The sequence below is a fragment of the Nymphaea colorata genome, chromosome 4 (genome assembly GCF_008831285.2).
Source record: "Nymphaea colorata isolate Beijing-Zhang1983 chromosome 4, ASM883128v2, whole genome shotgun sequence".
In the NCBI taxonomy this organism is placed as follows: domain Eukaryota; kingdom Viridiplantae; phylum Streptophyta; class Magnoliopsida; order Nymphaeales; family Nymphaeaceae; genus Nymphaea; species Nymphaea colorata.
This window is the reverse complement of record NC_045141.1, coordinates 2,805,809-2,877,897: the sequence shown is the minus strand read 5'-3', so window position 1 is coordinate 2,877,897 and position 72,089 is coordinate 2,805,809. Positions and strand designations below refer to the sequence as shown.

The following is a 72,089-nucleotide window of genomic DNA, read 5'->3' as shown; positions in this document are numbered from 1 at the left end:
AGTGTAGGACCCTTTAGTCTCATTGGATAGTCCCTTTTAATGTAGTCTTGAGGCAATTTCTTCCCACTCACCATCACCAAATACACCTTAATTTTAAGAAATGGCCATAATGAAGAGAAATATGACCCACTAAATAAAATTAGTTTACAATAATACATATTGATTTAATACTTCAGTTTTTAAAAGATTGCAGTGGTTACACCCTCTTTGGCACCATGAAGCCCATTCAAGCCTCTGTTGGCCTACTAGCCCTTATCCCCTTGGATACAAGGACCTATAACCTAGTTCCAAGCCAACCTAGTTCCAAGCCAATCACCCCTAGGGCTACCTCATAGCCCCAATATGTGGCCACCAAGTCCTACAGTCTCTTGCTGGTTATGCCTGACAACTTCCTTCTCTACCTCATTCTCTATCTCCCACTCATCTTATTGTGAGTTGGTTTTATAGAATACTAATTTTACATTGTTTGACCACACTTGGCACATTACTAGGGATGTCAGTAAAATCTTATTTAAATTTGATATCCAACTGAGTTGCATAAAAAAATGAATATGAAAAAAGAAAACATCTGATTAAGAATTTGAATCAGTTTTAAATATAAGAGATCACATTTGATCGAATTCTTATTTAGATTTGGATTCATATTTAAGTAAATATTAATTGGATTCAAATTTAGTCAGATATAATTTAAATAAACATCCTACACTCAATGTCTATAATGCAGTTTGAATTCGGTTTAAAAGCCATATTTGAATTTCGATGTTAATCTACCATAGTAGTGTTCTGTATGTTCTGTTATTAGTGTTTTCTGTCTATTGTTTGATGGTTTTATGAATAGAACACCATGTCTGTTTCATCCATTGTTTGTTTTATTGTTGTATGTCTTGTCTGTCATGTCTTGTGTTTGTTTTCCTTATTGTTTGTATTGTCTGTCCTGTTCATTCTGTCTAGTGTTTGTTTACCTTGTTGTTTGTCTTGTTTTTCTTATGTGTTCTATCCACTGTTTAGCTTTTTTTGTTGTCTGTCTTGTCTGTTCTGTCCGTTATATCCAGTATTTGTTTTTTTTTTTGTTGTTTTTTTGTTGTCTTTCTTGTGCTTCCTATCTGTTCTATCTGACGTTTGGTTTATGTTTTTTTCCATTTTGTATGTTCTGTCCAATATTTGCATTATGTACAGTCTGTTTTGCTGTTGGTTTTGCTTGTTTTGTCCATCATTTTTAGACTGTTGATACATCATACAAAGTTACAACTCAAAAAAAACATGCACCATTTTTATGTTCAATAGACCTATTACAAAATTCATAACAAAACCTGTTAAGTCAAAATTAATACATTGAATAACTTGATTATGTTAAATCAAGTAATACATAGAACATTAAAATAGCAAAATCAATTTCATAACTTAAACAAAAACATTATAAGTGTTAGACGTTCAAAGGTTCAAACAAACCCATAGAAAGTCTAAAGTTGATGGCCATAAGTTGGCATACATTGACATAGAAATGTTCACAAATGCTCATAACCCAAACAATAAGATTAGCCCTACTACGAACACAAGCAACTGTGACAAGATGACAATGCAGAGGTATTATCTTCTAGGTCACTACAACTGTTAAAATGTAGATGACAAGGTTACCACGTGTTGTATATGCTTCATCTTCTTCTAGCTCACTATAATTGGGACGAGACATCATCTTCTATTTCTTGCATGCCATGGAAATAAAAAAGATAAACAAAAAATTAGATTGCATGTATGAAGTATGAACATAGTCTAGTATAGCTAAAATATAGAGATGACATAATGAATACATATGAGAGTGAGAGTATATTACTTGAAACAAAATCATCTTACATTGTTGAAGTAATATGCTCACGTAATTCATTGTTGCTACCACGTGTTTGTGTTTGTAGGGTGCGCTCATCATCATTCACAATTTCATTCACTTCTTTATCATTCTGTTTGCACAATTCTAACTTGAGTAAATATAGGATGTGACACATGATTTTTTAAAATGGAAAACCTTGCCTAAGCAAGCCAACACTCTCCCTATGGTAGTGCGCAAAGATGAGTGTTTGTAGTTATATAATTCTACCTTTGAGGATTAGGGCTGGGTTAACTTGGGATTGGGCCTTGAACCCACGTGAGTATGGTTTTATAAATAGTTTAAAAGAGAGACTCATTTTGGAACTATTTGAGAAAACCGTGTTCTGAAAATATATCTACATGAGAACCAAACTAGATTTAGACTTTCACACACCAGGGCTATTGCTTTAGAGTGTGCTACTAGGCTAGCTTGGTTTAGCCTTAAGTAGAGGGTGTATGTGTGTGATATGTGATTTATGTGCACACTGAATAAATTATGTAATCTCTATTTAATCTTATATGATGAAAGCAAATCTATATGCTCGATGCAGACTTGAAATCATGAAATGGATATTAAAGGGAAAAAAACACATAAATTAAAAGAGAGATAGGGATAGGGGCATACCAGGCCTCATGACTACCCTCAAGGCATTTAAATTCTAATATCTAGAAAATAAATAAACTAAACTACAACATATTAAAGAAAATAAATCAAACCTAGGAGCTAAAGTAGAAAATAGACTAACCTAAGTAGACAGAGAGTAAAAAGAAAACAAAAAAGTAATAGTTCTCCTAAGAAAGGAAAAAAAAAAAAACTAAACTTCAAATAAGAAAGGAAAAAAGAATTACCCGAACCTGAGACCTAACCAAGCATGCTCTCACGACCCCACCTGTGAGTCTAGACAGGTTCTTGGTAGAGTGCTATTGCAGCCCTCTTCAGTCAAAAAAACACAAATGGTTCAAATTGACATGTAGAGTGGAGTACAAATGATACACAAATATAGAGTGGAGAAAACATACATCAAAACATATATTATAACTGGTATTCAATAGAAAAATATTTGTTTTGACTTTGTATGAATATTGATTTAGATTTTGTCTACACTAGCTTATTCAGCTCAGAATTTTGCATAGTTCAAGTCCTTTTGTATGGATTAACATTTGGCACGAAGTGAAAAATTAAAGGTACATTAAATTAATATAATGCACATAAGTACTCAAGTGGATCTTGGAAATTTGATATTGGGATCTAGATCATGATTTGGATATGAGGAAGATTCTAGAATGCAGATCTTGATATGATGTGCAGATTTGGATTGTGATCTGATATTGAGATTTGAAAGTAAGTCACTTGAACCCAGTAGGCGCACGCCCAAGCATATTACAGATATGAAATCTGGATCAAAGATTTGGATAAGAGATCTAACCTAGTGTGAACCTGAACTTGGCTTAGTCTTGGCTAGGTGAGTTTAGACTCAATCAACTTGTGTTGGAAATAAGTTGGGTTTAGTTTGAACTGAGTTCAAACCTAGGATAGGCATAGGGTTTAGCTAAGCTCAGACTGGGTTCTATTTTAGGAAACCATGTTCAGTCAAGTTCTGAGGTAGGCTTAGCTTGGGCGTGCACCTACTGGATTCAAGTGACTTGCTTTGAGATGCTAAATTAGGTTCATGTGGCTCCTAAGCTACGTTTATGAAAAAGAATATGCACATATTGGTAAAATACCAAAATGACTTTGCCATGGAAACTAATCTTGGTGGATTGTGTGGGTAGACTGACCACACAGGAAGCTATGAAAGGTAACAAAGGAGGCAACCTATGAAATTTGACCAAAAGATGACTTCATTTGCCTCACCAAAATTCAAATTTTCAAAATTGATGGATAGTATAATGAAGACCCATTTTTTGGGTGATGCGGAAGGGAAAAACAAAAACCTTTAATCTAAGGCATGTCAATCCAATCTGAAGTTGGAAATACTCTGCTAAAAAGTATTTGAACACAATGGTATGAAGAAATTGAAAAACTGATTCCCAAATTAACTAGAATCTAACTAAAAAAATGAGCTAGACTGAAGTGAGATGTCCAAAACTAGACAACACCTAATGGATCTATAGAATTGAAAATGAACTCAAATATGGATGATTAGGCTATAACCAAAATCAGAAATACCTAGATTGAGCAATAAAGAATATGATTCTACTTGAAGTAAGTTGACACATTCAAAATTGAGAGAATTTTAGCTCAATGGGTGAGATAGTGTCACTCAAATTTTAGGACAATTACTCCAGAACTTAAACATAAATCTTGAGACTGGATGTAGCACAAGAAATACTCTGTGGACATTGAGAAGAGCTTTTTGTTGAGCTTGAGAAGGTCCAACATGGTTATGGTGATCTAGAAATGGCAGTTGAATGGTCAGGCTGGAATGAGCTGATTTTGAGCTGAGGAAACTCTAGCAAGTTGACTCTAATGACTCCCAAGGTCTTGGAAAGGTAAGAACTATCCTAATTGACCAAGTGCCAGGCAATTTCCAGAGTTCTGGTGAGATTTCCAATTCTAGAGATAAGATGACAAGTCATAGGGGTAAAATAGTCATTTTAAGGTAGCCACAATTTAGGTGTTCCTAACCTAGGTGCTTGACACTTGAATGAAATGCTCAAACCTGGTTCAATGAACAGCCCCTACTTTTGAAATCTGGTTTTTGATTTCCAATTTGAAACCTCCTTGTAAAGGGTAAAATGATAATTTGGACTTGTGCAAATTTAGGGTGTTTATGGATGGCCCTTTTTGCTACTAAGCCAATGAAGCTGCATTCAATGGCAAAGGCAAAACATGCCAAAATTTGAAGTATAGAAACTCCAACAATTTCAAAATTAAGCTTTGAGAAGAGAACATTTAATTGTAAAATAAAAGATGCCCAATATGAATACCGGTGCAACTTTATTTGGAAATGCTTGTGAAAAATTGTTGTTTGATAAAGGTTTCCTCTTTTTTGTATTATGTATCATGTAAGAACTTGCATGATTCTACTCCTTCAGGAATCAAAGTCATGTTAGCTGATGCCATCAGATATGTTCAAAGTGATCGTCTTTCGTTTTCCAAGAGATAAGCTTTGAAGATTCATTTGCCATGTCATCGGGCTCCTTCATAAATAAGTTCTCACTATCTTGGCTGCCTTGTAATCATAAGAAGCTTACATTTCTCCACCACGAGGTTTTAATTTATGCGGCCTCAGCTTTTCAGGCATGTGCCCTTTCTTGCTTTTCCTTTTCTTTGCTTTTCTTGAATATGGCCTTTTGGCTCTTTTCATTTTCTTGTTTCTTGATTTTTTACTTTTAGGCAAACCTTCACCTGTAAGGAAAATACCTCACCACCCCACAGATTACTACAAGGTTTCATCGCTTTGATGGTCATATAGTTTTGCTATTTGTAATATCATATCCATCAAGCTTTCCACTGACCCCTCACAATGAATTTTGAGTTGGTAGATCTCAGACTAGTGAGTTTTAAGGTATTAAGTATAGAGCACCCCTTGAACTTATTTATTCAAGTGTAGAAGGCATTAAGAACCATAACCAGATAAATGTTCATAGATGACATAATATCATTTGATTAATTTTAGTAAGCCCTTATTTCATTAGGGGCCAAAGTGATGCCTCTTAAATTTTGATTCCCTCCATTTCTTCAAAGTTTTCTTCACAACGTATAGTGTGGTCATGTTAAGACTTCCATTTTTTAACGAGTATCAAATTATTGACCAAAAAAAATATCTATTCCTTTGGTGATATTGAAATCATCTCAATGCTTTCAAGATACAACATGACAAATGGTAAGAATGCTTATCAAACTTGTGATTTGTGGTGTTTGCAAAGACTTGGAACTTGTATGCACCAGAGCACAAAAATGTGTCAAAATAAGAAAATGTGCACTGAAGCATGAAATCATATGTTAAAGTGCAAAAAGTGTGCATCGAAGCATGAAATTTTATACTACAGCATGAAAAAGTGTGTTGTAGTATGAAATCATGTCCAAAACATGAGAACTGGTAAAACTTATGTGCACTAAAACACGAAATCATATGCCGAATGATGAAAATATGCGTTGAAACACAAAATCATATACAGAGGTACAAAAATGTGCAACAAATCATGAAATCATATGCAGAAGTACGAAAGGATGCAATGAGACAAAAAATCTGTACTAAAGCAAGTGTAAAGACCAGTGTGTGCCAAAGCGAGTCATGTACTAAAGGCACAAAAAGATGGCTGAAGTGCAAAATGATGTGTTGTGGTATGAAAATATGCACTGAAGCATGAAATCATGTGCCAAAGCATGAAAAGTTGCATCAAAGCACAAAATTATGCGCCAAAACACGAAATGGGAAAACTTGTGTACCGAAGCGCATAAATATGAGAACTTGTGTACACTGAAGCAGGAGATTGTGCTCTGAAGGCATAAAAACTTGAGGTTTTAAAAAATTTGTGCATGTGGAGTGCGAAATCAAGTGCTAGAGGACAACTTTGAGAGTTTGTATGCACTAGAGCATGAAATTGTGTACCAGAGACACAAAACCTTGTAAATTAAAGCAGCTTTATAGAATTGCTTAAAGTTTTGAAAGTTATTTACTCAAGACTTTTGAAAGCTTTTGAAAATTCCCTTTTAAAGATTATTGTGGTCATTCTTTCATGTTAGAGTACAACTTAAGTTTGTCCTTTTAAAGAAAAGGATGCCCCAATGTAAGGGGCAATGAAGAGAACTAGTCTTGCCATCAATGGACATTGTATTGATTAGAAAATTTGATACATCATAATTATATATATAATTTCTTTAGATGTAAAGCATTAGCAAGATTTGTTAATCCAACTCCATCAGCATTGATCAACCAGTATGGGTTGCCTAGTGATGCAGACTCACTCCCAACTACGGAGATATGCTTGCATCCATGCATAGTCACATCTTCTCCATGACGTGCATGTAGTCAGAGACCGCCTCTTCAAAGGAAAAACCGTAGCCCAGTCAGCCCCAGCAGCCTACCAGTAGGACTTTAATGGCCATGCTAGAGCAACTAGTGTGTTTAGATATTAGCCGCCCCTCCCCCAACATGCCATTGACTTGGGGCGTGCTCACTCAATAGGCCCATTTTTGCTACTCTCTACCATTGGCTAGTCCACTAGCCTAGTTGCTGTTTAGGCCCACCAGCACCCTCCACTGGCCCAAACCAGCTGATTGGGTGAGAGAAGGAGGTGCACCAAGCCAAGATAGACCAGCTAGCAGGTTAGGAAGTCCCCCTGGCGAATGGGCAGCCAAGGCCCATCCTAGTAAGCTACATAATGGACCAGCAAAAGCCCTTGCATACTACCAGAAGCTCATGAGCTTAGCATGCGCCTATCTCTATCTCTTTGCCATGCTGAACTACTCAGGAGACCAGCATCTGGCCAAGAGCATAGTAGCCTGCCAGCTAGCCTCTCTTCTCCAGCTCAGGCTAGCAAAGACATGACCAAGGCCAACCCCGTGCCTACCACCGTGGCCTAGGTGAGTCAAGCTAGGCTGCACATCAATGCTGGACCAATGCATGGTCTAGGTTGCTGCCCTGGCCAATAGTTGTGACCTGCTTGCCAGCTTAGCCACTGTGCTTTTTCTCAGCCACCCCAACAATTTGAGTCCAAGCCTCTCATCCAATCAACTTCTCAAGTTGCTGCCCCAGCCAGTAGATGTTCACCGTGTGGGTGCCAGCTTACCCATCTGCCCTACAAGTCCCAAGCCAACCAAGAACTATTCATGCCACCACAAATCATTATAGGCCTACTGCTATATTGTTTGATTGCATGTGAGTCACCTAAACCTAGTGCCACTATCTGAATTCTATCGGTGACTGGTCACCACCGCCTTTGCCGTCAGTTCTTGATAGCACCTTCGACATCCATGGTCAGCGCTATCCTATTGAGAAAAGTCAATCTTATGGTGAACCACACCTTGCTCCAATCTCTGAGAAACCAGTGGAACCTACACCACCACCGTCCACAAGCACTTCATTGCCAGCGAGCTCTCCCTGAACGAGCTCCACCACTACCATAACTCCAGCCATCACTGCTGCTACCAGTTTTTTTTCGACGGGCCACCAAGGTAAGCCTGTTATCTCCATCTCTCTCCGTCTCATTTAATGCATGCCTCCACTGCTGCCCTTCTGTCGTGACACCACCATTCTCTAGCATCATGATAGTCTCCACATTGGCTTGCCCCACCATGGGCTGCCACACCACTGCAAGACGCCCTCCTTTCCACCATCAACATTGAGCTCTTTCTCTTTCTCTCTTCTTCCATTTGTGTTGTTGTCGTATCGCTGCTGCCCTGACATCACACAGCCACCTAGTACCACCTCTTGTGACCTAGCTAGATGTTGCTGCCAATATCTATCGCTAATGTGCTAATGAAATGCCGTCCTTGACTGCTCTCTCAATCTCTCCCTCTCTTCTTCTACTCTTGTGCACCTCCAAGGGTTAGCTAAACCATCTCTGACCACCCACAATCTACGCGAAGATCCAATCACTATGTGCCATAAGCCATTGGAATCATCTCACTAAATTCTACAACATAACTCATACCCAAAGCTAGACATTTCTGATAGATGATAAAAACCACCATCCAAGTCCACTACCTGAAGCCACCAACTCCGCCTCTATGCACTGCCGTTGGGTCTTCACCTGGACCTTGCCTACACCACCCACTGGCTAGAGCTGGTGGCCTTGTCTCAAGGAGGAAGGCCTCCTTTGAAAAATATAGGAGAAGACAAGCCCAACCATTCACTTGGCTGATGAACCCTTCTGTCAACTATCGGTAAGCTAATCCCTAGGCAACAATTTGTAGCATCCTAACCCTCCTCTCCCTCATCGGCCCTTGTATTTGGAGCTCTATGCTATGCTCATCTGGTGGCCCCTTGACCCTCTACACCAAACCCTCTAGCTGCTATGCCCCTGCCCTATCGAGCCCAGCCAGGCACCTCCCAACTTCGACTGAGCACCATCTAGCGATGCCCACCATCATTCAAGCCTAGCCATGCTAGCCTCTGCCAATGTCGGGCTACACCAACAAGAATCTACTGTAACCAAATCATGCCTAACTTGTCTGCCCAAGCCTGGCTAGGAAGGCTTCAGCCTACACCAAAGCTTGCCCATTCTATCCCCGCCTCAACTAAACCCATTCCGGCCAGCTCCACTGATTTTGAGTCTCGCTTACTTAGTTTTGGCCTTGCCTGAGCCTAGTCTAACCAGCTCTGGCCATTGTCAAGTCTCTCTTGATTTTTTCTGGCCTTGGTTGATCCCAGCCCAGCCAACACCAACTGCTACCAACCCTTGACCGGCAAGTCCTTGCGTTGGTTGACCCAGACTAAAAAGCTTTGCCCATTGTCGAGTTACGTCTGACCTATCCTACCTTTGGTCGAGCTCAGCCTAGTGTTCATTGGCCACAGCTGATCCTAGCCGAGCCAACATCAACCTCTACCATGCCATGGCTGACCAGCCCCAGCCATGTTCAAAACTGACCTGGCTGTTTACAACCCTTGCCGAGCCCTCTCAAGCCATACTTTGTTCTGGCCAAGCCCGACCTGCCAGGTGTTGCAACTGTTGAGCCTTGCTCATCTAGATCAGCCATAAAAAGGCCTAGTCAGCTAGAGTCCACTATTGTTGTGTTCTGCCTAGCCAACTTTGGCCCTTGGTTGCCATCTGCCTAGCCAGCCTCAGCCACAGCCTTGCCACATCCAGCTACCCTGTCTGACACTCGCCTTATATGTCAAACTCTCTTTGTGTATGTGATTCTCTCTAACTCTACTTCCCTCTGTTTCTCATGTGTTATTTGTCCGAACAAGCACTTTCATATCTAGAGAGTGTGCATGGTATCTTTATATAGCAGGTGGGTTGCATCATATATGGATTCTTTGATTCAAGGATTGACCAGAAAAAAAAAAAAAAAAAAACTTATGTATATATCCTTGATTGACACCAAGTGCAACTTAGGGATCCTAGGGATAGGTTGCACAACCTGGCTAGACTTCTTTGACTACTTAAGGACCATCCCAATTGGGAGCTCACTTTCCATGAGGGTGATTCTTCCAAAGAATCGTGGATCTCAACACTAACCCATTCACCTTGAATTTGCACTCTATTATAGACTTTGCATAGTGTCGAACCAGTCTTTGCCAATATGCCTTTGTGCTCTACTACCCGTAGTCTTTTTTCATCTTGCAAATATAGCTGCAACATTTGTTGCCCCTAGGTTTGATCCCTTGGGAGTTCAATCGGAGAAGTGAACATGAATGCAGGATTCTGCACATGCAAAGGGAGCACTACATCTATCTAATATAATGACTCTATAAGAGTAGAATTGGTAGGAGTTTTGTTCGTGGTCATGTAAGCCCCCAAAATGTCATGCAACTTTTCATGCTAGTCATGGTCAATTTTCATGATTCTTTTTAGGATTCAGATTAAGATTTTGTTCATGGCTTTTGCTTGGCCATTTCCTTGGGGATAAGAAGGTGTTGAACAGTAATGCTTGCTTTTGAATTTTGAGCAAAATCCCAACATCCTTTCATTCTTAAAGTGCGTTCCATTATTAGAGATGATGTCGTGTGGTACTCCAAACCTACAAAGGATATTCTTGTGTATGAAGGACACCCCATGTTTACTTTCAATAGTCCTTAGAGTGACAACCTCTATCCACTTCATAAAATAGTTTGTTGCAGCTAGAAAGTACTTGTGTCTGTTTGATGCCGATGGGTTAAAGGGGCCTACTACATCAAATGACAGCATCGAGAATGAGCATGGTGACACAACCGAATGAAGTTATGCTGCCATGGCAAAAATATAGTGTATTTGGCATTTAAGGCATATAATGATGAATTTGTGACAACTTTGTTGCATAGTCGGCCAATAGTAACATGTTTTTACCAGCTGTTTAACCAGAGTCTAATAGCCAACATGTATATGCTACAGATTCCTTTGTGAGCCTTCTGGATCACTTCTCGAGCTTCCTCCTTGTTGAGGCAATGTGAGTATTCAAAGTTGAAACTATGCTTGTAAAATATTTTTGCCATATCTGCCTGACATCCTCTAGATGGCTCTCTATTCATTCTTTGGTATGTCTAGAGGAAATTCCCCTATTTCAAAGTGGTCCTTGATGTTTTAATACCAGGGAGAGTATTTTGACTCAACTTGATTACCTGCTTTGATGGATGATATGCTGGTTGTATTAATCTCATGAACTCAAAAGCTCTGTTGGTTCATTCCTCTTGAAAGTAATAATAGACCCCGCACTGGCAGGCCATTAGAAAATTGGTTAAAGTCTCTTTTGATATAGAATAGTTGGAATCCCTTAAATTATTGCACCAAAGCTTGAGTGACTTCCTGATATGGCATCATTTTTTTATCCTTTACTTTTCATTCTTCGGTTACTTGATTACTTTAAGCAACAGTCCCTATTTGCATGGACTCTCTTGACCTTGAAATTGAGCAATGTTTTGAACCTATGGATCATAGCATCCTATTCAGTCATATTGAGAGTGCATGAGAATTCTAACCTAAGTGAGTAGGAAACCATCTCCTTCTCAGGAGTAAATAGGAGAATTCCAATTTTGATTCCTTCCACGTTTTTTGATTTGTCAAAGAAGAGCATCCGTGGTTGCATGGTTTCAACATGGAGCACTTGTCCATATGAAAAATTGTTGTCATCCTTCAATCTTTCGTCAATGAAAAATTTGCAAGCTGATCGGCCAGCGCTTGTGCTTTGATTGATCTTTGAGAAATGTACTCCAAGTCATATTTCACTAGAAGCATTTGCCATTTAGTGATTCAACCTATGAGAAATAGTTATTATAAAATATATTTGAAGGATTCAATTTGGAGATCACTTTGAGTTTACATGAGAGCAGATAGTGCCTTAACTTTTGACACATCCAAACAAGGGCAAGGCAAGCCTTTTCCATTGTTGAGTATCTTTTTTGCACACTACTGAGGTAGTATACTACATGTTCAATTTTACAAGCCTTTTCGTACAATGTTAGAAATCCTCCACATGTGGAATTATTACTAAGATGTAAAGCAACAAAATCTATTCCAAAACATGTGGCTTCAGAACCAATAGATTCAAGTGACATTGCTTAATGTGATCAAGTAATTTTTGACATTTCAGACCCCATTCAAATTTGTTTCCTTTTCTGAGTAATTGATTAAATGGCTTGCATCTGAAAGCCAAGTTCAAAACTGACAAATTGCTTGGATCCATCCTTGTAGACTGCAGAAGTCTTTGCGATTAGTCAGGACTGGCATATCTATGCTCATGTATTCCTTTACACATATGAGTACAAGTTGTAACCTACGCAGGTTTGGTTCATTGTGAGGTGAGTTCAAAGGGGTGCATCAAAGATGCAAGTTCTTCTTAGCAAGGTGTTGGGGCCTTACCATGGGAGTTCTGACCAATGCAATACTAGGTTTGGGGGGTTGCGTTAGAGATGCAAGTTCGTTGTACAGTACAGGAGCTTGGCACATTCACGTGTTCTTGTATGCTTGTGAGTACAAGTTGGATGTGCAAAAAACACAAGTTTAATGTGTGAAAAGCACAAGTTCAATGTGCAAGTGTACTAGTTCTGTGAATCGCAAAAGCTATTTGACACATTGGTACAAGTTCAGTGTGTTCACATGTTCCTATATGTACGTGACTACAAGCTTTGGTGTTGAAACACAAGTTCAATGGGTTTTATACTCATGTATTCATGTATGCATGTAAGAACAAGTTCCATGCGTATCACATGAGTTCTAGTTTACAAGATTGTTCAAAAGGTACACCAAAGTGTGAAGTCCATGCACTACGTGTGGTTGTTCATGTGCCTGCACTCTATGTGGGTGTTCATGCATAATAGTGTGAAGTCCATATACTATGTGCAGGTGTTCTAGTATTTGTGGACCAAGCATAAATTCTATGCACTAGGTGTGGTGTTTCAATGTTTTGATGCTTGTGGATTTCGTATTACCAATGCTTGTATTCTTATGGATTCCATATGAAAGTATGAGTGTTTGTATTCTTGTGAATAAGTGCTTGTATGCTTGTGGGTCTCATGTAAAAGTATGAGTACATGTATACTTGTGGGTCTTACATGAATGTATGTGTGCTTGTATACTTATGGATCTCATATGAAAGTACGAGTGCTTATATGCTTGTAAATTCACAGACCAATGGATGTGTGCTCGGATGCTTGTGAATGCTTGTATGGTGCTTGTAAATTATGGTAAGTGCTTGTGTACATTTGCATTTGAGTAATTGTAAACTTGTGAAAGGTCCTTGCAAATTCAAAATTCATTGCAATGTTCACTTGGATAATCATGGCCTCATAAAACTCCCGATACTTTGTTTTGAAAAATTTTCTTTGCATAAAAGATTACAAAAAAACAAATGTTTCAAAAAAACCTTCCAAAATCATGTCGTTGTTTAGCTTAACCTAAGAAGATGCTATAGTAAAAAGATGTCAATGGAAATGCCAGGATCATGGGATAAATATAAATTTGGCCACAAAAGAATAGAAAGAAATGCTTGATTATAAAAGAGAGATAGACACATTTGATTTAAGGAAAAGACAACTTTATTGATCAAAGGACTGGGGGGGCACCCCCATTATTCCCTACAAATGCATGATAAAGAACATAAAACAAAACAATAACAAGGTAAACATAGGCTCTTGCATTTTTCTTAGAAATCACGTCTTCCACCAAAGTCCCTTCTCTATGTAGTATTATACGATGTGCTTGAGAGGAATATAGTCTTCAGTGTTGTGGCCAAGACTCCTATAAAATTTGTAGAATTGATCCTTGCATTTTCTTTTCACCTTAGGAGGATCTGCCACCCTTAGGAGTTTGCAAAGATTTTAGGATAATAGAGCCTCCAGAAGCTCATCTTTGGTTTGTTCTATGGAGGTAAGTTTCTTGTCTTTTGTCCAGTCTACGTATCTTTTATTGTCTCCCATAGAAGATTGTATATTGTTATTCTTGTTTTCCCTGTCATTGTACTAGTCTTCCTATAGCTTTCTTTGATCCTTGCTTTGTGCATGTTGGCCACGAGCCGAAGATAGTGCAAGGACTTGAGATTTGGCCTACTTCTTGTCATTGTCCTTCTTGTAGTAGCTATGACTAGTTTCCATTTTGAGATAGCCAACCTTGAATGCTCTCTCAATACTCTACTTTCTTGGCTAGATCATAAAATGACTCGTACTCATGTGGTACGAGGTAATGAGGTAATACCTGATGTACTCTAGAAACTGCCAAGAATCATAATAAGGGCATGTTGTCTACCATTAGCGTTCTCATTTTACTGCTTACAGATTTCTAATGCTGAATATAATCATAAGCCAATTCTTCATGTTCTTAGTGTATCGCTATAAGAGTATTAATGGAAGGGATTTCATAAATTGGACTCGTACTTGTCTGTGAAAGCATTTACAACCTCATCAAAATCATTCACTCTAGAGGGGTCTATATGCTTCATACACCATTGTGTTGCCTCCTCTTCTGAGCTCCTCGGAAATGTATAAAAAGAGTCTTGTCATTGTCTCAAAATTTTCCACACTTGGAAAAGAAAATGCATATTTGTACATATGGGTTATCAGTCCCCTTGAACTATTGAACATCTTGGGAAGTCCTTCAAAATCTTCATCATTGAGGCCCTCATAGAAATCCATTTTGCAGTAATGCCATTTGTCTTTGTTCTCCTTCCGTCCATATGCTCTATATGAAATTGCATGGTCTTAGTTGATTTACCAGAGTATCTTGTTATTGAAGCTCCGCTGCTCTTGTTAGATGACCCAACTCTTTCATTGTTCTTCATCAACTTTTCAAATATTTTATAAAATTGTGTGAAGGCCTCTAGGCCGATCTCTGTATCATCATTTTCTATTTCAAGTGATTCATTCTTAGAGCTTTAGGACCCTTCATTATACTCTAACTTAGTCTCTTAGAGCTTTAGGACCCTTCATTATTCTTAGAGCTTTAGGACCCTTCATCATAATTCCTTGATCTGGTTTAGGGGTCATAGTGTCTTATTATTGATTGGTTTTTATGAATTGGGCATAGTTTTGAAGAATATCATTGCACGGATGTGGTGTAGTTATGATAAACCGATCTAATGAAATTGAAGATGGCAAGACTGATCTAATGAAATTGAAGATGGCAAGACCGATCTAATGAAATTGAAGATGGCAAGACTTAGTGAAGAGACTGTGCCTAAATGGCTGGCTCAATACGAGAAATACTAATAATATGAAGGACATGTTTGACCCAAAATAGGCAAAAGATACATCCTAAATGGTAAATCATCTAAAATGCATGTTATTGGGAAAAAAATCTATGAAACAAAATACATGAAATGAGGCAAAGTGATATGCACATGCAACACACCCTAACAAACAAGGCTCTACATGCTCATTTGAAGATGGCTTGGACTCTTAAACTAGATCTCCTAAGTTTCATGATTAGAAATAGTTTCATATCATGTTATGCTTATATACTTGGATAAAATCCAATCTACATGGCATAGACTCCTCCTTGGGTTTTATAGTTTAGGGCTCCAAATTCTCCTTAGACCTTACCAATATATGGGACTATTGTCTTTGTACGTAATATGGGGAGGGATAATACCTGCCTCCAATAAGTTGGTCCATTCAATACCCTGAAGCTATAGCTCCACAAGGACAATCTTGCAACATGCAAACCAGGACTTACATAGTTTAAGGGAAAGTTCATAATCATGAGCACATGTACAAACTGAGGCTGCTAATGCAGATACTAAGAAAGAGATTTGAATCATCAGAGAAAAGCAAACATGATTTTCAAATAGATTAAATTGAGATGAATTATAACTGCTCCTAAATCTATGTGATCATGTGAAATTCCTCTCAATTCTAAGCCCTAATGCAAAAAGATGCACACATCAAATGAGGATGCCTAGGTCACTCCACAACATTCCGGAATTGGTGATCTAGAACACTGAATCTAGTCAAAGTAGAGACAATTCCCATCACAATTGCCACTTTTGTTTACTTAACAAAAAGAATCTTACATATGACCATTCATACGGGAAAAGTTCAAAAATATATCACCTCCTTATCTCTTGTAGGAAATTACAAAAGATAGGACATGACCTGTTAGTATGAGATCTGACTCTTCCAAGAACCTTTCCTAGGGGTAATTAGATCAAGGACTAGACCAAGTGTTTCAGGGCATGAGTCAAGATTGTTGTCCTGATCTTAACATCCCTTGAGTTTAGAAAAGATTATATTTTGGAAGATTTAAGCAGATCATTCAGATATTGGAGTGCAAAAAGTAAAAGAATATTCGAAATACGGGGACATAGTTCATGTTCTATATCATCCTCCATCTACGCAACAATTCCTATATCTAATATGAATGCATGCCAACTCGGTCAACACATAGTTGAGATCCAGTTGATATTTTGGAAGATTTAAGCAGATCATTCAGATATTAGAGTGCAAAAAGTAAAAGAATATTCGAAATAAGGGGACATAGTTCATGTTCTATATCATCCTCCATCTACACAACAATTCCTATATCTAATATGAATGCATGCCAACTCGGTCGACGCATAGTTGAGATCCAGTTTCTAATGTGGACCAAAGAAGACCTATGATCTGAAAATTGAAATATTGAGATCCAAATTTGAATTGATGATCCAATTTAGTGAAAATCCAAGCATGCACTTTGTGATCCAATTTATTAATTTTAATCTAAAGGTCAGAAATTAGGGTTTGTGCCTAGGGTCAACTAGGGTTGAGGTCTGAGTTCAATCTTGAAATCCAAACGTATAAGATCTGAAATCTTGGTCTAAATAATGTGGAGATTTGAAATCCAAAGTTCGAATTAAGGTCTAAACATATAAGGTCTGAAAGTCTAAGATCCAAAATTCTAGATATAATATCAAACATCTAAATTGGAACCCAATGTTTTGTAAGATCCAAAATTGTGATTGAAATTGCTTAAAATCAGATATGATGCTCCATATATAACATCCAAATTAAGAACTAAACTTCTAAATTCAGATTCAATTAGATTCAGAATCAGATTCAAATTCAAATTCAAACATCTAAAATTCAATTCTCAGATTTAGATATATTCTAGGTTCACACAGCTTATTTAAGTTCAAAGGGGTTGACTTAGATAAACCTAGCAAGGATCAGGGTTTCAATTAAGTTCCAATGCGAAATAGGTTTGGTTTCATTGTAGTGGGCTCAATGCCATGCCTTGATTAAGAGATTGAGTAAACCTAACATGGTGTTAGGTAAGTTAAATCTATGGTTTAGATCTCAATTTTGTCTAAACCTTGGGTTTTGGAAACATGTTTGAAAACTAGTTCAGTTTTGAAAATGTGCAGTTCAAACTAAATGTTTTCAAAAATTATTCATATGAAAGTTGGTTTGGGCCAAGTACATGCAAAGACTTTGTTACATGCATGTTGTTAAGAACCCAACTTGATTCTCATATGAACCTAATTCTACGTGCACGATTTGAAATTGAATGCATGATCCAAATCGAAAGCAAACTATATGAATGCAAACCGAATATCACAATACATCATTATAATTAGCATGTTTTTGAAAATTGAACCCATATAGGAGCTAAGCTAGATCATGAAAGCATGTGCAAGGACTATTGTCTTCAGGCATGTGTTGAGCTAGCTTGAATACTTTACTAAATTTGAATGCAAATTTGAAATAAAAAAACTTTTATAATATTAAAATCAAATACAACATGCATAATAACAATAACATAAATTAACACATAAATTATGATTTGCAAGCCTAGACACCTTAGACTAGAGTTATGACACATTATAAAACCTATGTATGTAAAATACAAGAAAAATCAAGGTTAGACACTAAAAATATATTGAAGGTAGACTAACAAGATAAAACATGATAACTTGGCTGTGTGAAAAACAAGATAAATTGACTAAGTAGCTAAGCTTAATAAATTCAAAAATTAGGTTAACCATGTTGGATTGACACCAAATTTAGTCGGAAGAACCTCTATACATGGGACAATAAACTCCAAGTGGAAGATCTGAAAAATCTTGTTTTAGATCTAAAAGATATAGGATAGGAAACCTATGATAGAAATATGAGATTATCGAAATAGTGTATAATAAATTGAAGAGATACATTCGGTCTATAGATTGTCTGCATAACAGAGAATGAAAGTGTAACGCTCGTAGATACATTCGGTCAATAGATTGTCTGCATAACAGAGAATGAAAGTGTAACGCTCGTTATTTTGGCAGAGCGGTTCGAGTCAGGGTCCAGACCCGGACCCGAGCCCCACTCGCATAAGGGGCCCCGACGCTGCAGCCCATCTCCCCTTCCTCATTTTCCCTTTTCTCTGTCGTTTCCCCTCTTCACATGCTATGACCAACACAGTGAAGATCGAGGACGGTGGGTGGAGCAGCGGCGACGGCGACGACAGTGGTGGCGGTGGCGACGGCGGCAGCGTGGTAAGCTCTCTCTCTCTCGCCCTCTTTGTTTGCTTCTTCTCCTCCCTCCCACGCAGCCTCTCCCTCCTTCGACAGCACCCCCCCCTGCCGCACGTTTTCTTCCTCTCCCTCTCTGCTAAAGCCCCCTCCTCGTCCCGTCTGTCTCCTCTTCACCATCTCTTCCATTGCCCCGCTTGATTTCTCCTTCCCTCTGCCATTTTACCCCTTTTTTATCTGAACCCTCCCTCTCTCGTTGTCTCCCCTCTCTGTCAGTGCCCCTTTTTCTCTTTCATTTCAGCTTTTCCCACTACTACCGTGGGTCTCTCCTAATGACAGATTCTGTTTTGAACTTCATTTGGACGATTGTTGACTCATTTATGGCTTTTTGGGTCGGATTGCAGTTGGGAACGCTTTTTCCCCTCTTACCAGCATGTAGGGCGTGTGGTGAGCAGCGGCAGCAAGCAATCTTGGGCATTGGCACTTGACCGGACGCGTGAAGTGGCTGCTAGTTATATTGGGGTGAGCAAGGCCTAATTAAGCTCAAATTATTGAATATTACCTATTAAAGCTAGTATAATTATTGTTTGAGCATGCTAGGGCTTCGAATTGATGTTTTGGGATGCATGTTAGCGATTTTGTTTTTTGGGGGAAAGTTTAGGATTATGTTGGAAAGTATTGATTAATGCCTATAATGATCATTTAAGCATGATGTTGATTTTCGAGGTAATAGGAAAGCATAGTAGAGATTGTGTGGTTGTGGAGAAGATTTAAGACTGTTTTAGTGAGCTTGTAGCACACGTTTTTGTGAACGGGTGCGTCTTAGAGTTAAGTAAGAAAAGTGTACGTAAGTTGGAGGTGCCTTCGGGGTTGACGCCTTGATTAAAGAAAGTTGCGAGAAAGGCATTAGTGGTGGATGGATTGATGACTTTGGGTCTTGATGTTGGTGGCAACGTCGAGATGTAAGGAGGAGGTCTTTTGGAGAGCTTGTTGGTCGACACTACCCGTCGTCACCCTCTTGAGGCAATGACACGTGCCACAAGGATTTTGTTTTGTATTTGTTTGAATTGTTTAGATATCTAGTAGAAGTTTTACCTCTTGTTTATGTCTGCAGGTACACCGGGCTCATCCTGTCGACCTTGAGTTTGAAGCTCGAGGAATTTTGAAGAGTTTTGTGAGCGCGCCACAGGTATGGCGACATTCCAGGCAAATCCATGCTTGGGCCAATTGGTGATTGTGTGCTCCTAGGATCATAGGATCCTAGGATTGTGATGTGACTTGATTGATTGTCTTGTGAATGAGTATATGTATGTTCATGCGTTGATATACGATATGAATTGTTTTGAAAGGTTATTAGTAGTTGTTTTGAAAAGGTTACGCATTTGCATGTGCATGCTAGAATTGATATCTGTTTAGGACAGATGAGGCGGGGTATCGAGTCGAGTGTCTCCTCGACCCCAATTATGCATTAGAAAGCATCATAAAATGATAACTGCATAGGACAGCTATGAGTCAATCGAAGATCGAGACTACTCTCTCTGGTTTGGCTAAGTTTTTCAAAGATATGGTTGATGTGATAATTGATACGAATGTTGTGTTTTGTTGCATATTCATTGCTGTGGGCAATAATGCAAATGAATAGATTGAAGGGTAATTGTTCCCATATTGTATGACGGGTAGCTATGACTGTTAGTATTATGTGTAGACCTCGTGTGAAGGCAACTGGAGGTGTGAGTGCACTCGTGGAGTGTACCAACCTCATGAGCTAGCCAGTCAGTTTGTGAATGCATTATTCTAATGATAATAGCAAATGATTAAGAGATGAGAGGTCAGTGGGATGTGGCTATTTGTTTGGGAGACGTCCTGTTTTCGCCACTGGTCTCGCCTGTTCGGAGCGCAGGCGGTACAAGGCCCCAGGGTACTGTTGTGTGTTGTGCTTGGAGCGTGGGCTCCCGCCTTCCCAACCTGGGTGCCCTAGGGAAGGTTGAGTATCTCTCCTTGTAATTCACACATTCAGGGATGAGTGCTCCACCGCTGCAGCGGATGAAATGGATCCATATTGTTATGGGCCACCACGGGGGTTGTCTCTCGGTTGTAGGCCGCCCATGGTGTGCACGTGCCTGTGTTGCACCCATAGGAACTGTTAATTATCTAAAGTTAATGAAAATGTAATGTATATGATTGTATGTGACTGATGTGCATGTGATTGATATGAAAGCATGTGATTGAAATTGTGTATTGTGGCCATTGAGTGGCTTGTACGGGTCGTGCTCTGACACGACATAATGATGAATGATTTTGATAATTGTTTTCTGATTTGAAACCTATCTAAGAGGGTTTGGTATTTTCCTGGTTTGTTGCCATGCTGCGAAGGCTGAGCCTTCAGTTGTTTTCTTTTTCAGGTTTTGGCGGGCCCGGGGCAGCAGGTTGAGCAAATGGCTTCACTCACGTCCTACTGGGGAGGTTTTGGGCTTTGTTTTCTTGTTTAGTGCCGGCGCGTCTTGGTTTATTGGTATTGATGTCTTGTTTTTGGATCGACATCAATCATATAGTTGGGGCATTTTTGTTATACACATAGATATGGTTTGTATATATAAAATGGTTATATAAATGAAGGTTCACCCCATTGTTTTGAATTGCTTGGCTCATCTCTTTTGAACTGTTGTGTAGTCGCACCTCGATGCTTTATGTTTAGAAAAAAAAAATGTTTGAATGTCAAAAGGTCGGGGTGTGACAGTTTTGGTATCAGAGCCATGGCAAACCCCAATAGGGATGTGAGTTAAAGCTTATCTGTGAAGCCGTGTTGCCCAGGTACGCATTGTTTGTTATTGTAGTTTTGATTTTTCAAGTATGAGTACCTAATGTAATCGATGTTTTGAACTTTGTGCTAAGGCACGTTGTGAATTGATTTGTGAGTTTAGTTTCAGACGTGATTTGATAATAAAAGTTCTTGTTTATACAAATGGAATATCAACGTAGGGGTAAGAAGCATGTCGAACCGTCCACAGAGGCACAAAGGGAGCCAAGTCCAGCTCATTCTGACACGCATACCCCACGTGATGACAGTACATCAGAGCAACAGAATGCCCAGGTGAGTGTGGATGCCCAAACCCCACCGAGGCAGACTCCACCTGTGGATCAGCAGGCTATATTTTTGACGATGTTGCCCGCACCTCTACACCACAGATGAGGCTAGAGCTGACAAGTTTATATATGGGTTGCGAGATGGACTTCGAGGCAGAGTTATGTCTAGCAGACCTCGCGACTTGGACGAGGCAGTCACTATGGCAAGATGCATGGAAGAAGATTGGGCTAGGACTCAGAGGGACCATCAGAAGAAAACTACTCAACACACTCAGGGTGGGCGTATGTCAGTCAAGCACCAACATCCTGCAGGCAAGGCGAAGCCTTATGAAAGGCGTGATGACAAAACATTCAGGCGGAACAGGCCAGGTCGCAGTGAGACCACTCAGGGGTCAGTGGCCTTTCCGACTTCACCGAGGTGCCCCACGCAGGCGGTACAAAGCCCCAGGGTACTGTTGTGTGTTGTGCTTGGAGCGTGGGCTCCCGCCTTCCCAACCTGGGTGCCCTAGGGAAGGTTGAGTATCTCTCCTTGTAATTCACACATTCAGGGATGAGTGCTCCACCGCTGCAGCGGATGAAATGGATCCATATTGTTATGGGCCACCACGGGGGTTGTCTCTCGGCTGTAGGCCACCCATGGTGTGCACGTGCCTGTGTTGCACCCATAGGAACTGTTAATTCACTAAAGTTAATGAAAATGTAATGTATATGATTGTATGTGACTGATGTGCATGTGATTGATATGAAAGCATGTGATTGAAATTGTGTACTGTGGCCCTTGAGTGGCTTGTACGTGTCGTGCTCTGACACAACATAATGGTGAATGATTTTGATAATTGTCTTCTGATTTGAGCCCTATCTAAGAGGGTTTGGTATTTTCCTGGCTTGTTGCCATACTGCGAAGGCTGAGCCTTCAGTTGTTTTCTTTTTCAGGTTTTGGCAGACTCGGGGCAGCAAGTTGAGTAGATGGCTTCACTCACGTCCTACTGGGGAGGTTTTGGGTTTTGTTTTCTTGTTTAGTGTCGGCGCGTCTTGGTTTATTGGTATTGATGTCTTGTTTTTTGATCGACATCAATCATATAGTTAAGGCATTTTTGTTATACACATGGATGTGGTTTGTATATATAAAATGGTTATATAAATGAAGGACATCAATCATATAGTTAAGGCATTTTTGTTATACACATTGATGTGGTTTGTATATATAAAATGGTTATATAAATGAAGGATTGCCCATGTTTTGAATTGCTTGGCTCATCTCTTTTGAACTGTTGTGTAGTCGCACCTCGATGCTTTATGTTTAGAAAAAAAAAATGTTTGGGTGTCAAAAGGTCGGAGTGTGACAAAAAGGATTTTATAAACCAGAAAACATGCATGAGGTAAAAAAGTTATGACTTTGGACACTTAGTATAAATAAGTACGGCAAAAAAGTAATTGAAACAAATTTTACTTGACGACTCTAAGAATGATGGAAGAGGTAGCAAATCAACTCCATTGTTCCTCAAAATTGGGTTTGGATTCTCCACGGAACAAAAATCAATATTAGTTAAAATTTTGAAAAATATTAAAGACAGAGAAATAGATGTCACGAAGTTGATGAAAATATGATTCTTCACAATTCTATAGAAAAGTTGCAGAAAAATAATTCTGAATAAATCATCTGATGGACTGGTCAAATAAACTTGAAATTGGCTAAAATTTGGTGGGAAGGTATTAGACATGTAGATCTAACTTTTTTATTTTACAAAATGCAAATTTGAGCTCCCAATCAAAAGTAATGAAGTTTACAAGTTAGACAAATTTTAGAATGTGATTTTTTTACAGTTTGGAAGTTGCACAAAATAGAGGTTTAGAAAAATATCAAATATAGGACCAAACAAGCTTAGAATTTTATATGGGAAAAAAAAAATTAGCCGAGCATTAGAAACACATGGTTTGAGGATTAAACATGTTTAAACCCAAAAAGAAAAATCAAAATAGAAAACAAAGAGAGAATGAGCATACTTGTGATCTTGGTGCTTGAGCTCGAGAGGGTTCTGATGAGATCCCTCCTCCCCAACACTTCTCTACTTATAGATGGTTAGAGAGTCTCAAATGTGTTGGAGTCTCCAATTCTAACAAGTGTCAGAATTCTAAAGTTTATATTTTGACTAGTACCAACATTTTGAAAAAATAGATGGGTTAAGTGTCATCTATCTAAATGGTTAGATGTCTAATGTGTGTCTGTGCTAGATTCATTTGGAACTAAACTCTAGTTTTAAATACGTATTCATTTTACGATATGGATTTTGAAGAGATTGAGATCCAAACAAGAATTTAAATCAAGGACTTGGATCAAAAGCTTAGATCATTGTATAGATTGTGAAATTTAGATTTGGAGATCTGAAATTGATGTTTCAATCTCAATCAAAGCAAATTATAGATTTGAGTTTTAATATTATGATCTAAATAAGGAATTGAGATCAAGCATCCAAACTAGTTTGAGGGTGGGTCTTGTGGGCTCTGACTTAGTATTTAGAAGGTGGATCTGGGCTTGATATAGGTCTGGACTCTGCTGGATGCAGGTTAGACTAGGCTCTAGTTAAACTGGGTTCAATTCTGGTCAAAAGAGGTTCAACTAAGTTCAAACCTCACTGAGTTCCATTCCAAGCAGGCTCAGACTCTGCATGACCTTTATTGGGCTCATATCTAGCATAGAAATATCTTGGGTTGGTTCATGTAAATCTAAATTTTGGTTTATACAAAAATAATTTACGCATGTACAAATGATAATTTTGTGATGGGCACAAAATTAGGCTCTATGAGGCTGGTTAGGTAGTCTAACCACACTGAGACATAGATTAAGTTTAGTTTAGGAGGTATGTCAAGTTTGACTAAAAAATTTCTCAATTTACCCTTGAAAAATCACAATTTTCAAAATTGATCAAGCTAAAATTGACCCTGTAAATAGAAATGTGAAGGGTAAAATGGGAAATAGGGATTTCATGCTTGCATGTGAGAACTAAACACACTAACATTGAATCTATTTGTGAGCTCGAATGAAAAATTGACATTCTAGATCTCCTAAAAATTAGTTTGGAAATCACTAATAGCAATATCTAAACATAGACACTCTAGGAGTGACTAGAAAACTACAATTTTGCTCAATCTAATATAGAATTGTTTAAATTAAAGGTAAGAATATTCAGATTTGCCACAAAAGAATGTAGTCCTAGCTTAAATCAGGCTGACTCTTTCGAATCAGGTAAAAATGGTGATCAGACACACAAAAATAGTTAAATGGGGCACCATTTCTTATAACTCTAACATTGGAATTTGATTTTGAAAGCTGGAAAAGAAGCTGGAAGTACTTTAATCAGGTTTGTAGCTTATGATAAAAAAATGTTGGAAAAACTAAGCAAATGGGCATTCCTGGACCATTTTTGACCAAATATAAGCTACTAAACTTGTTCTGAAGATTACTGAAGACTTGTAGGGATGGGAATAGCCCTGATTGACCTTGGGTAAAACCATTCTCAAGATTTTCAAGATTGTTCTACAAATTGAATCAACATGGGGTAAAATGGGGTGACCAGTGGCAAAATAGTCATTTTTTTCTGGTGGAGACAACTTGGGGTGATCTGGGTCTTGTTGTCAGATACTAGGGTATATAATATGCTTTGGTTTAGTTCATGGCCTCTACATTTAAATCTTCTGGAATAATCAGTTCAAAATTCTCTTCATGAGGTGTAAAATGGTCATTTTTGTTTATAAAAAATGTAAGGTGTATACATATAGCATTGACTTGAGTAGCAGATTCATCCATTTTGATGCATTTTAGGTTGTCATCCAAGTTTGTTTCATCCGGACAACAAACATTTGGTATGTTTACTATGTAGGCAAGTCAATGGATCATAGGCTAGAGGAGCCTTTCCTCGATCTTTTCTGCCAGAACCATTGTGATAGTGCCTCCATGACTACATTTTACACATTGATGCAATGTGAATTGCAGTGTTGGCTCCATGATCCATGGCCATCCTAGCAAGAAATTGTAAGAGGGTGACACATCTACCACATAGAACAAGTTCATACATGTAGTATAGTTGATGTGTTGGTCTAGGTATATTCTTCCTTTGCTGTCTGCCAAATCTATTAAAGTCAAATATAGTCATGTCATCTGGAGTGTAATTCTCCTTTTTAGTTCTAGGACTTTTGCCAACATGTCCGGACAGATGTTCAGGTTGCCCTAACGTCAATTAGAATGTGAGGCACATTCATGCCCCCAACATCTCACCACTATGTAGAGTGCACAGTCACGGAACTTGTGAGGTTTCAACAAATCGTCACCAAAAAATGTGATGGGCGTGTTGACCATTACAAAATTAACTACATGAATCATGTTTTTTAGAGTTGTGCTAGATTTCACTTTGATTTTGCTGACCACATTCTCCATAGCTTGTTTGTGAGTAGCAAAAGCATTAATGATGTCCTGGATTGAAACATTGTTTGGAATATTGAGGACTTAACGAGTTGCTCTCTCTTCTACAGCGAGAGAGGATTCCAGCTGCTCTTCCGACTTCTTCTCTTCTATTTGCACGAAAAATTTGACCTCCATGATGATCACTTTTTTCAAGTGTGGGAGAGTGGTTTGTGGGACCCAAGCTATTGGTAGCTTTAGCCATTCCTGATGGCTTTACCAGGGGTAACCAAACTAAGGACTAGACTTTACCTGTCCACCTAATTAATAAACTGAATGTAACCTTGATGTAGTGCAATTTAAAGTAAAGATGTTCTAGTTTTGAAAATTCTTTATTTTAACGAGAACCTAGTTTGACATCAGAATTTGAGGAACTTGAATAAGAGGAAGGAGAATTATTTGTCCCAATCATCATAGGTCATGCAATGATGAGCCTAATCTACATTATTCATGATTAATACAAGTGTCATATATTTTCAAAAGATGCAAGTTTTGAAGATTTAAATGGCATCTGATTTAAAGGGATTGCTTAAAGAAGATAAGAGGGACTCTGTTCATTTCTGGCACATCATTGTCCATGCAATGATGACCTATATTATATATGATGCATGATAAGAGTAATGTAGTCTAGTTTTCAAAAAATGATATTTTATAAAATCTAGATTTGCCTCTAATTTAAGGGTGTTTGCATAGACAAATAGCTCTAATCTTCCCAACTCATCACCGGCCATGCAGTTGCATGTGGCCTAAATTTGTGGATGCAAATCCTAGCCTATATGAATGTGGTGTTTAATAGAGTTTTACATATACATCCTCATCTAATTGAAGCACTGTATAAAAGCTGGGGTCAATGTCTGATTTCTCCTAAAAATAGTTAACAAATGCATGTACTTCACCGTTCTTTATGACACTTTCTCTCCTTCGTTGAAGGTGGTTCTTAGATTGGAAGATGTGAAAGGTATATTTTTGCATCCACCAGCCAACTTATTAATGTTGTTGTAAGCTTGCCTCATAGCAATATAAGCATAAGATGCTAATTCTTTTATTGTTGAATGAGAACGCATTACCTTTTGATGTGACCTTAACATCAGGGCAATCAGAGGAGCAGCCAAGGGGTGGTTGTAATAAGCAACGAACACCCTAATATAAATCGGCCATTTAGAAGCACCTCTTGACCACCATCTTTGTAGGGCGTCCACATCTAGAAGTTCCCCTATGAATTTGCTTGGCCTTATTGTGCTTCAAAGGCTTCTTTTAAACGTACATAACTTTTTTTATAAGAATTCCTTTCTGATTTTTTTCTTAACCCTCCTTGATGCTAAACCCAAGGGTAAGTGCATAATTCTTGTAATACATGAAGATACATTTGTTGTCAATGAATTCCTTTCCTACATGTAGAGTGCCAACCTCATTAACCACATCATTCCTGCATGTTTCCATTGGAACACTCTTTAGGTATGCTTTCCTTAGGAGTATGTTTGTATGCACTATAGTCACCACTATTATGTTTGTGCATATAATAGTGAAGATCCTCTACCTCAAACTCATCAATATGTTGTTTGTGCATGATCACAACTACTATGTTCCTATATGCACGCAAATAATGAAACACTATGACCTTTTACATATACATCTGAAGTATGATTCCCCTGCTGGAAATCTTCAACCACAACAACTTTGCTTGCATGTTTTTCATCCACCATCTCATTTGTATCATAATAATCATCCAGAACATTTACAGTCTACAAATTAGCCAGACATATATGTCCTCACAAGAATAACATCATTCATAGAAGGAATAATAGCTTTATCAAAAACTCAAGTATTTCAATTTACACATGTAGCAGCGACAGTGACATTTAATTTCAAATGTCTTGGTTTTAAAAGTATGACTGCATGCTATAACTCTAAATTGATAGTATTTATGTTAAAATAATAGCAGATGCTAATGAAACTACATGCAATAATGCTATAGCATTTACACTAAACTTGTAAAGTTGTTGGCATCACTGATGGTGTTTACATTGAAATAGTAAGAGATTAATGAACCTATATGCAATAATGTTTTATTGATAGTGTTTTGAGATTAGTGGCAGTACATGCAATAGCACTTTATTAATAGTATTTACGTTAAACTACTAGGAGACACTGGCGTAACTATACGTAGTAACGCTTTTGCTAATACCATTTTCGTTAAAGTGGTTATAAGGGCTGGCACAGCTGCATGTAGTCATGCTCTCCTAATAGTGTTTATATTAATGGTAATAGAGACTTGCGCCTTCAATGACAAAAATACAATATTAATTGCGTTCATGTGAAAATACTGAAAGTTGCATGCTCTTACAATTAATAAGTCAGATAAAGGTATATAATACCAATAAAATTACAATGGACATGCCTTCATGGCATTTTACGCATACTTCATGATGAAAAAAGGCCTAAAACAACGGCCATATTTTTTTATTTGTTGTTTGAGTTTAACATGACATTGAGGATTATAAACACACGAATGTGTTAGTTGTAACAATTTGTTCTCTTTTATTGGATGCGGTAGTGACCAATTAATATCCGCTTTGATCAACTTATACTCCGACAAAACATTTTCATTTTTCACCCTTCAAATGCCTTTCCTACAATGTGTAACAAGCGATGTAAACATTGTTAACAGTCTCCATTATATGCGGACAAACTAGTTTCTACCAATATCATTTACATACCTTGCACTTTTGTTTACATTAAGTGTTATCAGCGAGCAGCTCATTGGATGCTTGTATTAAACAAAAAAATAGCATTAAACCCCTCTTCATCAAGTGGGAAAACTGAAGTTATTGTTTTATAAACAACAATTCATTGAAATCAGGGCATAAAAAACAATCCAAGGTACATTTGAAATGCAGTTTTTATTTCTAAAATAGGTGAAAGGCATATTTAGAATGCCCTTTTTGCATGCGTTGTGTCATCCACCAAATTAAGGGCATTTAAGAAATATCAACCTTTTAACTATTTTACACTAGCAGCTTCATCATGCGACTTTCAGTGACACTTCCAGAATGTTATCTTGTTATTTGCTAAAGCCTTCTAATTCTACTCAATCCAAAGGGTATCCACTACCCTCCATGTGGTGATTATGTAACAAACTCCTTCATTTTGCACATTCTTGAAGCACTTGTCACTAGAAATGTATTTGTTGCTAATTTTCCGGTGGCCAGTATCCGGAACTTGTAGGAAACGAATTCCAATTAATCAAATAACAATAGCGTACAAAACAACCTTTTAACATGCAACCAACATGTAGGCAGTAACTTGGAATAAAGTAACAACAAGGGGTCCTTTCTAAAACATTAAAGATTTTGGTCGCCAAGCAAGTGATCGTCACACGGTAGAAAAGACAAGCTATCCAGATGGATCCAGAATATAGCTTACGACAGACGGACCAACCCAAGCAATCAAACAATTGGAACTAGTATCTACAAACCATAGCACTGGGTTCAGTATGGGATGGATAGTTGATGCAGCTCTGTCTGAATTGTCTCTCACAAACGACCATTACGCCCAATGAACAAATACTAACAAGTTCAATTCTCGGTAGGAATAAAAATTTCTCCATGCCACTGACATCATGTTAAGCTAAATAACCAACCAGAGAATTTTAAGTTAACCATATACAAAACCCAAAGTGTACCTCCACAAGGTAACAGCCACAACCACAACTAGCTAATCCCAGACATTTGCAATGTTCCAAAGAAGGAAAAGCACAACGCATTCAAAAAGATGGGCAGATTGGCCCACGTTCAACAGCATGAAGATGGCAAAGTCGAATGAGTCTAAAATGCAAAACAGATAGTGGAACACCTGATATATCAAAAACTGCACCAATCGTAATCACAAGATCTTTGTGTTCTCTTGCATGATGCACAATGCTCGACATGGATGAACGCATGTACAACAAAAGAATCACAGGCACATGGATGGTCGAAATGCATGCTTATGCAATGCATGTGCACACCAAGCACAGAAAACATTCATGACGATGAGGATCTGCCAGGTACCATTCCGCAGGTCCAAACTTGACATGCAACAAATTCTCAAAACCGGTGTTTTTATTTCATTGAAGTTGATAATGTTGATTGCGATCTTTCACAAAAGGGGGAAGCTACTCCTGGGATTCACTTGCAGCACACAAAATCAATTACTGCCAGTCAAAGGTAGATACGACTTTTTTCTCATTCACAAAGACAAAAAGCTTAAGAAGGAAACAAAGTCCAGCAACAAGAGAATGCTTCCACAGACACCTATACAATATTCGTAGGATAGTTGAATTCCTCATCCTTGGAGGACCTTTTGTGGATCCAGTTGCCCACTGCAGTAGCTTGATGGAACAGCAGATAGTTCCTGTCGGCCTTTCCATTCCTCTCCAGGCTTCAGAGTGATGCACTTTTCTACAGCTGCTGCCTCTACACACAACATGTGTTTGTACTCGTCATCTCCAAAGTCTGGCATAGCCTTCGCCTTTCTATCCCATGGATTCCATACAACTGCCGAAAACCAAAGTGGAGCCAAGCATTAGAATAGCATACTGGGTTAACAGTCACAGATTCCCCGCAGCACATGCCTAACACTTGGACACCAACTCGGTTGTCCAAGGACCATCTGGCTGAATCAAGGCAGGCTACATTAACTTGCTTGCAGGGACTCTAGACTTAAACGTAGACATAGCTCTTAATCAGATCAGGCAGGACATGTGGAAAATCAGATCAGGCAGGACATGTGGAAGAACGATACATCTATGGATAAGATCACAAGATTAAACCTAAAAAACCAGCAGATAGCATACGGTGATTAACTGTAATGTCAATTCAGCAACAAATGCAGAAAGTTCAGAAGTTCACCAAACAATAGTTAATGGCATTATCATGTTATTTGCATAATCATGTTATTTGCTTTTTGTTTTTTGGTAGTCAACACAGTCTCTTTCACCTCTTGAGAATTTTGTAATCCTAACCAGAAAAAAATCTGACTATATTGTTACAGATCACATCAGAACATGCCCAGATTCACCAAAATCCTCAGCAAACCATTTATTGTAGTACAAACAGTAGTTTATCTTTGGTACTTGTTATTTTCGTTAGTTGCTCATCCATCAAAGAAATGATCTACAAACATAAGAACTTCAAAGGGGCATGTCATACAAGCAGAAGAAATCTCCGTAGCCGCAAACTTTGAAATGATTGCAGATAATATAAAAATCCAATTTTCTTTTGGAAGGAAAAATAAACCGCTCACAAACCATTCCTGTTCATTTAGACATACATACTGTGTAAAACCTCAGATGATTATACACATGGAAAATCTATCCATGACATATCTGAAAGATGAAGGAGTATGAGGACCACAAAATTGTATTTTCTGAAGCATCATTTAACACTTTTCTTTTGCACATACATGAACAATTGCAAATATGAAATGAAACATGAGCACCTTAACTTTTATATTGTGACATTTTCATATTACAATTTCAGGCAAACGGCAACCGTATATTTTATGATTAGAAAGGAAAATATGACAACACATCATGCAAGAAAAACTCAAAGACAAAAAGTCAGGTAAGGACCATGTGCTTGGTGAAACAACTAAATCACACCATTTCATTACAATAATAGTTGCTAATTATGGTTTTGCTCATCCAACAGCAACCAGTATTCTTATAAACTTACAGGAAGGCACAATGTGAACAGTTAGTTTCACGATCCAAAACTCAAAGGACAACAATCTAGGATATTACAATGGCATTTTTCATATTGCAATCAGAAATGACCCCCAAATGCATCAAAAAAATAAAAAATGGTAAGATAACTAAAAAAGAACGGATAGGGATATGAATGCGACCAAGAGAAAGAAAAGCAAAAACTTACAAATATCCATGGGAAAGAGAAAAACAAAATAAGCAAAACTGAAGTTTACCAGCATCTGGAAGTCCTTCCTTTCGCAAGACAAATGTCCTCTTCTTCTCATGGTCCAAAATTGCAATTTTTGTTGGTGTGCTTATATAAACTCTGTCAACCTTAAATATAAAGGGAAAAAAATAAAAAGAGTCAACTTTCTACTTGGATATACAATAGAAAGAAAAAAAAAACATGCCAAGAAGGAAGCCTTTGCTAGTGAGACTTACCTCAGATTCGAACGTTATGGCATCTCCTTGTTCTGTAAATCGATCCTTGTTGTGTAAGTTGTCTAAGTAGTCCAGAGTCTCTAACCCTTCTATCCGCACCTCACTGGACAAGAAGGAAATGGATAGATACCTCAAAACATAAAAGATAGAACAAACTGAAGACATGAATGATTGCTCACTGAGGTCATAATTTAATTTGTTCAAAAGAAACTCAGAAACCTTGCACCCCAGAAGTAAAGGTATGACTGCATTCAGGAGGCAACCCCTAAAGGGATAAAATTTCAAACTATTCAACCAGTGACTCCCCATGCATAGTAGAGATAATCTTAGCATGAACATGACTAACAAGGCCCTTCACATGTAACACACCCACATACGTGAGTGAAGGGAAAAGGCACAGCTGCCCTTTTACAGAATCGACTTACATAAGCTCAATGGCCAGCTCAAATGTGAACTTGGACTCTTGATGAAGTGGTTGTCGTTTTAAGACCAGTACACCACATGCACTGTTCTGACAATTACTATTAATAATAATAGTATTATTATTAACAGTTGAGATTTGATCAAAGAAAGGATAATCTAAAGTTCAACAAATGTGGCAAATTTCCCCACTTATTACCTCTAAAATCAACTTGGGAAAAAATATATATATGTATGGCAAACATAGACCCTAAACTGATATGCTTTACCAAAACTCGTAAAGTTTGTTTTTCCCCTTCAACCACAGTGAAGGCCTATCCTAACTCTCATTGATTGACCAAGTTGTCGAGATTAGGTCAGGGATGAGTTGGTCATGGTTCTAAAAGGACTAGTGGAGACTAATGTCGTTTGGAGAGTTAGGGAGGAAGGAGGAGAGAACGTGAGGAAGAGAGAGAGTAAAAAAATTTATTCACAATAACCCTAATCTCATGTTAAAAGAGATTAGCGTAGAGAAAACAATACAAAAATAGAAATTATTAAAGAAGGCCTGGACTAACTATAATAAAAGAATAAGGACATCATTAACTTCTAGAAATTGCTAATAACCAACAAAACACCTAAACTTATCTTCCAATACTCCCCCTCAAGCTAGAGCATAAATATCTATCATGCTCAGCTTGTTAGAGGATCTAACAAAATCTGCAATTGGGAGAGGTTTGGTAAACGTATCTGCAACTAGCCCTTTTGAAACAACACGAATGGTGGATATAGCTCCAGCCTGCACAAGATCACGAATGTAATGACAGTCTACTTCAATATGCTTTGTTCTTTCATGGAAAACTGGATTGTTAGTGTTGAAATAGTAAAAGCGTAAAAAACACTTGATGTAACGTGGAAAACCCTCAACAAGAGGGAGAAAACCACAGGTGAGGAGGTCGGTGCCCACTAGCCGCCAGACACTCTCTCTCTTAATTCTTCATTTACACACAAGATTAGGGTTTACAAAGGTATAAGTAGTCCTAAACCAGGACATACCGGATCGGGTCCAGACCCAGACCCAAACAACAAGATCCGTCAACACTCCCCCTCAAGTTGGGCATACATATCAAACATGCCCAACATAGATACATTTCTCTCAAATGGAGTTACATTTAAGGCCTTAGTTAGAATATCAGCAGTTTGGTCTTCAGACTTCATGTACGGCAATGTTAACTCCCTAGCATCAATTCTTTCTCTGATGAAATGACGGTCAATCTCCACATGCTTTGTTCGATCATGAAGCACTGGATTGTTAGCCAAGTTAATCGCAGACTTATTATCACAGTACATCCTCATAGGCCCTTCAATCTCTATCCCAATATCTGTCAGCAAGATCTTCAGCCATAACAACTCTGATACTCCAGTAGCAACAGCCCTATATTCAGCCTCTACACTTGAGCGGGAACAAACATCTTGTCTCTTGCTTCTCCAAACAACTAGATTTCCCCCCAAGTAGACGCAGTACCCTGAAGTAGATCTTCTGGTGTCAACACAGTCTGCCCAGTCTGCATCAGAATACCCTTCAATTTCAATAGACATTTGTTTCACATATAGAAGTCCCTTGCCAGGATTCTTTTTCAGGTAACACAGGATTCTATCTACAGCCTTCAAGTGCACATCTGTAGGTGCATGCATAAACTGGCTCATCACATTTACAGCAAAGGTGATATCTGGTCTAGTTAGAGTGAGGTATATCAATTTACCAACTAGACGTTGTTATCTCCCTTTAGCTTCTTCACACAAAAGTTCTTCATCCTTGCTACCAAGTTTGTGCCCAGCATCTATAGGAGTAGAGGCTGGTCTGCATCCCAGTTTTCATGTCTCCTTCAATAGATCCAAGGTATACTTCCTTTGACTAAGTACAAGAGTTGTACCTGATCTTGCAATTTCAATACCAAGGAAATACTTAAGCTTGCCAAGGTCCTTTAGATCAAATTCAGTCGATAGTAAACCCTTTAATCTTGTTATCTCTTCTTTATCATCACCTGTAACAATCATATCATCAACATAAACCAACAGTAGAGTAACTTTACTCTCTATCCTCTTTACGAACAAGGTATGGTCTCCATTTCCTTGTTTGTAGCCATGCTTCTTCATAACAAGCCTGAGACGTTCAAACCATGCTCGAGGAGACTGTTTGAGCCCATACAAAGCCTTCTTCAGTTTACAGCATTTTCCAGGTTTCTCAAAACCTGGTGGCATGCACATATACACCTCCTCTTCGAGATCTCCATTGAGAAAGACATTTTTCACATTGAGTTGGCACATCTCCCAACCCTTCAGCACCGCCAATGAAATAATAAGGCAACATGTGTAGCCGCCTTATTATCGCACATCATCTTTATTGGTAATTTTACTTGAACACCAAGACCATCCAACACAGATTTTATCCACAAAATTTCTGCAACAGTTTGAGCCACTTGGCCACTACCGTTTGCTTCTTACTTCTCCATGATATAAGATTGCTCCCAACAAATACACAAAATTCAGTAGTGGATTTCCATTCATCGGTAAACTTGCATAGTCAGCATCAGAGTATGCCTTTATATCTAAAGAAGGTCTTTTTTGGAATAAGAGGTCCTTCCCTAGAGTCGACTTTAGAAACCTCAACACCATCAAGGCTGCTTCCCAATGAACTCTACTAGGCTTGTCCATAAACTGGCTAAGCCTCCCAACAGCCAAGGATATGTCCAGTCTAGTAACAGTCACATATAGAAGTTTCCCAATCAATGACATGTCTAGTAACAGTCACATATAGAAGCTTCCCAATCAATGACATGTAAGATGTACTGTTTATAGGCTTTGATTCATCATCATGAAGATGAACTTTGGAATTCATTGGAATGCTTGCGGGTTTTGCTCCAAAGCATACTTGTCTCCTACAATAAATCAAGTACATACTTTCTTTGAGAGAGAACAACTTCTTTGTTCCTCGACATTTCAATTCCCAAGAAGTATCTAAGAGGACCAAGGTCTTTGGTAACAAATTGCTTTTATAGATACTTCTTAGTTTCTTAATCTCATGTTCATTATCATTTGTCAAAATGATATCATCCACATACACAACCATTGCTACAATACTTCTTTCACTCTTCTTAATGAACAAAGAATGATCAAAGGGAGATCGTTCAAAACCAAAACTAGTCATGCTCGTGGACTTTGTGTGAGACCATAGATCGCCTTCTTCAATAAGCATACTTTGAAACACTCCCCCTGTCGCTCAAAGCCAGGAGGTCGTTGCATATATACTGTATTAGAAAGATCTCCATAGAGAAAAGCAATTTTAACATCAAGCTGATATAAGTTCCAACCAGAATAAATAGCTACAAAGGTTACCAAATGAATAGTTCCCAATCAAACAACAGAGGAGAAGGTCTCAAAGAAGTCAATACCATATGTCTGAGTGCACCCTTTGGCAACTAGTTGTGCCTTGTACCGCTCCACTGATCCGTCTGAGTGATATTTAATGGCGAATACCCACTTGGAGCGAACTATATCTGCATTTGAAGGAGGATAAACAGGATCCCAAGTTCATCGAGATACCAATGCCTCCATTTCTTCTTCCATGGCCTTCCACCACTTAGGATCAAGAAGAGCTTGCTGGTGGCTAACAGGAATGGAAGAAACTGACAAGGCTGTAATAAACTGGTGCACATGTTTGCTGAGTCTATTAGTAGTAACAAACTTGGAAATCGGGTAAATGGTACATTGTTGTTTCTCTTTCCTCATGGATAAATCATCACTAATCATAGGATCACCAACTGCATAGGGAACATCCTCAAGAGTGTCAAGGTTAACAAGTATACTCACCTTTTGAGAAAAAGACGGTGGATAATCATGAGAGGTGGTGTCACGATGAGTATAAACAAGAGGTGGATCATGGAATCGAGAGACATCATTGTCAATATGAGAGGACGGAATTGGAATAGACTCTAAAGAAACTGGAGGAACGAGCAAAGGAGGAGATGGCATCTCAATGTTTTGAGAAGGAGCATGACTAGGGAAGTATGGTTGAGACTCGAAAAAGGTAACGTCCACTCCGATATTCTCTTTAGTGAGGGATCATAGCACCAGTACCCTTTGTGATTTCTTGGGTGCCCTAGAAAGACACATTTGATACACTGGGCTGAAAGTTTGTCTCTTCTTGGACCAAGAATATGCACAAAGCTGGAGCACCCAAATACTTTAGGGGGTAAAGCAAAGATAGGTTTGATATAGGACTTATATAGGGATTTTATTCTCAATAGACGACGAGGGCTTTCGGTTAATAAGATAACAAGCAATCAGTATAGCATCCCTCCAAAACATAGAAGGCAAGTTCATTTGGAAAATAATGGTACGAGCAACATCTAGAAGATGCTGATGCTTTCATTCGGCGACTCCATTTTGTTATGAGGTATGCAGGAAAGTATATTGAGGAAAAATGTTATGACCCTTGTAGAATTGAAGCAACTATGCAGATTTGAACTCAAGAGCATTATCAGTACGAACAGTTTTGATTAAAACCTCAAACCGAGTCTTTATTTCAATAATGAAATATTTGAGAATACATAACAATGTTGACCTCTCTTTTAAGAGGAAGACCCAAGATACTAGAAAAATCATAAACAATGATGAGATAGTATTTGAATAAAGACCAACTTGAGACCCGACTAGTCCCCCAGACATCTACATGAATGAGCTCAAAAGCCCTTTGACTCGATAGACTCTGACTCGAAGGAAAATAACTACGATGATGCTATTCTAGTTGACAAGCTTCGCACTAGAAGGTAGTCGAAGAAGGAATCACACATTTAGCGAAGTTTATTGAAAGATGGGTGACCCAACCTCAGGTGCAACTCTAACGAACGTGAATCAGACAAAACGAATGAGGAAACTACTCCATTTGGAGTATCAAGATAGTAAATGTCTCCCTCTTCATGGTCTCCACCAATCTTCTTCCCAATCAGCAACTCCTGAAAAACACAAGAGTCATGATAAAAAATCATACGACAATTTAGTTCCTTTATAAGTTGGCCCACAGACAAAAGGTTCTTAGGAAAATTTGGCGTGTGTAGCACCCTGTGAATGTGTATGTCAGAAGACAAGTGAATAACTCCTTGTCCCTCAATCGAAAACAACCTCCCATCCACAAGGCTCACATGCCAAGAAGGAGAATAAGAGTAAAAATTGGTAAATCTTCAAGAATCACCACAAAAATGTCTGGATACAACAAAATCAACAATCCAAACCTTACGCGTCACACTACCTGCTGAGAAGGTAGAGTTGGAAATCACAATAGATGCAAAAGTTGACATTAAAGCAGTCTTTTGTGCAAGGAGCTGGTCATACTCAGCACGACTCGTCATAATTGTTTCAACCGAGCTCTTAGGAATGGATTGAACAACCTTGGCCACAAGCTTATTTGATTGTGCAGCAGACAAAGGGGATGGTGTCGAAGTAGGAGGTTGACCATGTTTGGCCAACACCTATGTTTTAGATGCCCTGATTTGCCACAATAAATGCACTGGAGTCAACCTCGACCACCAAACCTCTACCACCTCCTCTTCCACGGGTAAAGAAGAATGATCCACATCCACGACCTCCTGATACAGCCAAAGTAGAAGTGGACGAATCAATAGGGCTCTGAGATAACGAAACCGTGAGGTGACTCAACCGGTTATAAGCTTCATCCAAATCAGGTATCTCTAAGCCAGTCATCATCTATGCATTCGCCACAAAGTAATCTATCCCTGAAAGAAACTGTGCAACCATAGTATGCTCCTAATTGGACTTGCGGTCTCACATGAGGGTTGCAGAGTATTCAACTTCTCATACATTGACTTTACTGCAGAAAAATATTGAGTTAAGTGGCTCACATTCTTATCCTCGGAGTTGGTTTTTTATTAGAGACTCCCACATGCGTTTAGCAGTCCTGTAATACCAAAGTCCATTAGCAATATGGGGCTGGACACTATTCATAATCCAAGCCATGATTATATTGTTATCTTCCTTCCATGTGGTATACTTCCCAGCTTTATTTATGTGCAGGTTCATCTTCTTCAATAATATGATCTTTCTTGTGCCCCACAAGACATTATGAAATACAAGACCATATTTCATAATTAGCCACCAAGCTTAACTGTTGACCCATAGGAAAAGGAATTCAAAAAGGCCTTGTATTCAGGCCCCTGATCATCATTTTTATTTTCAGCCATTAGAACCATACAACTCAACGTAAATAAATGACTATAAGATGTCCCAATCATCACCAATACAAAGAATCTAGTTCTGGTTAAAGTATAGCCCAAGAAAACCTACTAGGAATCAGCAATATAGAAATCAACAACTCCCATTGAAACTAACATATGCTAGTGGCTAGCATTAAAAACAAATTTTTTATACCAACACAGCATCCAAAATCCACAAAGGGAGAGACAAAAAATATATCATATCACCAGCACACAGATTTCATATCAGCTCCACAAAACAAAGAGATGCATACCAATCGACACCAGAAAGGAGCACAAATAATGAAGACAGCTTCAATTGTGGGATCTTGCAGTCTGAACAAGAATATAACTGCACCAAATAAATCTGACCTGATCAATGACCTTAATATAATTTTCTTCAGCCTTGAACAACCAGCAAGACAAATAATGATTTGCTCTAGCTAGCTTGAATACTGTCGTCATTTTTTTATCAGATTGGTACAGCAGCAAGCATTTGAAGACAGACTTGGTCCACAAGAGTTGAAGCCATCCAACGACTTCAACAACTACTGACTTTCACGTTATTCACAGTTTCATTGTGGAGCCTCCATGACGTCAACTCCATTATCATTCAACAGCAACCAAGATCCTTCAACGGGGAAACTTGGAGGCCATTCAACAAGAAGATCAACAACACTCCACCATCAACTTCAATAGCAATCGACCTAGGGTTTTAGAAAAGCCCTAGGTCATATTAGGTGACCACAAACCAAAAGGGAATACCTCTCAAATGCAGCAGAAGTTGAGAAAAGAAATAGGAAGAGAGCTCAGCAGCAGAGAGGGATTTCGATGTCAAGAGGGTCCCAAGACTTCACCGCTCTGATACCATGTCGTTTGGAGAGTTAAGGAGGAAGGAGGAGAGAAAGTAAGGAAAAGAGAGAGTAAAAAAATCTATTCACGATAACCCTAATCACATGTTAAAAGAGATTATGGTAGAGAAAACAAAATTACAAAAACAGTCCAACACAAAAATAAAAATTATTAAAGAAGGCCTGGAAAATAATCATAATAAAAAAATAAGGACATTATTAACTTCTAGAAATTGCTAACAACCAACTCAACAACTAAACTTATCTTCCAACAACTAAAATTAGGGAAAATTATTAAAACTTTAAATAAACTACAAAAACCTTTAAAACTATTTAAAAATGAGCTTTTTGGAAAATCTCATCAAAATGTTGCAGTATCTTTTCCATATTCCCATTTTAGCCATATTTTCAAAATATCACAATATTTTCCTGATGATGTTGTTTAACAGATAGTACGTACTGAATAACAAAGGCAGTAGCTAGCTGTTAAGCAACTAACTAGCTGCTTAGGAAGTGCTTATAGCAGTCCAAGTGTGTAACTAGTTGGTTTTTAAAACTTGTAAAACAGAGTAACTAGTTAATTGAATAATTAGAAGGTTACTAAGTTGACTAAGTCTTGTATATCTACCATACTTAAATGTTATCAAATATATATATATATATATATATATATATATATATATATATATATATATACACACACACACACACACACATATATATTACACATATCCACAACAGGATTTCTGTAGATAGGCAAAATTTTAGGAGTTACGAAATTTGCAGGTTTGCTGAAATCAATTTGTAAGTTATCAAAATTTAAGTTTTAATTTTGCAATATGGTTTGAAGAGAGTTAAGGAAAATTTACCAGAAAAAGGTGAAACAAACTAAAAAAGGAAAAAGAAATTCAAGGAACACAAAACCCAAAAACCCTAGGCCTCCCAATCCCCCCAACCCAATAATGTAATAACTCTCCCTCCCTCTAATCTCTCTCGCATGTTGAGCGAGGGAGAATTCATGACGCTATAAATTCAAGTAGCCATGTTACTTAGCATGTGTGTGTATAAATAGTTTTATAGAACATGATGCTAGTAAAAAGGGAACATAAATACATTATACATGCCAGGTTTTTACCTATGTCATATGAGTATGGGTACATCCGTATCGTACGATACGGACGCGTATCGTACGATACGTATCGTATAGGTCAAGAAAACCTATACGATACGCTGTTTAAAGACGATACGCGTCTGTATCGTACACGTATCGCACGATACGTGCGATACGGGGGCCGTATCGTACGATACGGGCGATACACCCCCGTATCGTACGATACGGGTTAAAACACAAAATTTTTTATTTTTTAAAGTTTAAACACTCCTCCCTCTCTCTCTTCTTGTATTTAAAGACTCCAAGAGACGTAGGAGGGAGAGATTTTGCACATTTTCATCAAAAATAACCAAGGATTCATCGATTTGGAAAATATTATCGTTAAATCATGAAAGATGATAAGTTGATAACTATATGTTTTGAACTTATAAAATTGTGATGTAATATAAGTCCTAAAACTCAAAGTCCTAAGACTCTAAGTCTTAAGATTCTATAAAACTTTCAAGTTTAAAATTGTGATGGATGCTTATTATGTTATTTTGAATATCTAATTTCTAATTTTTGAATGCGTTGTTGACACACATGAATGTTCCTTATGTATGATGATCTTTTTTATATTTGAATATATTTTTCTTGATTTCTGATTTTTTGTTTATTTTTTCAGATTTTTAATAATTTTTCTCTATTTTTTCTGATTTTTAAATATTTTTTAAAATTAAAAAATTAATTTTACGATACGCTACGCTACGTTTACGATACGTTACGATACAGCGTATAGGTCAGCGCGACCGATACGCGATACGCTACGCCTTTTATAACATTGGGTACAGGTGCCAAACACTTTCAAAACATACTTGGGTAAAGGAGCAATATATATATATATATATATATATATATATATATATTAATATAGTCACAGAAAACGCATTTTTTTTTCTAAAAAAAACGTGATAAATTAAATGGCTGTTTAAAACTTCAAAAAAAACACACATTTTAAAAAAAAAAAAATTTAAAAAGAAACACTTTTTTTCAGTTTTTTTTAATGCCAAACAGCATTTTTTTCATTTTCTAATTTTTATTTGTTGCAAATCTACTTAGCTTTTGACGTTTGTGTTATTATTTTCCCACTTATTTTTTTTCCTGAAATAGTACGAAAATGGTTCCAATTTGGATCTTTGGCTCTTCTATACCTATCACCAACATTAAAAGAGATTCGTCTTCTATCTCTTGAAATTGAAAAAGCAGTAAAAGAATTTCTTACTGGCAATCCAGGATTTACAAATGATTCCATTATTTTTCTAAAATTTCATTATGCAGCTCCAGACCTTATTTTAAAACCAGGAACAACTGCATGGAAAGAAAAACATACTATCCATCTAATCCAAATAGGATTAGTGGGAAAAGAGTTTCAACTCATTTTTAATATTGCTCAAAAACCCAAACCATATCTCCAAATTGAGGATATAAAAAAATTCATCCATTACAGAAGGTGGGAATGAAAGTTTTTATAAATACTGCTAGAAATCAAGCAGAGAATGGAATTTGGTGGCATCATGCCTCCTCCAAAAGGTGTGCACTCATCAGCTCCTACAAAAAGAAGGACCCTACTGCGCTAGGGAAGCTCCAATCTTTCATCAACAGGACCGACCAGCGTGAACTCTGGAATGATCCAAAAACGGACAAACTCTACTACCAGCTCATAAAGCATGCATCAGGAACTTATCACATGTGCGGATGCACTACACCTACTGGTGAAAAGGTAGAAGGTTACAAAGCCTTTCAGATGACAAAGCCGGCTCGAGGACGTGGAATCATTACACCAGCAAAGCCATCCCTTTGTCCCGTGTATCATCGGGAACCAGATTCTTCGTTAGAAGATAATGTCCATATAGGACAAAAGCAAAAAGTCCAAATAATGTAATATGTAAACTATGGTGCCTACGTGTTAACACCAACAGCCTTATCCCTTCACTCATTACCGCAAACTGCGAAAAAGTTGATGACAAAGTTGGAAGGAATGCTATCATTTCAAAAACCCAGATAGAATTATTAAAACACGTATAAAATTCCTTGGGACAGAATTTGGAAATGGATATATTAACCTTCAACCTCATATTGTACAAAAAATTATAAAAGATTTTCCGGATAAAATCGAAGGGGCCGTAGGACAAGAAATTGTCAAAGGGTGGCAGATCTATGTACAAGAAATAAGCCTTTACAAATCTCCCAAAACATAGCATACAAAATAAGATATATCTGTAAATGTTTAAAACTAGATAACCTTAGCCTAAAAATAGAAGAACCCTTAAGAACAAAATTAAGTACTAAGTACTTGTTTGTAAAACAGCTAGATGGAACAAAATAAAATCCTTTTTCCTAAAGAATCACAATTAAAATTCGATAATATTATACAACTTGTAGAGTTAGAAGGCCAATTAAAAGCTACTAGTCAAATCCAATCAAACCAAGAACTTTGTTTTTAATAATTCTATCTTGGTTTTTGAAATGATAATTCCTTGTTCTTCAAAAACACTGAAGATTTGCTTTAGATGTGACACATGTTCCCTTTTGGTTTTGGAGAAAACTAGAATACATGATAGACTAGATAAGCGGGAAAATTAAATAAAGGACAGGGAAAAGAATCAGAACTTACAGTCGTTAGGAACTACTGCTTAATTGAAAAGCAACTGGAATCCTCTTCAAGAGAGGTATTTTCTACCCTGTGGCTAACTTCATTACAACTTGAATGGAAACATTTTAAAAGGATCAGAAGCTCTCTCTCTCTTCTTACTTATACTTCTTGGTATTTCTTGTCGTGTCTTCTTGGAAGAAGGTATAGCCATTTATAAGCATCCATGGATCCATCTCGAAAAAGGACAGCTGGAGCTTATGATTGCAAAATGACAAAGTCTGGCTTAGTAGAGACCAACTGGTTTTCCATTTAGCTAGGCAGTCACGTGTCACTCCTTCCAACCTTATCCTCAGCTTTTCTGCAGTTTGCAGTAGTGAGTGAAGAGATAAGGTCGTTGGTGTTAACAAGTAGGCACCGTAATACGGATTACATTATTTGGACTTTTTGCTTTTGTCTTATATGGACATATCTTCTAACGAAGAATCTGATTCCCGATGATACATGGGGCGAAGGGATGGCTTTGCTGGTTTAAAGAGTCCATGTCATCGAGCCGGCTTTGTCATCTGAAAGACTTTGTAACCTTCTGCCTTTTCACCAATAGGTGTAGTGCATCCGCACATGTGACAGGTTCCTGCTGCATGCTTTATGAGCTGGCAATAGAGTTTGTCCGTTTATGAATCGTTTCGGAGTTCACCCTGGTCAATCCTGTTGATGAAGGATTAGAACTTTCCTAGTGCAGTAGGGTCCTTCCTTTTGTAAGAGTTGATGAGTGCACACCTTTTAGAGGAGGCATGATGTCACCAAATTCCCTTCTTTGCTTGATTTTTAGCAGTATTTACAGGAACTTTCATTCCTAGCGGCCTTCTGTAATGGATGAAGTTTTTCATATCCTCGATTTGGGGATATGGTTTTGGTTTTTGAACAATATCAAAAATGAGTTGAAACTCTTTTCCCACTAATCCTATTTGGACTAGATGGATATAAATCATGGATTGCCAGTAAGAAATTCTTTTACGGTTTTTCAATTTTAGGAGGTAGAAGACGAATATCTTCTAATGTTGGTGATATGTATAGAAGAGCCATAGATCCAAATTGAAACAATTTTTGTACTATTTCATGATGACATCTTTGTAGACAGGTAAGGCGGGGATAAATTCCTATGTGGTCATATAGAAATTCTTCATTTGGTCCTTCTATAGGCAAACGTAAAAAGTTCTTTCAGAGTAAAGAAATATTCATGAATTGCATCAGGAATATTATTGATTTGTGTAAATATTTTTGCCAACGATTTGGCTTTGTCAGAGACTATGGTTATCTGACTATAAGATGTACCGGCCTGTCCCGGATTTTTCCCTTCTTGGGATTTTTGGGTTGTTATTGCTCTTGATTGTTTCAGGGAGACCAGTTCTTTTCTATTGTTTGTAGTAATTCCATAGCTGTCCATTATCTTTCTAAAATTCCATTATGCAACTCTAGACCTTATTTTAAAACCAGAAACAACTACATGGAAAGAAAAACGTAGTATCCATCTAATCCAAATAAGATTAGTGGGAAAAGAGTTTCTATTCATTTTTTATATTGCTCAAAAATCAAAACCATATCCCCAAATCGAGGATATGAAAAACTTCATCCATTACAAAAGGCCGCTAGGAATGAAAGTTCCTGTAAATACTGCTAGAAATCAAGCAAAGAAGAAAATTTGGTGGCGTCATGACTCCTCTAAAAAGTGTGCACTCATCAACTCCTACAAGGAAGGACCCTAATGCACTAAGAAAGTTCCAATCCTTCATCAACAGGATGGACCAGGGTGAACTCTGAAACGATCCAGAAACGGAGAAACTCTATTGCTAGCTCATGAAGCATGCAGCAGGAAGCTGTCACGTGCAGATGCACTACACCTACTGGTAAAAAGGCAGAAGGTTACAAAATCTTTCAAATGACAAAGCCGGCTCAAGGACGTGGACCCCTTACACAAGCAAAGTCATCCCTTCGCCTTGTGTATCTTCAGGAATCAGATTCTTCGTTAAAAGATATGTCCATATAGGACAAAAGCAAAAAGTCCAAATAATGTAATCCGCAAGCTACGGTGCCTACGTGTTAACACCAACGGTCTTATCCCTTCACTCACTACCGCAAACTGCGGAAAAGCTGAGGATAAGGTTGGAAGGAGTGACACGTATGACTGCCTAGCTAAAATGGAAAACCAACTGGCCTCTACTAGGCTAGACTTTGTCATTTTGCAATCATAAGTTCCAACTGTCCTTTTTCGAGATCCCATTCAAGTTGTAATGAAGTTAGCCATAGGCTAGAAAGTACCTCTCTTGAAGAGGATTCAAAAATGTTCTCATTCAAGTTGTAATGAAGTTAGCCATAGGCTAGAAAGTACCTCTCTTGAAGAGGATTCCAGTTGTTTTTCAATAAAGGAGTAGTTCCTAATGACTGTAAGTTCTTATTCTTTTCCCTGTCTTTTATTTGATTTTCCCGCTTATCTAGTCTATCATGTATGGTTCGTCTTCTTAGTCATTGTATTTGGACTGAAATGCTCAGGGTAAGTACTGTTTTTAGGCTTCTATGCCTCCTGGGAAAAAACTCATCTCGCAGTTAGTATGTCCTAAAGGCAAGGGGATTCTTACATGTTTAGGCAAGGGAATTCAAAGCCACAGATAGAATTGGCGCTTAACTTTTGGTATCAGAACCACCTCCTTGAAAACAACTGGGTTTTCTTCAAAAGAGAAATTCACACTTATGAGTGAAACCCGAACGATACCTTTTTTAGGAAGATCACGTACCTAGAGTGAAACACCCTCATCGGGAAACCAAAATCAACTTACACTTTTAAGTGAAGTTTTATAAAGAAGATGCGACAGAGCTTCCTCTTCTTCACATAATGTACAATTAGAAGAAATTGCTGAAATACCTGAAGATTAGCAAGAACGAGGACTACGACAAGTCTTGAACCCTGAAATCCTCTACCACCACAATGAGTGGAGGCGATTACAAGGCAGATATTTACATAATAGAGAACTTGCTATGTGTGTGTTAGAAAATCAGACATAAACAATTCCTTTGTTAAGCACAGAAGGAAATAAGAACCTTAAAACTTGTAGACATAATTTAATTCATATAGGTTTTATTGTCGTAAAGATCAGGCCGCTCCATCGCAAAAACGCATGAGCAAAATGCTTCTTAATGATACTAGATAAGAGATTTAGAAGAAATTCAACAAGCCGGGCATTCAACATCTTTGTAAGATGCCAATAAAAGAAGAAAACAATAAATGGTTTATATGGAAACCTTATAATAAGGATGGAAATAATCCAAATATATGGGTTAAAACATATATACCTTGGATCTATCTTCGAGAGATAGGAGAGAAAAATAAGAAACTAAAGAATGGATAAATTAGATTTCCTAGATCTAAGTTTTCCGAGAGATACATATATTATTCGAACAAACAAATTACAATATTGTTGCCATTTTGGTAGAAATTATAGCCATGAAGATCATGGAGAAAACGAACAATTAAATACAATCCTAGATCTTATAATCCTTAATGGAAAATTACTAGAATTGAGCGAACAATACAACAAAAACATGTTAGATACCATTATTTCCTATATGCAAACAAAGAATAAATTAATAAAAGAACTACAGGAAAGAGTTGACTACCAAAAAGAACAACTCAACAAAATATAATTCTATTTAACAATGATAAAATAAAACAAATAAACCAACAAATAACGTTTGAAAAATACTTAAAGACAATCTCTCAAAAACTAGATGAAGTCACACTGATAATTGAAAAATTGGGAAAAATGATCAAAGAACTCTAAGAAACAGCACTTAGCTCAATGGAAGAGGATCTGCTCTTCATACCACAGATAACTACTAGGTTTAAAATTAAGGGAATCCAGGCTGCTACTGGATACACAAATTATGAAGGAACGTCCCAAGCAGATAAAGAATATCCAAAACTTTTTAATTTAAATATTGCCCTTCTCTACTATATATTAAAACATCTTGAAGATTTAGAAACTAAGTATGATAAAATTCTTAGAGAACTAGGGAAAGCAACCGGTTCTAAATATGATAAACTAGATAAACTTAGCCTAAAAACAGCAGAACCCTTAAGAACAAAATTAAGTACTAAGTACCTATTTGTAAAACGAATAGATGGAACCAAATAAAATCCTTTTTCCTAAAGAATTAGAATTAAAATTCAATAATATTATACAACTTGTAGAGTTAGAAGACCAATTAAAAGCTACTGGTCAAATCCAATCAAACCAAGAACTTTATATAGATCAACATAAAAACATTAGGGTTTGTTCTATGACAGAAGAAGAAGAAAATTCAAACACCACATCTTTAAAAGGATGGCCGATAAAAAATTTTATGGAATCCCAAGCAGAAAGTAGTAGACCTACAATTACTACTGAAGTCCAGAAGAAAGATACCTATTACGGTTATCCTCCAAGAAAACCCTATTCTGAAGTACAAGATATCCAAAAGGATTTTTATCCAAAAGGAAAACCATTTCCCTTGGAAACAATTGATCACCATAAATTACTCGACCAACGGTGAGTCCTAAACATTGCAGTCCATGATCCACAATTATGGCCTCAAATTATAGAACAATGGGGAGCCATAGTAATTAAAGATTACTTGAAAGCCAATCTTGGCCGTAAAGATGCGAGGGAAATAATAGCATACTTGGAAACCGATTTAGGTGAAACAGCTAGGTCACAATGGGAAGCATATAAAAAACATTTTCCCGGACAACTGGAAAGTGACATTGCCATAGGAATAAATCCATATAATTTTGTATTCAGAATCCAACTAATCCTAACAAGAACAAGTCCAACTACTAGCATCTATGTCACCTAGGTGCGGGGTGCCGGTGCCAGTGCAGGTGCCGATGCGACATATCCCCAAAAATTTAGGTGTGGCGGTGCAGCGAGAATATTTATTTGTTATTATTAATTTATTATTATAACATATATATATATATATAAGAATTAAGAAATTTAGAGTATACACTATAGTCTATACACTCTACACTACACACTTTATGGATAAATTATATATGAATATTATAGATTACATACTTATAAGTTATAATGTATTGTGTATATGAATGTAACATATTAAGCATAAAGGACAAAACCATGACAAAACACAGAAATGGAAAAAAAATGTTAAACCCTCCTTTTAAAGTTTAAAATTTTTAAAATAAAAAATATCAAAAAATGACAAAAATAGGCTTGACGAGGTTTGACCGCACCCGAATCGAGTCAGTGCATGTCCAAAATGGACAAAAATAATCGGGCTCGACTCTTGTTGACCCGGTTCGGGTGCAAATCCGAGCCGCACCCGCACCCGCACCCGAGTCGTGTCGACACGGGTGCGGCAGTCAAATTGCAGTGTCCAGGCAACTTAGACTGGTATGGACGAAACACAGAAAGAAGCCATATGTAGGCTGGACCAATTAAGCCTTACAAGTTGGAACTACATTGAAGAATTCCTTAGAGCCTATTACTACTATACTACGATCTCCAGAAACTCGTATGGTAATGAGATCGGAGAGGACTGTTTAGAAGACTTAGAGGGACCCTAAGACAAGAAATTGTCAAAGGATGGCATACCTATGTACAAGAAAATAAGCCTTTACAAATCTCCCAAAACATAGCATACAGAATAAGATATATCTGTAAATGTTTAGAGAAAAAATGCACAGAAATTAAAATACAAAAACAATTAAAAAGAGATCACTCTTTCCGTAAGAAAATATATACTCCAAAAAATTTTGGAAAACAATAGAGAAAGTACATAAGAAAAGGACTAAACATACACAAGAAGCTCCTAGAAGAAAGACAAAAAGATATTTTCTAAGAAAATCAAAAAATAAAGCTCCTTATTTAAACAAATAAAAGCATGTTAGAAAATATGATAAAAGAAGAAATTATAAAAACAAACTTTGCTGCATTGTTTGTAATGAAAACGACCACTTAGGAAGCAGCTGCCCTAAGCTCCTAAATGCTTATACAAAAGAAGCAGCCTTAATTAATACTACAAATCAAGAGTTAATTAACATTGACGAATATGTCACTGAAACTGAGTCAATTTATTCAATTGTCTCTATCGAAGAATATGATAAAACGCAACAAAGTTCTGAAAATTATTATCCTTTAGTAAATGAATTTACAAAATCCAATGAAACGATTCTAAACGATTTCATTGAATTATATGAATCAGATAATGAGTTTTGAATGCATACATGGTTAAAAGTTTAGAGAAGGCAGTCTAAGCACGCAATGCAGTCATTGCCCAAGATATCCTAGTATGGACAATAGGTAGCGTTGCTGCCTTTGGTTTCTCGAAAGCTGTCGACTCTTGGATTTTAGAACCAAAACAAAGATTAGACACCCCTGATACAGACATCAAGAAACTTGATAAATTAGAAGAATCTAGTCTTGAAAGAAGAATCAGGAGACTAGAAAATTACTGTGATGACCTAGAAGAATTTAAAACTAGGATGCAGGCTCAAATTGACGAGTTACAGTCACAGAAATCTCAGAAAGGAAAGGCTACAGTTTCTAACATGGCCTTAATGCATCAGCAACAAACATCTGATACTATTGGTTTCCAACACCTGGAACCAGAATCCACTCACTTCCACCAACTCTTAGTAAGATGTCGAATAACCATAGGAGACTCCCTGTTAGATGCCCAAGCCTTGATCGACACAGGATGTGCAAACATGATAATAGATCAGTCATTGGTACAACCAAAATATATTAAAACTTTAACTGAACCCATTATGGCTGAAACAATGTTTAGAGCCAATTACAATATAACAATTACATTCCAAAAGAATTTGTAACTATACAATTCTGGACAATTCGAGACACTTTAACAAAAGTTGTTCCTGACCCAACATTGTACTTCAAAACTTTTGACATCCAACATATTTTTTGCATTATTGGGTTATCTTTCTTGATAGGCGGCCATGAGGGCATCGTTATCTCGAAATTCGGCCTACAATTTTTACAGGACCCCCATATCCTTTTTTATTCATATTACCTTAACCCTGATCTCCATCCTACTAACACCAGTCGTGTGCCTGCGAACCATGGTGGTACCCCTCCAACGCAAAAGCAAAAGCAAAAAAAGCATAAGATAAAACTCGAAACCCCTGGTCAATGCACCTGTCCAATTCCTGGACAATGTCAGAAAAATCCAACGTACCTTTGCCAAAGCCTTCTAGACACTCAACACGTGTCAACTTTAATAGACCATGAAACTAAAACACTGTTACCCACCTATGAAGGACCTTTAGAAATAGATATAATAAACTATGAGTGTCCAAGCTATATGCTTGGCAATAGAAGAGTCATAAACTTACTAGAAAATATATGAATAAATTCCAATTATCCAGACCTTGATGATGTTATTTCAAGACTGCCAAAATTAGAAATTATTTCTAATGAGCCCCAAAAATATTGGGATGAAAATAAAATAGAATGCAAACTCGACATAATTAATCCAGACTTAAGGATAAAAACAGCTAATATCAAACATTCCTTAGAAGTAGAAAAAGAACTAGAAAAGCATATAAACGAATTAGTTAATCTTAAGGTTATACAAAAGGCAGCAGTCCACATCGTTCCTCTGCTTTTATTGTAAATAAACATTCGGAACAAGTTTAACGTAAAACTCAAATGGTGATAAATTACAGAAGATTAAATGACAACACCCGAGATGACGGTTATAATATACCGGACAAAGACGCTCTTATACAAAGAATCCAAGATAAAACATATTTTTCAAAATTTGATTATAAAAGTGGATTTTGGCAAGTTAGGATGGCTAAGGAGTCCATAGAATGGACAGCCTTTACATGCTCCCAAGAACATTTTGAATGGGTCATCATGCCTTTTGGGCTCAAAAACGCACCCAGTGTTTTTCAGAGGAAAATGGACAATGCCTTACAGAAGTGCAGAAAATTTTCAATCATCTATATTGATGATATTCTAGATTTCTAGTTGTCTCCAAAACCAAAAGGGAACATGTGTCACATCTAAAGCAAATCTTCAATGTTTTTGGAGAATAAGGAACCATCATTTCAAAAACCAAGATAGAATTATTAAAAACACATAAATTTCCTTGGGACAGAAATTGGACATGGATATATTAACCTCCAACCTCATATTGTACAAAAAATTATAAAAGATTTCCAGATAAAATCGAAGATAAAAAATCACTACAACAATTTTTAGGTATTTTAAATTACGCCCAACCATATATCCCTCAATTGCGTAGATGCATAGCAGGACTATATGCTAAATTAAGACCAAATGGAGTAATGTTCTTCAACCAAGAAGATATCGAACAAGTTAAAACAATCAAATATCTGGTTAGTAATCTTAAACCTTTGTGTTTACCTTATAAGTTCAGATTTTTTTTTAATTTTAAAAAATTTACCGTATTTTTCCCTTTTTCCCTGTTTTTTTCAAGCACGCCGTATTATAACAGAGAAAAACTTCGTTGTTTAAAACTTCAAGACGTTATTTGTGACTATGATATATATAATTAAATAAATACATAAATTCATTGTTTATATCCATAAAAATTTTATATTACTGAACAAAAAAATATAAAAATATACCCATGTTGAGTCATGTCGACACGGGCACCTCAACTAGGTATTAATTGGAAAGTTTTTTTTTCTTAAGAAAAACTCAGGAATTCAAAAAAAAATAAAATATATTATATATAAAAATAAAGGGAAATCCATGATAAATTTTCTAAACATATTTATAGTTTTACAAAGCACACCACCATAAGAGCAGTTTGCATACAAAAAAGAACAATTAAAAATTTGATAGACATGCCCTTAAATGATTAGTACCATCATCACGAATATCATTTCTAAGTTTTTATAAACCAACTTTCTGGCTATCAATTGGAAATTTTATCTTTCTTGAGAAAAATTCCGGAATTCAAAAATCTAAAAAAATATATAAGAAATAATAGAAAATTTTGCATTGAATTCATTGCCACTATTATAGAAGAATCATTAGTAGAGTTATTTGTTTGCCTTATGTCCATTTCCAAGCTACAATCTATAGTATGATTGCGTGTGCCTCCATCTTTAAGTTCATAATAGTTTATTTTCTCTTAACTAAAGCGTAAAAGGTTCAAAAAAAACCAAAGAGTATGGTTCACATTCAGGAAATTAGATGCCTATGAAACAACCAAGCTAGTATAAGGCATGATTAGCTCTTCGCATTATAGTCATATGTGTTTCCCATCTTGATCAATATATAGGGATACTCTTAATCACTTTTCAGGTTTGGACAAAAAGCAGTAGTCAACACCTAAGGGGTCATTTGTCCCATAAATCTGCCCCAAGGATTGGGCCAGATTCATGAAATATCAGTTCCAGTGTTCCATGAATCTGCCCCAATGTTCGGGCAGATTCATAGGACACTCACAGAGTGTCCTTACTCCAAAGAACCCCTAAGGTTTATCCTTGTAGCATTACGAAACTTGGACATTGTGTTCTTGTTCATGTTCTTTCTCAGTAACTCTTGTCTCATCTCATGATCAGGCGGACACTTGGCTCCAGTAGAACTCTGATTTGGCTCAAGTGGCCAAGCTTTGCCAAAACAAGCATGCCAAGAACAATATTTGCTTGTATAAAATTTCAGCATTGAAAAATAAATAACAAATTTAAGTATCCATACAATTTTTCTGAGGGAGGAGAAACTTAAAATATATACACTTGTAATTCAATGTATCAGTGATTTAGTGGAAAGACCTTTTATTTTGTAGGAGGCCTCCCACTGATAGTTGAATAACGAATAGACATTTCAACTCCCATGGCTTTCTCTAACATCAGTCATGCACATGGTTGTGCTCCCTGAGGTATGCAATTTAAAGCACAAAAAATGCAAAAGCCGTCTAGGCTGTTGAGCCTTTTTTAACCTAACCAATCCTACATACACAAGCTAAAATTAATCATGTACCTTTGGTTCAGTTAGTGCTCGTTTGGCATTGATAATGCAATAATCTCCTAAAGCACTCTCCAGCATGAGCTCATAAGAGCTTCCTCCATTCCACAAGACAAGCAAAGCCAAAACTAAGTTGCACTCAATCCTCATAAACCATTTCATGTGTCTTTTTTTGTTGTCCATAATGATCCAAACATTCATAGTAAAGACTTTTTAATTGACAGTGTGAAACACAAATAAATGAGTGAACTTTATTATTCTTAACCTAACGACATTGATGGCAAATGAGATTGTTTATGAAGGACTAAGGTTTTTATTTCTCAGACAACGTGTCAACTTTGATCACAACACTCGTTCGAAAAAAGCAACCCTCGTCTATATGCAACACTATAAATGTATCAATTTCACCAGTTTAGTGACATTCAACATACCCAAAAAAAGGCGAAGATGATTTTATTCCAATGCCATCTATCTTATAGCATCTCACGAAGCAGTTGACCATAATATTTACACCTCAAAAGCTTGTATTTTTGGTGATGTAAAGAACATGAATGAAGAGAGATATAAAGAAGCATAATGAAAGAATGTTCTAGGAATGAGAGCAAGCACAAACAGGCCCAAACTAGACTAGGCTGCATGGTAAACAGGGTAGTAACAAAAGTTCTACAGATAACTTCAAAATAGAACCAGGCCAAACCCTAGCCATCCCAGAGAGCAGCTAAAGACGTTCATTCATATTAGTGCAGGCTCTTCCACGGTCCTACCTTACAGCCCATGGCTCAGTCAAGTCCAGAATGTTACTTAACTACCACTATATAAATAGCTCACAGCAAAGATGCAGCAGTACAAGTTCATGAACAAATAGCACACTTCTTGTAGTAAAGAAGAAAAAAGAACCCATCCATGTAACATGGAAGGAGCCAAGGAGGTAGGGGTGCAGCCAGAGGTTCAAACCATTTTCAAAAAACTTACATACAGAGACAATGTAGAGAGTATGTGTGCACTATATATATAGCAACAACAAGATTTAAGAAAACAAACACAAATATTGATTGTTTCTATTCATAAGATACAAATTACTAAACGAAAAATACAAAAAATATGAGTCTCTCACGTCCCATACACATACTATGTCCAGCCGTGTTGACACCGTATGGTGCCTTTCTAGGAGTGGCTGTGTGAAATAGGAGCCCATAACGAGCCCAAAATTTTAATCAATTAAAGTTCAGCAGAATGTACAAATTCATCAAATACCTGATATCAGATACCGAAAAATATGTATGATAAGCAAATGTAAACTGAAAAGGCTTGACATCTGTGTTTCTTATGCGAGATGTCAGCATCAGATCTCCTCCAGGCCCCAGGGTAACCCTTAGACGAAACTCAAAGCTGAAATGACATTGAAATACAATGTTTAATCATCCAAATAAGATACAGTAATCCATGATGCATGTTACACTACAATGGTGTTATGTAAGCAAAGGAAAGGCATTCCTTTGTGCCTGTCTTTGTGTAGAACCACAATGGCATGAATAAAATATGCATCATGCCCATTTCCAAACCCTCGTACCTATGAGGCCATATCTTCAAATCATCCTCAGATGGCCTTAGGATCAAGTCAACAAAGGCCTTACTAGAAGTAGATGTCGGGAATGGGGGTGGGTCAGTGTCAATGCTCCAAAACCTATTCCTTGCAAATCCATGCCGGTCAAGAGTTCCATGACTACTGAACTGCATACAAGTAAAAAATCCCCAAGTTCGTAAAAGTTCAAATTTGCAAGAAACAGAACTACAGGAAAACAACATACTTGCGGGAAGCATATTGGTATCCCACCACGTATGGGCTTTAAAGACTTGAAAATTGCCTGGAGAAAAAAAAGCAAGCAAGATTATGACAATGCTTCTGCAACATAAGCTGATAATGCCTAATCTTGAAAATTTTCCAAAGAGAAAAAGCAAGCAAAATGACAATAGATCTGCAATGTAAGGTGATAAATACCTAATCTGCCAGCAGGTCAATGGTTCCCCACTGGAATAATGTATTGAAACATGACAACCCAAAAAAGGTGTTGAAATGTTTTACACATAACTTATGGAGCAGCACATGAGAAAACATGATAAATATTTGTGCAACTGAAGCCATACAAATGGAAAAAATGCAGAAGAATGCAACACACCAAGTATAATTCTCAAAATCAGGATGCATGGAGATGCCTGTACAAACTCAAAAATACAAACCTTTACCTAAAGCAACAAAACTGAAATACCATCTCAAAACAAATTCTTCAGCACCAGTTCTAAATTTTTACAGTCAAAAACATCAAGTTCACCTGGAAACACAAAGTAACCGACAATGAATTTTTAAAAGCAAAGAACACAACTAGATAACAAATTAATCAAAGACCATTAAAAAAAGTTAAAATTAATGACAATGTTGAGAATAATTGTGACAAAAAGAAATGAACATGTGAATACCAAATAACCAAAATCGTCAAAGGAAATAGATGAAACTAATGATAATAGGAATAGATTGTGTCATAAGATGTCCAAGTGTCATTGATATGCTAAATAAAGTGTACATGAGATACAGTCAAAAACAAATTGCATCGCTCTCCATATCCATAAACCAAATTGTAGAGCATAGATATTTTTAAAATAATGAAATAAGAAGATCGGTCATATACTTTGGACTCATATAGAATAATGAAATAAATGATCACTCATATAGTTCTGAACTTTACTTCTTTATTATGCTATGTATCACTTTTCCAATTCCATTAATATTGCATGTATATCGGATCTAGCTTACTTAGAATATATATATATATATATATATATATATATCAGTAGACTCATGGACATAATAACAAGCTCTTGCAAGAAAGATGCACAGAGACGGTACCTTACTGCTCATGAACAGTAACTCTTCTCCATGATCATTTTTCCAAGAAGTAACTTGACCCCCATACAGATAAATCTACAGAAAATCAAGGGAACAAGAGGAAGATTAAAAAGCAGCATACCTGTAACCTGATTTCAGAATGCACAACAATGTGCTTGATTCCCAACCAAAACAGGCATTTGTATAGCACAAAAGAAAACAAAGCACACAAAATGAAATAATATTTGAAAACAAACCCTGGGGAAATTGAAATTCAAATAGAATCTGCTACAAGCTCAAGCCATTACAAAATTAAATCACCGAGTTTTGAAAGTCTGACTTCTATATATTCTTACCAACAAAAATGGAATAATAGCACGTTTGGAAAATCAGGAAACAGACAAGCATATTTCTCCAAATTATGATTAATGGCTATTATCTGAAGGTCACGGTGGAATTACAATTTGTACAAAGGAAACAGATCTCCAATCTGGAATTGTCTGTAGTGTAACTCCAAAGGATAGGATGAGCCTTAACATGGACCTAGAAAGGCTGTCATAGTTGAAACTTGAAATATAAAATCAGCAAACTGTAACCAGTGAGAAGAAAAAGATATGTAGAATTAGTGAACTACCAAACATTATCCCTCTCTCCACCACTTGGGTCCCATATAATGGGTTGTTCACATCGTATCTGGTTAACCAACATACAGGGACCATGCAATTTGTTGGTCTTTGGTTAAAATTTTCACTAAGAGTTGGCATATGCTACAGGAAATTGTTAACCATTCAAAACATGCCATAAGACTTTTCCAAAAAAAAAAATTTGCTGGCTTACTCAGCACGGCATAACTTAGATCCGAAAGATAATTCCTTCTTGAACGCACAAAATGGCATAACAAGGCAATAGGCTTCAATACCACTTTGAATAGAGAGAAATGACCAAAACTTTCATTAAGATTTAAAAAAAAAAAAATCAAAACAAGAATCCTGCATAGGATGCATTATGTAGAAACAATAAGCAGAAGAAATTAATAGGGGTGGAAGCAGATCGGTGCATGTATGACATAGAACTCTTGCAACGGGGAAAAGGAAATGGGGAAAAGATGTACTGGAACAATTTCAAGCAATACAAAGGAAGACAGCCATAAGAATTTATCATCATGAAAACTCTTATTGGCTCAATGGGCGTATATCTTATGCCTTATAACATAACGAACCAAGAAAAAAAATGTAAAGCTCAAAAGAATTGCCAATTTAAAATTTTAGACCAGCAAGAACACAAAAGTAAGCCTCTGGACGTGTAGCCCAGAAGTACTGAAACCCTAGATCCTACCATAAATATAAGTCATTGTACAAGAGAAGCCCAATTCTAGATCTCTAAGCATCAATATTCATGAATACAAAATGAATTTGATGAAACAATGACCCTCATTAATATCAGCCTAATGTGAAGCCATGTCATAAATGCAAAGCATTTCAAGGAAAAACATAGAAACAGGCTGCATTCATAACATAGACACGGATTAATCAATTTAATCACCATTAACAAGTAATCGAACGTGTTCTCTTACAGACATAGCATGGCCAGCGAATTCGTATCAATGTTCGCTAAGTGGTGAAAATAGATCGAACAACTTTCTGCCGCTATTTGATGCAAGAAGTAACGTTCTCTGGCATGCAGTAGTCAAATCTATATAGTAGCAATCCATGATCGAGATTCAAACATAGAATATTATACCAAAAAAGGAAAAAAAAACAAAGAGATTTGACACCTCTTAGTTTGATACAAAAATGCAACATATACGAAATGCATATCAGAAAATAAGAAGCTCAAGAAATCAACAATACACGAATCTTTTAACAGTCGCTTATCAACGGATCAGCAGTCAATTACATCTGAAGACGAAACATATTGCTTTTGACGAAAATAATGCGACATTATCTTCGAATTAGGTGCCCAAACTCTAGATTCTACCACAGATCATCGCCAGAGCTCACTGTCTCGTTCAAAACCGAAATAAAGTGGAAGGATCTTATTTTTCAAAGAATCGAGTACCTCTGCGGAACTGCCGCGAACTTCCCTCAAGATGACCTTGTCGAGACCATTGACGCCCTTGCAAGTCTCCACAAAGATGAAAGACTTCTGATCTGACATGGCTCACAGAAAGAACCCCAATGACAGATCCATCTTTCTACCTATTTAAACTCTATAGAAAAAATATAACCCCAAATTTCTGAATAGTTCTCTCGGAAGAAGAAGGAGGAGTCGGGAGGAGGAGTCGGAAGGGGCGAAAAGTTCGTCCACTTCTTTGAAGGGGAACCGCGGCCTGCGTGGTTCTTACAAATGGACGCACAGGCGGATAGGTGCTGCACTCGTGAGGAGAGAGAGAGAGAGCGGTACCTATAGCGTGGTTTTACTTTACCCTTTTCTCAAGAAAAAGTTATTTTAATGCCCGCCAATGTTTACAATAATGTCTAAAACAGACTCATTATTGTTAGTATTTTGATAAACACTCAGCTTTTGCCGAAAATCATACATTACGAGTCATTTCTGTGTTAGGCCCACACGCGGTGGCGTGTCACGAAAAATTTGCACTCATAAATTAAAAATCATTTTTCTTTTTTAAAGTTAAGTTAGAATAACTTTCTAAACTAATTGTAAAGAAAGAGAATCATCATTTTGATTTTCATAGTTCAACACTACAAGATTATTTAATATTTCATTTCAAAACTTTGTTTATTTCAGCAATACATACATAAAAGTGCATGCATGTTGCTGAAATTAAACCATGATTTCATAACATCTAGCTTAAAACTTCAAATTTTCAGCTCTTGAAATGCTAATTTTCAGTTATAAATGCGCTAATTTCCATAGAACTAGAAAAGGTTCTAATCTCATTCTAATGATCTAATCAATAACCTAAAAGCACTTTTAGGAGTTGCAGGTTTTATTCATACATTTTTAGATTTGCATGGGATTAATTATTATCTTAAAATGATGCAAAATCATATTCAAAATCCAATTTTCATGTCTTTCAAAAGAAAAGATCAAAAATGCTGAAATCAACCACGGAATAGATGAATCTTTTAGCATAAAATTTGAATTTTAGTTTGGTTTTAAAAAAGAAAATTTTCTAAAACTTCATTTTTAAGCCCAACATGAATACCCAATACAAATGAGAGTGTTCTCAAGAGGAACATTCGTCTTATTGCTTTAGATGTTTAACTTATAAAAAGTTAAGCAAATATTCAATAACTTGTCATCATTTTCTAAGAAACAAACTCTCTTAGAATCGACATTTCTGATTTTCGGTCATGTAAATCAGTATAAAATCTGATTTTATGGCTATTTGATACCAAAGTGGATGACGTCTCTCACATATTTTGAACAGTGATTTTAACATCAATGATTGTCATCATTTTGATGATTTTAAATAAGTCTCAACTTGTGGACTACATCTCTAACTCTTGTGCTTAATAATATGTTAAGCATACTTAGAAAAAGTTCTATATTCCAATTAAAAAATCAATTTTTGTGCATATGGATTACTAAATGAATGTTAGGAGATCATGAGGGAAGAATGAATATCTCATGTAGTTTTTTTTTTTTTCTTGCATGAATTTTTACACACAAAATCAAATTGTGCATATGCGCATTCTCAAGAAATGAAGTGATCTTATTTTAAGTTACAAAAAAGTGACCAAGTCCTATTGCAATAAGAATGTAGAAATCTCACTTAGTTTGAAAAGAAAACACAAATAGCATGCCCCAATTTGTTCAAAATACATTTGAAAAAAATATGTTTTCTAACATTTTGAAATCCACATTTCATCAAAATAGCAAGTTCCACTTACTTAAACAATTCCAATTTTTTTCTAAACTCATTTGAAATCCAATTCGTATCTTTTAGGCCTAATCATGTGATTTGGCAAAAAGAGACTTCAAAAATCAATCATTTACTAAGAAGACTTAGCTATCTTTTGTCGAAAATCAATTTATTTGCTAAGTTAACTTAGCTATTTTTCCAAAATTTGATTACAAGTTGATCCAAAATCATGAAATAATCTTGAGTTCACAACAAAGAACTAGATCTCAATCTCTAAATTTTCCAATCAAATTCTGAATTATCTATCCAATTGTTCAATCCAAATTTCTAATCCAATCTCTAAAATCATGGATTAAAGCCATGATCCGAACAATTCCAAACAATTTCAATATTATTGCCAATTTTGGACTGCAATTCAAATGGCACACATATTTGTGACCAAAATGATGGTCTTCAATCCAAATCAATTTAAAAAATTTTCAATTTTGTCCAAAATAATTTACCCAAATTCTCTCAAAACTAGTTGAATCTTTAAATATCTTGTCAAAACAAGTTAATTTCCGGCACTTATTTGACACCTCGAAGATGAGAGGGATGCAAATAGATAGCAACTATGATAGGACCTACCATCATCCATCTGAGGATTTCTTAGATCATCTACAAGTTATTTTCACAATATCGGATATCAATTGTATGAACCTTTCATGGTCAAACCTACCAACATCATATTTGCATTCATTTAGGACTAATTGAGGAAATTTCATGTTCCCTTTAATTCTATAAATTATCTTACGCCTCCTCAATTTAGGAGTTGTATGAAGCCCATGTATATTCTTTCAAATTTTCAAATCTATCTCTTAGGAATGTATGCAATAAAGCCATATATTTTGCATATACTCGTGAATTTTGAAAAACAATTTCTTACCTATATCATGTCTCGGTCATCATGTTGCAGGGTTATTTCTTGGACATTAGTTTAAAATATAGCCTTACAACTAGATGAACCAATTAAACTCAAAAGTCCTCCCATTAGTACTGAAATAGACAACAGTTCTGGTATATTAGTGGGTGAATAAGGACAAATAGAGAGCCCAAATTTAGAAAACCCATTGGAGGAGTCTATGTCTGTACCATAGATTTGGTATATAAGCATACCTCAAATTTTGAATAAATTAGGATCATTCAACCCGTTTATTTTCACAAGTTCTAAGACCAATTTCCAAAATAATGCATATAGGCAAGAGTCCTAAGAAATACATTGTTTGATTCAATTGCTTCTTGGATGATGAGATGAAATGCACTACCTTTTCTACAAGTCCATGTCTAAACTCAATGTTAAAACTCTTCTCAAGTCTCTATTGGATCAACTCGTGTCATTATCTAATTAAACTTTCTTTTGTCAAGATGGACTCTGAAAGCATTTTTTCCTATGACCATATCCTATTTAGATTGTGTCAAGGTTGATCCAGATATCGCGTCATTCCAAGTGGAGTCTATCTATCTCAATGGTATCTTTCATGGTACCCAACATTTTGGTGTATTTTTCTAAATAACTTAGAAGATTGTGGACTCAAAAAAGCAGTCAATCTAGTAATGCAGCTCAACAATGATAGTCTAATCCATGTAGCAAATGAAAGATGGAACCCAAGGATTAACACATTTTGGTTCTCAAGAGGTGGAATGACAATCACCCTAGACAAAATTTCCAATATCATAGGTTCTCCTAAGACAGAAGGTGACTCAAGAAGACCAACTGAAGACCAATTCATTGTTAATCAAGGTCAAGTCAAAACTTTAGCAGTGATTCACAAACTCACGGGAAAACGGAGTTGGCTATTTCTAGAGAAAGATCGGCAACAATACCTCCAAATAAAAGAATTTGGTAAAACATATTCCTAATATGTCAATCCTGCTTCACTTTCCAGAAGTGCCACGAACAGGTACAAAAATTTCATGGTAACCTGCATTGTGGGTCTCATCTTCTTCAACAATGGAGAACATATAATGAACTTTTACACAGTTCGCCTATTCAAAAAATGGGGGCATGTCAAAGTCCAACATGTATCCATAGCAATGGCAGCAATGGCATTCCTTTACCGAGGATTGACCAAATTTTTTGTTGGGGATGCAAACTCGATAGAAGGATGTGTCTCTGCATTACAATGATGGTTTTACATGCACATAAGGCCACAATCATGTCATTTTCAAAATGCTGACGACCGCTTATCCAGCATGGAGCACTACCATAGGAAGATAAAGATAGTGGATGAGTCTGCCATCATTTGGGACTTCATTGACCGAAAAGTCATCAAATCAAGATACACCTACAACCTAGTCAAAGGAAGTTTTCTACTAGGGCCATTTTTCACAATTGACTACCATATAGACCGTTGCGACAGACAATTCTCGTAGTGTCAAATGAAAACATATCCAATTGAATCAGAAGGAGCCATTGTGGAGTGTGAGCTAGATACTGAAGAATAGCCCAAAATATATACTCCTACCCAACAACGTTGGGTATCATTTGCCCATTTGTATCTTATGTTTGGACCAAGCATGGGTCTTGAATATATAAAATGGTGGAATGAATCCACCCATTTATCCTTCTATCTTAGATCATCATGTCTACTTCAAATGATGTAGTCAACCAAGTGAAATTTTGTCAAATTATGTCAAACTTTGTTAAGTCTTGTCAACCTCATTTTCTTTGCATTATGCAATCAAAATTTATCATACCGGCAATGTCATCTCTTGTCATATCAAATTACGACACCTGCATTTTCCATCTATCAAGAGGAAACCTGAGAATCAAACATCAAAAGCCTTCAATGAGGCAAATCCAAAACTCATTTAGGCAAGCTCATCCATATAAAAACAAGATCAGCTGTCACCTTTATTTAATGACTTGATGGAGGAAATTAACATGAGCACGAAAGAAAATCCAAAGTTTTGCAAATTGGGACAAACATCTTAGTAGAAGAAAGAGAAAAGTTGATAGACTTCATAAAAAATCATCAAGAAGCCTTTTCATGAACTTACGAAGATATGCCAAGACTTGATACCAAACTGGTCAAACTAGAATGCAAACCAGTAAAGCAAAACTTGAAAAAATTAGACCCTCGTCTTGAGGGGCAAGTTAAGTAAGACCTAGAAGGCCTACTAAAGGCAGAGTTTCATCTGAACAATTGACTATCATGAATGGTTGGTAAACATCGTGGTAGTCTCAAAGAAGAATGACATAATTCAACTCTACATTGATTTCAAAGATTCAAATAAAGCATACCAAAAGATGACTGCCCACTTCCAAACATCGATTTGTTAGTGGACAGCATCACAAACTACGCCATGTTCTCCTTTATATATGGATATTATGGCTACAACTAAATTAAGTTGACCAATCAGGACCAGCCCAAAACATCATTTACAACACCATAGGGCACTTTCTGCTATATTGTAATGCCTTTAGGCTTGAAGAACGCTGAGGCAACATATCAAAGGGCTATGACAACTATTTTTCACGATCAAATGCATCAAATCATATACGCATATGTGAATGTATTTGCAATCCACCCCATCTTCGAGGCCGTCGATGTGAATCAGCAAGAATTTCAAATTGGGTTTGGACAAAAAAATTTAAGGGAAAAGGATATGCACATTAGTATGTGGCCCAATAGTTCTTGCCACCTTTAATCGAGGTAATCAGACGAGGGACTAAGCATTTTTCAGATTGTGTACAAGTCATTTGAGGCAATCCTATATGCTTATGTACAGATGGTTAAAATTAAAGTTGGAAATTCATTTTGAATTTGGTTTTGAACAAACAATTTCTAAGCTGTTTTAGGCAAATTGGAATGGAATTTTGGACAAGTTGTTTGGAAAAGTAATTTGTTTAGACAAATTATTTGAAAATTCAATTGCCTTTAGGAATTTGGGCGAAATTGGAAAATTTCCAAAATGAAAGACCATTATTTTTTTATCGAAAATGTGTCATTTAATTTCAAAATTTGGTAAGAATATTAAAAACTGAATTGGGTCATCGTTTTGATACAATTTTTTTGAAATTGCTTGATAATTTGAAAATTTGGATTGGAAAACTTGATAGATAATTGGGAATTTGGCTTAAAAAATTGGAGATTTTGGTGATTGAGATATTGTTTCTTGTTGTGAAGTAAAGATCATCTCATGATTTTGGATTGAAAGGGATCAACTTGTGATCAAATTTTTAGGAGAATGATTAAGTTGACTTAGCAAATGGACCAAATTTTGAACAAAGTGGCAAAACTTTCTTAGCAAATGATTGATTTGAATTCACCTTTGCCAAATCATGCGATTAGGTTTAAGAAATATGAACTTGATTTCAAATGAGTTCTTTTTCTAAAGAATATGCGAGAGCAAGTAAAACTCACTCTTTGTTGAAGATTTCAAAATGCCAGAAAACATGTTGTTTTCAAATGTATTTTGGCCAAATTAGGATATGATGTTATTTGTGTGTTTTTTTAAAAAAACTAAGTGAGATTTCCAAGTTCTCATTGCAAAGAGAGTTGCTCACTTTTTGCAACTTTAAATAGGATCCCTTAGTTCATAGAGAAGTTGTATGTGGTGAAATTGATTTTGGTGAATGAGAATGCATGAAAGAAAAAGAGAAACTATATGAGACATTCATTCTTCTCTCTCTCATAATCTCTCAACATTCATTCTCCCCTCTCTCATAATCTTTCAACATTCATTCGATATAAACATGCATTATGTAATCCATACACAGCTTTTTGGTTGGAATGTAGGACTTCCTCTACATATGCTTAACATATTATTAAGCATATGTTGCCCACAAGCTTGAGACTTGAATTAAAACTTCAAAATAATAGAGAATCATGTAAATGAAGTTAAAATCAATCTTTAAAATATATGAGAGACATGGATAACATGAGCTTTTATCTCAAAATAGCCATAAAATCAGATTTTATGCTGATTTATATAGCTGAAAATTAGAAATGTTGATTCTAAGAAAGTTTGACTATTAGAAAATGATAACAAATCATTGAAAATTTGCTTAACTTTTCACAAGTTAAACATCTAAATCAGCAAGAGGAACATGTTCCAACCTAACTTTAAAAGAGAAAATTATTTTGAGCAAGAAGTTATATGTATATATATATATATATGTGTGTGTGTGTGTGTGTGTGTGTGTATGTATCTTGTCTATCAAAACGGGATATTTGACAAGGGACTATTTAGCTTATGAGCTATGATGATTCATAGTTGGGTTCTTTTACATAAGAAGATTGAAAATTAGTTTCTATTCTCCTCTACCACACTTAATCAACTAAATCAATAACGCATGCATCAAAATGGCACAAAATAGAAGGAAACAAGAGAATACTCAAGTTTAGTTGTCTACGATTTCTCTTTAAAAGGGTAGATCACATTCATAAGAATGTATCGGTTCCTAATAGGCACTTAAATTATGTATGTTGCAGTAAATATCAATCACTCTCTCACTGTGGGATTCACTGATGGTTGGGAGTTAAAAAATGGTTTAGGCTAGCTATTTTGAAAGGGATGTGCTCTTGGGGCCCTTTTCAAAACTTGATTCATAGGTTTTCTTTTTAGAAAAACTGATTTATGCATACATCATGCATTTAAAAACACATTGACCGTAACTTTTCATAGCTGAACATCATTCCAGCTACAAATAATAACAAAAATAAAAGCCTTCTATGGATATTGAACTTGAAAATAAATAGTGAGAAACAAAAGTAGATGAAGAACAAGCTAGAATCACCTACCTTGTGGTATGTCTTGGTGCTTGAGGGTTCTCCTTGCTTGTTCTCTAGATCAAGAAATCCTAGGCAAGAATCTAATCTTGGATTTGAGCTTAGCAAAGCTAGAATAAAGAGTCTTCTTGCTGGAAATTGCTGGAATAAAGATGGTTTTTCTTGTACTAGAAATCCTAAGCAAGAGTCCAATGAAGTACTCTAACTTAGCAAATGTAGAAGCAAGGAATGGGAAGAGAGAGAGAGAGGGAGATTGGACTATGGCAGCTCCTTCTCTTCTTGGCTTCTTCTTCTCTTCTTCTTCTTCTTCCTCTGGGCTGCAATTAAGGAGAAGAGAGAGATAAGATATGAGAATGAAAATCACCCTCCTACCTTGGCTCCCAAGGTGGGTTTATATAGAAATGGAATTGAATAAGGAGGTGGCTTCACCTATCTCCTTAACTCCCTCTTGTAACATGCCCAAGGCTTGGGGAAGTTACATCTCTTTGAGCTAGTAGAATAGGATAGGTCCAACTAGGTGCCAAGTTGGAATGAAAATTGATTTAAATTTTAGAAAAAGGGCTGAGGTGGCCATCACTTCAACCAGCCTCTAATTCAGCCAATGGTTAAGAGAAATTTGATTTCTCATTGGTCTAATCCTACACACATGGATTGATGATTTGGTAAAAAGGATTAATTAAACTTTTAATCCTCTTTAAATGACTCCAAACAAGCACACCTAACCCACATGCATGAGCTGATTGTGCTTGGCTAGGTCTGGTCCGCCGTGGTCCAGACCTAGCCAAGTCTAACTTGGGTCCTAGTTTGACAAAAAACTTGACAGAAATATCCTTAATTGGGTTTAATTTTTGGAATTGAGCTTGTTAGGTTCAAACCTAGTGACTAAGCTCTAAATGTAATTGAATTGTGAATTCATTTTTGACAATTCAATTAAATTTAAAAGGACTTTGAAAATTTTATAAAATTTGATTTTTGATGGGCATTTTTGTCCATAATTCAAATGACAATAGATTTAATTAAATCAAATTTTGATTTGAAATGTTGATCTTCAACTTGGAATTTGATTGGTGCATTTGACAAATTCAAATGTGTATTAATTTTTAAATAATCCTAATTTGGGCTCTACGATTTCAATTTGATCATGGAAGGACAAAGTTACTCAAATTTGGTTAAATTTGACCAATTGTCCAAAGTTAAAGCTCATTTTGTGAGTTGATGTTGACTTACTTGAGGTAATTTGATGAATTTGAGCTTAGGAAGCACTTAATTGTGTTTCAATTGTGCTCAATTTTGAATTGTACCTTGACTTGGTTCAGTCAAAGAATATTTAATCTAGTCAAGGTCTATCTCTATCTAGTAGCTGGATCATGGGATAGACCTAGCCCTTTGACTAGGTTAAGCTCGTGTTGACTGAGATCAGTAAGTTGACGACACATTTGGGTGCACAAAGGTCAATTCTACTTGGTTTAAGTAGGTTAGGTGAAGCCATCCTGGCTTCCTTGGAACTAAGCCCCTCTCCATAATTAGTGAGTTATTAATTAATGGCGAGAGAAAGAGTTAGGTTTCTCCTCTTTTTTGTGAAATCTAGCCTTAATCAAATCTTATTTTCATTGATTATGATTAATTTCTCTATTAGAATAGATATTTTTAAAAGAAATGAGGTGTGTGGCCTCCCAAGTGGGCCCTAACCACACGTGTGGGTCCCACACATCATTTTGGATCCTGAATTGGATCTAATTTTGAATTTAAATCTGGATTAGGATTTTGAATTCAGATCTAGATTCTCAGTTGGACATGGATCCCAAATGACAATTGTAATTGGCTTTAAATTTCAAAAACCTAGTTTGGATCTAGTTTTGTGTATTGGATTAGGATTTGGACTCATAATCTTGCCTTGGGAATTATGGTGTAAGTTAAATTCATAATTTGAACCTAAATTATATTTAAATTGAAAATTGGCTTTGAAATTGAAGCTTTTCATAATTGTTTTGTGAAATTCCTTTGTAAGATTTTGAAATTGCATCCAACAATTGAGATAGAAAAATTTGGGGTGTTAACAGAATGATTTGCGAATTAAGTCAAAGGCCAGGGAGAATCACATCAGTATTTTTTTTAAGTATTTGATAGACTTTTAGAATACAATCTCAAAGTAAATCCATATAGTGTGTGTTTGGTGTGGAATCAGGTAAACTTTTGGTGTTTATGATCACAAAAAGAGAATCTAAATGGATCCCTACAAGTCAAAGACAATCATTGAGATGCCACTGCCAACAAATATGAAGGAGCTAGCAGTTTGCAAGACAGAATCGAGTCAATAAGAGGATTTATATCTAACCTTACTATGAGATGTGAACCTTTCAACCATTTACTGCAGAAAGGAGTCAAGTTTGAATGGGGACATGGATATCAAGCCTCATTCAAAAAATCAAGAAATATCTTATTTGCCCACCAAAAACCTTCAATTTTAGGGAAACCTCAACTTCTTTACATCACAGTCAACAATTCCGCTTATAGTCACTTTTTGGCACAATATGAAGCAGGATGCTTAATAGAGCATGCTATCTATTAAGTCAGCAAAATATTTGTGTAGTATGAAAAAAATTACTCACACATGGAAAATACCTACTTAGCCTTGGTATAGATGTGCCAAAAATTAAGGCACTACCTACTATCATGCAAGGTCAAAATTTCATCCAAGCTAAACCCACTCAAGTGCATTTTTGAACAACCGTTCCTAAATATGAGGACAGCAAAGTGGCAAGTTTTGTTGATGCAAAAGTCAATCGAGGTACAAGCCCTTGTAGATCAATTGGCAGACTTCCCTCTATTAGAGAAAATCAAAACAAATGATGATTTTTCAGAACAAATCCTAACGACCAAACCAGAGACGATGTGAGAAATGTATTTTGATGGATCTAAAAGCACGGTTGGAGCAAACATTGAGATACTTTTGATTACATCGAAGAATGAAATGATTCCTTACTCTCTCAAATTAAAATCTTCTTGCACTCACAACATAACAAAATAAGAGGCCTTAATTCAAGGAGTCAAAATGCTTCTCAAGTTTAAAGTACAAAGAGTTCACATTTTTCAAAGATTCTCTCCTAGTTGTTAGTCAAGTCAATGGAGACTGACAAGTCAAGATCAAAAATTTATCTCATATCATGAATTGGAAACATCCCTCATAAAGTATTTTGAGAAGTGTTAACTCTCACATGTTAAAAAAGAATTCAACCCAATTGCAGATGGTTTGGCTAGTTTAGGTTATATCATCACATTTTAACTTGAAGAGTCCATTAGACCTTCTAAAGTCGATAGACTTGAACAACCAGCCTATATCATGCTAGAACAGGTGCTACAAGCAAAAAGTAGAGAAGCACCATAGACATTAAAGATTTTCTCTAAACATGAGCATTTCCACCTAAAATGTCCCGAAGAAAGCAAAGATCTCTGAGGCACATGTCTTTAAGATATTTTATTTTAGTTAGAGTCTTATAGCAAAGAAAATTCAATACATAATATGCTAGATGTCTCAATGCAAATAAAACACTAGATTTCATTTAAGAAGCCCTATGAAGGAATTTATAGGGGACATGTAGGGTTTCAAACCTTTGTCAAGCAGATAGTTAGAGCAGGGTATTATTGGCCCACAATGTAGAAAGTATGTCACTAATTTGTCAAGAAGTGCATTAAATATCAGTTATATGTATCAACAATTCATGTTCTAGCAGTATACCTTCATTCAGTTAGCACACCTTGGCTATTTTCAATGTGAGATTTCGACGTGATTGGCTCAATCAATCCACATGCCTCCAATGGGCATATGTATTTTCTTGTAGCTATAAATTACTTTACCAAATGGGTAGAGGCAATCACTTTGAAAACTGTTACACCCCAACCTTTTTGACCCTCAAACACATTTTTTTTTCTAACATAAAGCATTGAAGTGTGACGATACAACATTTCAAAAAGGGAGCTATGCCATTCCAAACAATGAGGCGAACTTTCATTTATATAACAATTTCAATTCATACAAATTCACATCTATGTGTATGACAAAAATGCCCCAAACTACAACTTTGATGCCTAACAAAAATAAGACATCAAAAAGACCAAACCATGATGCGCCGGCACTACCAAAGACCCAAAACCACCCTAGTAGGATGTGAGTGAAGCCATCTGATCAACTTCCTGCCCCGGGTCCGCCAAAACCTGAAAAAGAAACAACTAAAGACTTAGTCTTCGCAGTATGGCAACAAGTCAGGAAAATCTCAAACCCTCTTAGGTATGGATCAAATCTAAGAACAATCATAAAAACAATCTATCGTCATGTCGTGTCAGGGCATAGACACATCATTTGCCAAGAAAACCCCTAACATCGACCACGACATGAAAAGACTACTCAAGGGCCACAGAAACACAATCTCAATCACATGCAAGGCATGCTTAAACATTTCATTTCAGTCATAGCATTCACATGTCCATCAATCACATACATTCGTTCACACACATAGCATTCATATGCCGAGAGACAACCCCCATGGTGGCCCAGAACAATATGAATCTATTCATCCGCTGCAGCGGTAGAGCACTCATCCATGGATGTGTGAATTCTAAGGAGAGATACTCAGCCTTCCCTAGGACACCCAGGTTGGGAAGGCGGGAGCCCAACGCTCCAAGCACATCACGCAACAGTATCCTGGGGCCTTGCACTGCCTGCGCTCCGAACAGGTGAGACCAGTGGCGAAAGCGGGACGTCTCCCAAACACATAGCCACATCCCACTAGCCTCTCATCTCTTATTCTTTCATTATTATCATTATAATAGCACATCCACAAAATGACTCGATAACTCATGAGGTTGGTACACTTCACGAGTACACCCACACCTCCAATTGCCTCCACATGAGGTCTACACATAACATTAACAGTCATAGCTAGCCGTCATACAATACGGGTACAACTACCCTCCAATTTCAATCAATTGCATTATTGCCCACGGCAATACATATGCAACAAAACACAGCATTAACATCTTATCAAACACAACAATTAGATCTTTCAAAACTTGGCCAAATCCCGGAGAGTAGTCTCGATCCGTGATGGCTCGTAACTGTCCTATGCAATTATTATTCTATGATGCCCTCTAATGCACAATCGGGGTCGAGGAGACACTCGACTCGATACCCCACCTCATCTGTCCTAAGCAGTTATCAATTCTAGCATGCACATGCAAATGCGTAACAGTTTTCAAAACAAGCTTCTAATAGCTTTCCAAAACAGAACTTGTCACATGACAAATCATTCAGAATCACATACATCAATCACACATTTCAAAACTTAGCCAAACCATGAAGAGTAGTCTCGGTCCGTGATTGGCTCGTATCTGTCCTAGACAATTATCATTCTAGGATGCTTTCTAATCATAATTGGGGTCGAGGAGATACTTGACTCGATACCCACTTCATCTGTCCTAAGCAGTTATCAATTCTAATTATGCACATGCAAATGCGTAACATTTTCAAAACATGTTTCTCATAGCCTTTCAAAACAAATCATATCATATATCAAACAATTTGCATATCAAACAATTTGCATGCATACACACATTCATTCACAAAACAATCCATCAATCACATCACAATCCTAGGATCCCACGATCCTAGGAACACATATTCACACAATTGCCCAGACTGGGATTTGCCTGGAATGCCGCCATACCTGTCGTGCGTCCACTAAACACCTCGAACTACGACCCACGTTGCTCAAGGCCTACTTGACGTGCCCGGTGTACCTGCAAACATAACCAAAATGTAAGTTCTCTACTCGTTTCGCTTACAATCGATACAAATCTGAAAATACCGTCATCGAGGCATGTCTTCGCCTCAAATGGGTGTCGACCCACGAAACCCTCCAAAAAGGGTCTCTGCCCAACCCACGAGGTTGCTGCCAATGATTAGAACTCAAAACTTGTATTCGACTTATCACATGTATGATTCTCACTTGTTTTCCTTAGTTGAGGTGTCTTCCCCACCATAATATTCTCAATATACAACGTATATGCACCTCAATAGAAGCATATTTCCCCAAGCTCACCAAAACGATTCTAACGTTCTCCACAACAATACAATCTCTATCATGCTTCCTAATTGCTTCGAAAATCAACCCACCATGCTTAAAAGATCATTGTAGATATGGATCATCGTCCTCCACATGAGTCCCAAACCTTCCCCAAAATAGCGA

The 72,089-nt window shown here is 36.8% G+C and overlaps 1 protein-coding gene across 2 annotated transcripts; it reads right to left on the bottom strand.

Moving 5' to 3' along the window:
• Positions 1-29,998: 29,998 nt before the first annotated feature.
• On the bottom strand, positions 29,999-58,650 carry LOC116252374 (putative glucose-6-phosphate 1-epimerase). Of its 2 annotated transcripts, XM_031626578.2 has the most exons (8): positions 58,303-58,648; positions 56,266-56,340; positions 55,172-55,228; positions 54,934-55,094; positions 54,618-54,752; positions 32,086-32,188; positions 31,878-31,977; positions 29,999-30,451 (listed from the first exon to the last, which is right to left on the bottom strand). In XM_031626578.2, exons 1-8 carry the CDS (start codon positions 58,399-58,401, stop codon positions 30,240-30,242), a joined length of 942 nt encoding a protein of 313 aa, XP_031482438.1. In that variant the 5' UTR covers positions 58,402-58,648; the 3' UTR covers positions 29,999-30,239. The 2 variants fall into 2 exon arrangements, with proteins under 2 accessions (XP_031482438.1, XP_031482439.1); XM_031626579.2 differs by lacking the exon at positions 56,266-56,340 and having other exon boundaries at positions 58,303-58,650.
• Between the last annotated feature and the right edge of the window lie 13,439 nt (positions 58,651-72,089).

Excerpts from the sequence above, each read along its gene's own strand:
- LOC116252374 (XM_031626578.2), bottom strand. The coding sequence starts at position 58,401 with ATGTCAGATCAGAAGTCTTTCATCTTTGTGGAGACTTGCAAGGGCGTC. Across the intron at positions 32,189-54,617 it reads TTTTCGGTATCTGATATCAG|TGAGGTGCGGATAGAAGGGT; the intron begins GTATTTGATGAA and ends CTTCTTGTCCAG. Across the intron at positions 30,452-31,877 it reads GGAAGGACTTCCAGATGCTG|TTGTATGGAATCCATGGGAT; the intron begins GTAAACTTCAGT and ends GGTTTTCGGCAG.